Raw genomic sequence first — 72,089 nt, forward strand, 5'->3', positions numbered from 1 at the left:
GTTCGTTTACTTCTGAATCTTCATAGAATATTATTGAACTTTCAGTAAAGTTTACATTTATTACTCAAAAGTCATTTCAGTGATTTATTTCTATTGAAAAATCTGAAAAGAAAATACCTTGAAAAACTCTAAAACAAGAAAGTTCTGTTTCCTACTTAATTTTTCCAGTCCTTAATAAGAATTAACTTTCTTTTAAGTTGTTTCAAGGTTTGAGTAATTGAACCAGAAGATTTGGAAAGTATCCATTAAGAAAACAGGGCAGTGGAATTCAATGGAGGTGATGGATTGCTTAATGTAGCCCTCATTGGTCTATAGCTATAATCCAAATGTACTAGTAAATGGTGCTTCTATAAATACTGAAATGCATATATACTATAACTATAATGGGCTAATAAAAACATTTTAAAAAAAGTAGTAGTAATTACCTCATCATGAATTACAAAGTATCTTAAAAGATATCTAATATAAGTCAGGCACAGTGGTGCTTGGCTGTAACTCAGAAGGCTGGGGTAGGAGGTCAGCCTCAGTAGTTTAGATGGGACCTAAGCAACTTAGTGAGACCCTATCTCAAAATAAAACATGAAAAAACAACTGGAGATATGGCTCAGTTCCCCCTGTACTAAAAAATAAAACACGATGAAGCACATGTTTTAGAAACCAACCACAACATCAGATTTGAGGGTACAAAAATACAGCCTTCCGTTTAACAAAACAGTAGCTCCTGTTAGCACTATAGCTGAGGATTGCTCCAAAGTTATTTTACCAATGCAGTAATGGTACAAAAGAGGAATGATTGGGATAAATATTGAAAAAATAGACCAAAATGATCATTTGTTTATTTGTTAACATAATAATAATAGACTACTGCAAAAATTGGAAAATTCATAAGAAGTCAAGATACATGATAACTATTTAAAATTAATCTTTCTGTACATCTGTTAGTCACTCTGTAGTTAGCACACTATGACTTCTTAGCCATATCTGAGCTGCTGCCTTTTTTTAAAAGTATTTTTTAGAAATTTAAAATTATTTTTTTAGATATACATGATGGTAAAGTGTTGAATTCATTTTAGCCGATTTTTTTGTGGGGGTAATAAGGGAGGAAAAAATCAGCAAAATAAGATCCCATCTTCTGTTCATTTAGAAATCAGCATCCAAGGTAAAAGAATTCCCTGTTGGATTTGACATCTCTCCCATCCTCTGATACTCACCTACTTTCTTCTCAAAGAAGTTAATCTTGTCTTCTGTGAAATATTCTCCATAAAGTCAGATGGATTTTCTACTCTGAAAACCTTGCTAAAGCCCAGCTTCATCATAAGCCTGTCTGCCACGAATTCAATATACTGCTTCATCAAAGTGCAGTTCATCCCAGTGAACTTCACAGGCAAGGCCTCCATGAGGAACTCCTGTTCTAAGCTGACAGCATTGATAAATATTTCTTTTACTCTCTGCTCCAATGGTTTGTGTAGCAGGTGTTTGAACATCAGGCAGGCAGAGTCACAAAGTAAACCCTCATCTCTGCTAATAAGTTCACTGGAAACTTAGGCCAGGCATCAATCCCCATTTCTTGAACTAGAATATTGATTCAAAAGAAACATAGAAGAAGTTTCCTTCCACAGCGGCAAAGGCTACAACACATTCTCTGTAGGTAGCTTCTTTGTCCCCAATCCAATGCAAGACCTAATTTACTTTCTTCTTTACATAAGGTATTGTTTCAATGGCATTGAAGAGAAATTCCCTTTCTTTGAAATCTTTAAGTGTCAATAAGGAGACTATACATTTCACAATGTAGTTTTCCATGGCAATTTGGAAGTCATAGAAACAGTGAACTTCTGTAATTTGAACTTCCTGGCTTAATCACTCCACCAAATTTTCATTTATTATGCCATCACTTGCTGCAAAGAAATTCATAATTATGAGACATAAAATATCATACCTCAGATTTCAGGGCTTCCTAGTATAGAATGTCCTTGGAAATAGCTACCACCTCTTCTGTCAAAAAGGAACCTTCAGCCTTCTTAGAAATCTGCCAAATATCATGGTATCTGATAGGAAAGAAGACAAAGCAGTGAGGGTTCTCTCTCAGTATAGTGGTTCATCCTCCATGCTGGGTGCGGTACTTTAGTTTTCAGCTCCATGGGCTCCTAGAAGATACTCCTTGCAGTCTTACTGATTAGGATTCAGGTCCCACTGAGGGCTGGGGGGGTATTCTTCTTGTCTGTCAGGCTGAGCCCCTTCAGTGGTAAGAGCTGCAGCTACTGCTGGTCTGAGATGTTGGCGAGTGGTGGCAGTTGCAGACATGGAGGTGACAGTGGACAAAGTGGCTAAGTGGGACCTGCAGCACTCGATATCTGTAATGTTAATTGTCACAATAAACAGAAATGATGAGATCAGTTATTGCGCATCATAAAAACTGCACATTTGCAAAAGGGTTTACAATTTCGAATAGTGAACAGGGAAAGAACAGAAGTGATGTATGATTATGAGGCAGGAGGAGAGAAAATAGAAGTAAAAAGTTAAAGGAAGAGTGAAAGAAAGAACAATAAAGATTGGCTGTTAACAAAAGAAAAGAGAGAATCTAGGAATCAAGTGAAATAAAAAATATGTATAGTAAAAACGAAAAAAGAATACAAAACAAAACTGATATATACTAATAAACATTCTAGTCCTCAAAATACTGATTCATGAAAAATGCTAGAAATGAGAAAAAAAGAAACAAATATGAATATGTATAAGTGTCCAAAAACCATTTAGGTTACAATTAAACAGAGAAAAGAAAAAAAAATTAAAAGGGGAAAAAAAAAGAGATCTCAATGAAAGTTGAAGAATTGTTTCTGTTGGAGTTCAAAATATTCTTGACTCCCCTCCTCAGCAGTGTAGGTTGGGTGGACTGGAGTGTGATATCAGCCCCAACCTCAGGGTGGGGTCACTGGTATGTTCTGTGAGTGGAAATCCTGTAGATGGAGCTCCTGGAGGCAGGATTTAGGCTTCGGTATGCTCCAGGTTCCTCATTGAATGGCTGTTGGTCTGAAGATTTTAAATCAGCGCACCTCCAGGGCTTAGCAGTTGCTGGTCCACATTTAGGAGACTCCACCCTAAGGATCTCACCTTGGTTCCACTTGTGCAGTGGAAGAGCTAATTCTTAGTTCCCTCTGACACCTGCAGACCCTATGTTTTGTGGTCTTTGTGGTTCTTGGGTTCAGTCTCTGAACTTAATCACTCCTGCCCCTGCCCTTTCAAGTTCCCAACAGGGCCTGTCTCTTCCAGTTGGTCATGCAAGTGGCTGGATTGGAGGGGGAGGGAGAAAACCAAGTGGGTTTCCAAGATCTGTATTCCCCTGTGTAAACCGCTCTCTGTGTTTGATTTTCTCCTGGTCACTTAGGCACACTCTATGTTTGGTGTGGGTTTGCCAGGGCTGTATTTCTGGCTAAGTTTTGGTTTGCCAGGAATCAGCTCCGCCCAGCAGCTGGACCCCATGCAGAGGCTGCAGAATGGTTCCTTCCCTTGTACTCTCCAGGGGGAGAGTATCCCACACAAGGATACTGTGCAAAACACCTTTCAGTTTAGTGGAGCCATGTCTTTGATCTCTGATCTCTTAGTACCCAGACATGCCTCAGGCCTCCCAAAAATATGGGTTCCATTAATTCCCTTATCCCTCCATTTTGCATGGGGGACTACTCTGCCTGCCACCATGGTGGCACTAGGGATTTCTTCCTTATTTTATTACATCCAATCTCCTGTGTCCCGGATCTGCTTTGAATGTCTGGTACTAATTCCCAATAAAGTCCCTTTTTTGTTTTTTTTTCACCCATCTTGCTGAGAAGCTACTTATCTGCTTTCTTGGTTTCATGCCACAGAGCAGCCAGGAAAGCAACTTCCTCTATTCTGCCATCTTGAAAAACACCCTTTTTGGTAAAGTTTAATGCCCATTTGCTGACATTTGTTTCTGGCTGTTTTTGTGTTCTGTTACAGCAGTGGCTGAGTTCATTGCATTGTCAGGGATAATATATCCCAGAAAACCTAAAATACTTAACCACCTGACTCACTAAAGAGAAAATTTGCCAAACCCTGCTCTATATCTTCAATAGGAAACTATGTTTGAGCAACAGGGATACATAAAATACATATATTGTACAAAATATATAAAAGACGTAAAATTAAACATAACAATAATTGACCAATTGATGCTTACATTCTTCATGAACAATAAATGCATTAAAAGTCCAGGAGATTATACATATACATATATATGGTTAGGGATTGCACCCAGGTGTGCTTAACCACTGAGCAACACCCCCAGTTCTTTTTATTTTTTTATTTTAAGCCAGGATCTTGCTAAGTTGCTGAAACCGGCCTCAAGTTTACAAAAAATGAGCAATAGAAAAGTATACTCAAATCCCATACAAGTTACTACAAGAAAAAATTAAAATTTAGGGAACTTTATAGCATCTCTGTGCACATTGAAGTTACACCAAAAAGATGACACTCAAAAAATAGATAAACTATAACCTATTATTTCAAAGTACATTTAAATACATTAGGAAAGTCAATTGTAAGACATGAAAGAACAGCAATCAAAATTAGAAAAATTCAAAATGGGATGATGAGAAAGAATTAAAAACAAAAAATTTTGAAATGAAAATTACAGAGGGAAAACAAATTCAATAACTGATGAAACACCTTAGGAGGAGGAACTTATAGGAGTTTAGGGTATAAGCATCAAAAATAGGCAAAGTATATAATAGAATTTTTAAAGAAAATCAAAGCAAGTGTTCAGAACAAATAGTAATTCTAGAACAATTTTTAATAATTCAAAGAATATTCCTGAAGTAATTTAAAATTGCATATTGATATAGTATGTCCCTAAGAGTTAAATTAGTATGGCTAATACTTATTCTCTAGTAGAGTTATTGAAGTTTGAAGAAAAAAGTACTTCAGGCATTTCTTCAAAAAGAATACGAGGAAAATAAATTATTAACAGATTTTTTGATGTTAAATACTTTAAGACAAAAAAATAGAATAATATATATATTTACAAAGAAAAATTTTGTGAGCCAAGAATTTTTTATCTAGCAAAACTGACCTTGTTGTACAAAGGGTGCAAATTGAAGAGCTCAGAGAATATTGTTGCCAAAATTGCTCCCTCTGGAAAACTCAACAATGCAGAAAAAATTCTAATCAAATGTGTTAGCCATTCTTAATTTTTTGAAAGGAACTGGATATTGAAATGGGGCAAATTATATTCCATGCATCTTTGAACATGTCACAATGAACCCATTCTTATGTATAACTATAATGCACTAATAAAAAATGTGCTGTACTAGTGTTGAAGTATTTATTCACCAGGAATTCTGCCTATCTGAAGCACAACATTAAAGCAATTAGCAACAAAGGGCCACGGCATTCTGAGAGATACGGCATTCTCAGAGTCTAAAGCACTACTGGCCTTACAAAGCAAATTGGTGTGGGTTCCCTTAGTGACTGTCCAAACTAACTGCCACTGAGAATGGAGCCATGTTGGGACCTACCCAGGCTGTAGAGTGTGAATTGTAGGAGCAGCTTGTTTTGATGAGACTTCCAGGGGTCTCTCTGAGAAGACAATGCCTAAGCCTCCTGGTACTGCCATCTCCAGAACCAAGTAGCACCCTACTAGGCCTGACATTTGAGCACAGTGGCCACCAGCTAACATCTCAGGTCAAGTTCTGTTGGGGAGACTGCTCCAAGTGGTGAAGAGAATACCAACGCTCCTGACAGAGCTAAGGGCCATGAATAAAGACTTTAAAGGCAGGCCCAGTGTTAAGCAGCGTTGCTCATGTTTTTTTTTTTTTTCTGGATCTATACTTCCAAGAAAAATATGTTAAGGAAGAGTAGATAGGATACTAAGGTGTAAAACAAGTAAAATATGAACAGATAGTCTAAGGATATGAGACTGCTGGGGTTCTTTATGTTTTTTGTTTTGTTTTAGAGGTCCTGGGGATGGAACCCATTCCTTGCACATGCTAGGCAAGTACTCTACCATTGAACTATCCCCCAGCCTTCTTCATAGTTTTTAGCGAGAAGAAAAGAAACTCCCACTCATTACTGTAATGAAGAATAGCACAGGTTTTGTTGCGTTGAGGCCAGGACAGGAGCTGCACCTACAGCCAGGGGTGTCCTACCTAGGAACCAGAGTGTGAAAACTCCAGAGACTCATCTGTCAAGAGAGAAGCTGCCTTGAGAAGACAAGAGGGAACTTCAGAATGGCTGGGTAACATTGGGACATGGGTTTGGAGATCCTAACAATCGTGGGGGTTGGGAAGCTCCTGCATGAGAAGGTTGTGTCTCGAGCTTACGATGATTTAGTAAGGGATTTTTTTTCATGATAATGCAAAAGCAATACATATTCAGTATAAATCATGAATTTTGAATCTGGATCATTTCTAGAGATTAGAAAAATTCTGTATGATCTTTTCTTAAGATGCTTTGCAGGAGCATCAAGCCACAATTCTCAGTCAGCCCCAGGATCAAGAGGTAAAGAGCCATCTACGGTGTACTATACCGCTAAGCTAGGATGTTCAGTAGATTACGTATATCCAATGCATCTTCAACTCAATGATATTTTTAACTTACACTGGGTTGATCAGGTTATAACCCATTGTAAACAGCTATACTGTGACTTCCTACTCCTGGAAAGTCACAAAGGACAGTGCTTTTAATGTTCTCACTTTTTTTTTTTTATTGGGGATTGAACCCAGGGGCACTTTACCACTGAGCTACATCCCCAGTGCTGAGTAACTGGGATTACAGGAATGCATCACTGCACCCAGCTCCATGGGCGTTCATGCAGGGATATATCTCTTGGCACTACTTTACTTACCCAATGACACATGTGTCTTCTAAGCAGGGCAGGTGGTAACATGTCACATTCCAATCATAAGCCCCCTGCGTTCAAATGTGAATACAGTTATGAAATATGTACAAATTTGGGATGCATCACTAATTTTTTCACTTACCCCTAAAGTCTTACCACGATTCATTTGTACACCTACTGCAGCAAACATGACATTGCATAATTATTGATTTGACTCTCCCATGAGCTCTTCAATAGTTCACCTGTGCTTTATTCTGCTTTGATTCTCTGTTAACTAGCATGATGGCTAAAATAGGGGTCCTCTGTAAATATTAGATGAATGGAGAAATGATAGCTACTTCCTTGTCATATAATGTCACTGTTATGGAATCTCATTCCTAGCATAGTGGTTTATGACATGAGCACCTGATGCTCAACAGCTAATACTAAGGCTCATTTTAGAGACCCAGGTCCATGAGATAGTCAATAAGAGAAGTGTTCTATGATCATAGGAGTTTGAGAAATATACATTCCACATGGTTTTCTTGAAGTTGCAGAGTGCTATTAGTATATTAACACCAGAGGACCCTAGAGGAGAAGAACTTGTAGAGAGAAAGTGCCATTACTCTAGGCCACTGATTCAAAATTATAAGATTAGGAATAAGGATGAGTTAATTAAATAGCTTATGAGCACAATGTAGTGACAAACTTGATTTTGTCTCAGTAGCTGGTAAATAGAAATTGTGTTATACAAAACCTGATTGATTCGAGTTCATCCTTCAGTAGTTTTTCCAGGCTGTGCTTTCAAGTTGTTTACATGTATGATGTTTTGGCTCTGTATAAGATTCAGATGTCATTCTTTCCTCACTTGGAGGATTGTACAGACAATATTTTACTTACTTTCTCTTAAAATTGAGTGCTCTTTTGTAATGTTTCTAGTTAAAACAATTCTCAAACAGGGAGCACATTTCATTGACTAGTTTAACCATGAATGACTAAATCAGCTGGAAGACAAAAGAGCTCCATCAGAGGCATTAAGAAATAAAATTTTCTCCCCAAATCTGTCAACTCACTTTTTAAAAATTTAGAGCTTTATAGTTATACATAGTAGTTGGATTAATCCCATCAAATTCTTACATGCATGGAAATCTATTTAAATTCATGATAACCCATTTTCTCTCCTATTTCCTCTCCTATCCCATTCTTCTTCCTCTATTCTACTAGACTTCCTTTTGATCATCTATTAATTTGTATTTGATGGGCTTTTTATGTTATCTTATTCTTCCTCCCACTTTCCTTTATTTTACTCTAGCTTCAACATTTGAAAAAAATGCAACCTTTGAGTTTCTGAGTTCAACTAATTTCACTTAGCATCATATTCTCCATTTCTATCCATTTGCTGGCAAATGCCATAATTCTTTTTTATGGCTGACTAGAACTCCATTGTTTGTGTGTGTGTGTGTGTGTGTGTGTGACAGTTTCTTTTATTTATTTATTTATTATTTATTTATTTATGTATAATTATTTAAAACAGCAGAATGCATTACAATTCTTGTTACATAAATAGAGCTCAAATTTTCATATCTCTGGTTGTATACATAGTATACTCACACCAATTCGTGTCCTCATACATATACTTTGGATAATAATGATCATTGCATCCATCATTAATTACCTCGTGCCCCCCTCCTTTACCCTCCCACCCCTCTGCCCTATCTAGAGTTCATCTATTCCTCCCATGCTCCCCCTCCCTATCCCTCTATGAATCAGCTTCCTTATATCAAAGAAAACTTCGGCATATGGTTTTTTGGGATTGGCTAACTTCACTTAGCGTTATCTTCTCTAACTCCATCCATTAACCTGCAAATGCCATGATTTTATTCTCTTTTATTGCTGAGTAATATTCCATTGTGTATAAATGCCACATTTTTTTATCCATTCATCTATTGAAGGGCATCTAGTTTGGTTCCACAATTTAGCTATTGTGAACTGTGCTGCTATAAACATTGAAGTGGCTATAATCCTGTAGTATGCTGTTTTTAAGTCCTTTGGGAATAGACCGAGGAGAGGGATAGCTGGGTCAAATGGTGATTCCATTCCCAATTTTCTAAGAAATCTCCATACTTTCCATATTGGCTTTCCATATTGGCTGTACCAATTTATAGTCCCACCAGCAATGTATGAGTATACCTTTTCCCCCACATCCTCACCAACACTTATTGTTGTTTGTTTTTATAATAGCTGCCATTCTGAATGGAATGAGATGAAATCTTAGAGTGGTTTTGATTTGCATTTCTCTAATTGCTAGAGATGATGAACATTTTCATGTGTTTGTTGATTGTACATCATCTTCTGAGAGGTGTCTCTTCAGGTCCTTGGCCCATTTATTGATTGAGTTATTTGTGTTTTTGCCTCTAGCTTTTTGAGTTCTTTATATACGCTAGTGATTAGTGCTTTATCTGGGGTAAAGATTTGCTCCTAAGATGTAGGTTGTCTATTCGCCTCACAGATTGTTTCTTTTGCTGAGAAGAAACTTTTTGATTTGAGTCCATCCCATTTATTGATTCTTTATTTTAATTCTTGTGCCACAAGAGTCTTATTAAGGAAGTTGGGTCCTAATCCCACATGATGGAGATTAGGGCCTACTTTTTTTTTTATTAGATGTAGGGTCTACAGTTTCTTAATCTATTAATCTATTGATAGACATCTGGGTTGATCCCATAATTTCGCAATTGTGAATTTTTCTGCTCTCCACATTGAGGAAACTATTTTGCTATAGTATGCCAGTTTTAGATCTTTGGGGAAAATACCAAGGGTGGGATAGCTGGGTCATATGGTGGTTTCATTTCTAGTTTTCTGAGGAATTTCTACCCTGCGTTCCAGAGTATTTGTACTAGTTTGCAGTCCCACCAACAAGGTACAAGTGTTACTTTCCCCCCACAACCTCACCAGCATATATTGTTCATGTTCTTGATCATTGCCATTTTGATTGGAGTGAGATGAAATCAATGTAGTTTTGATTTTCATTTTCCTGTTGCTAGAGATGTTGAATATTTTTTATATATTTGTTGGCCATTTGTGTTTCTTCTTTTGAGAAGTTTATTTAGCTCTTTTGCCCATTTATTGATCATATTAGGTTACTTTTTGGTGTTAAGTTTTTGTATATTCTGGATATTAATCCCATATTGGAGAAGTAGTTGGCTAAGATTTTCTCCCATTCTGTGGCTCTCTCTTCATGCTCTTAATTGTTTCTTGGCTGTGCAGAAGCGTTTCAGTTTAATGGCATCTGACTTATTGATTCTTGGTTTTATTTCTTGTGCTTTAGGGGGCCTTGTAAAGGAATTTGGTGCCCTCAACTATATGATGAGTGTTAATCCTATGTTTTTTTCTAGCAATTACAAGGTTTCTGGTGTAATTTCTAAGTCTCTGATCCATTTCAATTTGAGGTTTGTGCAGGGCAAGAGGATCTAATTTCATTTTTATACATACAGCAATCCAGTTTATACAGCACCATTTGTTTAAAAGGGTCCCTTTTCTCCAACATACATTTTTGGTAACTTTGTCAAATATCAGATATGGTTATAGATATGTGGATTTGTCTCTGTGTATTCTATTCTGTCCCATTAGTTTTCATGTCTATTTTGATGCCAATACCATGCTCTTTTTGTTACTATAAATCTGTAGTATAATTTCAGATCAGGTATCGTGATGCCTCCTGCTTCACTTTTCTTGCTTAGTATTGCTTTGGCTATTTTGGGTCTCTTATCCTTCTAAATGAATTTAAAAAAAACTTTTTCTAATTCTGTGAAGAATCGTTGGTATTTTGATGGGGATTGCATTGAATCTGTATATTGCTTTTTGTAGTATGGCTATTTTGACACTATTAATTCTGCCTATCCAATAACATGGGATATTTTTCCATCTTCTAGGGTTGTCTTCTATTTCTTTCTTTAATGTTCTATAATTTTCATTGTATAGCTCTTTTATTTCCTTGGTTAGATTAATTACAAAATATTTATTTTTTTTTAGGTTACTGTGAATGGGATGGTTTTGCTGATTGCTTTCTTGGCTGAATCACTGTTGTAGTATAGGAAAGCTACTGATTTCTGGGTGTTGATATTATATCCTGGTACTTCGCTAAACTAATTTATAAGCTTTCTAAAAGTCTTTTGGTGGAGTACTTTGCGTCTCCTAGATAAAGGATCATAGTTGACAAACAGATAGTTTGACTTATTCTTTTCTTATTTGTATCCTTTTGATTTCCTTTTCTTGCCTGATGGCTTTGGCTAATGTTTTGAGGACTATTTTGGGTAGGAGTGGTGAGAGTGGACATTCTTGTCTTGTTCCTGAATTTAGAGGAAATGCTTTTAATTTTTCTCCACTTAGTATGATGTTAGCTTTGGGTTTGTCATAAATGGCCTTTATAATGTTGAGGTAAGTTCCTTCACTCTCCACTACTCCAGCATTTTTAACATGCATGTGTGTTGGATTTTATCAGAGGTCTTTTATGAAATGATCGTGTGATTTTTGTTCTTAATTTTGTTTAAGTGATGAATTACATTCATTGATTTGCGTATGTTGAACCAACCTTGCGTCCCTAAAATGAAACCCACTTGATCATGGTGTATTATCTTTTTCATGTGTTTTTGAATGCAGTGTGCTAATATTTTATTAAGGATTTAAATTTACTTTTAAATACCTTTTGTTATACCATAATCCTTTGCTGAGGGCATCTTTCTTCTTTAGGTCTTGTTTTGTGGAACCATAATTTCCATCTAGTAAATATTCTTTATCTATCTATATTTAATCTGTTTCTTCTAGTATCTTTGACTGGCTTCCTCGAATAGCTTTGTTCCTTTAAAAGGCAGCCTTTCACTCTGTCAGCTATGCTGAAGGGTGGTGTTGAGTTTGGGCTGAGGGCTAGTCAGCAGGCAGCTTTGATTTTCTTTTTCTAGTTCTGGAATGGAACCCAGTGCCTGGTGCATGCAAGGCAAGCACTCTATCACCAAGCTATACCCCAACCCAAGTCAGCTTGAATTTTGCTGTTGTCTATAAACGCATCCTCAGCAATATTGCTTTCCTTGGTTTCAATTAATTTGTAGTTTTAACTGAGTGAATGAATCCAAATAGTGTATTTTCACTATTTCTTTTCCTACAGGCTACCACGAATCCACCTTTGCTTTCAGAAAAACTGAGTACCACCCCAAGGGCCAAGAATAAATTGAGTAAACATTGTCATAGAGATGCCCCAAAGAGCTTTCTTTTTTTTTTTTGTGCATTAAATAGAGACACATTTGAATTTTCATTATGCAGTGACAACCAGAATGGTTAAATAGATAACATTTGACTGATGGAATGGCACCTTGAGTCCCATTCTCTCAGGCCATTTTTAAAGAGAGGCACACTATCCATAATGCATAATGGAAGGGGTGACTTTTTGTTTCATGTTGTTGTTTGAAGAAGGAGTTGGGGAAATCTATTAAGCCAATCATTCTGAATTTTGGAATTCTTATTTTAGATCCTTCTGCTGATAGGCAAAAAATTTACTGGTTAAAAATAATTCAAAGTGTACATTAACTCCAGGATGCTGCCCTCTGTGTGTAATGGCTCAAGTATCTTAAAGCCCTCTGTACTATCTCAGGAAGCTGGAGAAGGTGCCCAATGATAAAAGGTAAGCAGAAACTCAGCCATGTTCACCTTGAAATCTGTCCAGGGACAACCCAATGTTGTCAGGGAACAACCTGAAACAAGAAACTAAAGGAAAAATAAGGAGTGAAAGTGATGATCATTGAATCAAAATAGTATCTTCATACAATGATGTGTTGCTTAAACATGGAGATTTCATCATTGTGAGAACAACAAAAGTTATGTATACCAAAAATGATTTTTAAAAAGGGGAGGAATAAAAACAAAGGGGGATCTGAGTAAAATAGAAGGGAGACCAATAAAGTAGAGGGAAGGGGATTCAGAAGGAGGGAGGAGGGGAGATCATCGGAAGTATCTGATAACAAAATCTGCCAAATTATGCTGTACATGTACAAATAGGCCACAAATAATTCCACTTATATACAAAATAATAATAGTGCACTATTTAAAATAATAATAGGAAGGAAATCAGGACAGAAAAGTGAGTAGATTGGGGAGGGAAGAGAGGGAAAGGGAAAGTACTAGAGAAGGAGACTGAGCAAATTGTGTATATATACAAATATGGCATAACAAATCCCACTAATATGTATAATTATAATGCTACAATTAAGAAAGGTTACATATAGAAACCCAGATGGTGTAGCCTATATGGTATAGTCTATTGCCCCTAGGCTGCAAATCTATATAGCATGTTACTATACTGCATACTGTGATCTACTGTAATACCAATGTAAGTATTTGTGCATCTAAAATAGAAAATGTATAGTAAAAATACTAGGAGATAGGAATTTTTCAGCTCCATTATAATCTTTTAAAAATCTGTTCTTTTTAGATACAGATGACAGTAGAGTGTATTTTGACATATTATACATACATGGTGAATAACTTATTCTAATTAGGATCCTATTTTTGCAGCTGTACATGATGAGTTTCACTGGTTGTGTATTCATACATGCACATAGGAAAGTTAAGTCTGATTCATTCTACTGTCTTTCCTATCCCCACCCCCACCTCCTCTCCCTGCCCTGACTTCCCCTTTGTCTATTACAATGAACTTCTATTCCTCTGTCTTCCAACACTTCCACCCTTATTGTTTGTCAGCATCCGCATATCAGAGAGAACATTCAGCCTTTGGGTTTTGGGGATTGGCTTATGTCACTTAGCACGATAGTCTCCAGTTCCATCCATTTACTGGCAAATGACATAATTTCATTCTTTACCGCTGATCCATTGTAACCCTTATGGGACCATCCCATGTGTAGCTCATAGTTGATGAAAATGTTGCTACCTGCCCTTTCCTAGTACTGCTAAGAAATTGGCATTTGACCTGGCATGCTTTTATTGTGGCCTTGCCCCTTCACTGTAGCAGGGTCTTCTGTAGCAGGTATGATTTGTAAGTGAGCTCCTCCCATAACAGGAAATAGGATCAGGGGAATTTCCTGAAATACAAGTGGCTATTCATCCTTTCATAGACATTAATAAGAATAAGAGGTGATTCATTTAGAAAACATTCTTGTTAGGAGAAAGTCTTAGGTATAGAAGGAAAGGTATAGACACTGGGGGTGGGGGTGGGAGCCTTATTGCTGGGATCCACTATCATTTGCCTTTTTCTTGGTCATATACACACAGTTCCTGACTTACATGGTTGGACTTAAAATTTTTCAACTTTACATTGGTGGAAAAGTACTGGTAATTTTTTTCACTTTCAGTACAATGCTCAATAAATTACCTGAGATATTCAACACTTTATTATATAGTAGGCTTGTGTTAGATGATTTTGTATAATTGTAGGCTAATACAAGTGTTCTGAGCACATTTAATGTGAGCTACACTGAGCTAGATGTTTGGTAGTTCAGGTGTATTAAATGCATTTGTAACTTAGGACATTTCAACTTTTGTTGGGTTTATTGGGATGTGACACCATCATAATTCAGGCATACCTGTATAAGTTTCTTTCCAGTCCACAGTTTTTCAGATGAGGGGAAGCCAGCAAGGGACTAAGCAAAGAGCAGGTTATTTTCTCCCCTCAAAACTGTTATTCTCTAATTAACCATGGAGAATTTTCTCTTACAAAAAAAATCCAACCCCTCATGGAAGGTGTGAGGTACCACAATTTTACTGTTTGGTTGATAATTTTAAAGTTTACCTCTGATATTAACCTTGAATCAAATGTATTTCAAACTTTGCCATATTCATTTTGTATTTTAAGTACCCAGTGCATTTTCTGGCCCCCAGAAATGTTTGTTAAATAAGTGAATAAATAAATATTATGAATCTGAGCATGGTGACACATGCCTATAATTGCAGCAACTAGGGAGTTTAAGGCAGGAAGATTGCAAATTAGAGGTCACCCTTAGCAACTGAGATCCTGTCTCAAAATAAAAAATAAAAAAGGATTAGGGATGTAGCTCAGTAATAAAGTACCCCTGGGTTAAATACCCCAATATAAAAAAAAAAACAGAAAATAAGAAATGTGGGGGCTAGGGATGTGGCTCAAGCGGTAGCGCGCCCGCCTGGCATGCGTGCGACCCGGGTTCGATCCTCAGCACCACATACAAAGATGTTGTGTCCACCAAAAAAAAACTAAAAAAAAATAAAAAATAAAAACACTAAAATTCTCTCTCTCTCTCTCTTTAAAAAAAAAAAAAAAGAAAGAAATGTGATGAGAATGGGTAGTGAAGTAAGCTCATCCTCCTGGTGGCATGCTTGTCCTTGCATGACCTGTCAGGGAGAGCAGTACCAGCCTCATGAGGCAGGAGGGTTTGTGCTTCCCGCAAAAGAAGGGAAGGGGTTTCAGGATCATATCCCCACTCCAAAATTTTCCCAACCATCATCTCTTTGAACTTTCAAAAGAGGTTTGTTGGTCTTTGCTTGGAGATGGGGCTCAGGGCCTATGTAATACAGCCTAGAAGGCTTTTCTCTGAGGCCAGCCAGAACCAGGGTGGTTGACATTCTTCATTTTTTCTTCCTGATGCTCAGAGACTAGGCTGTCCCTTTGGGGCTTAGGTTTCCCCTGAGAATGGGTGAGGGGGAGGGCTGTGGGTATGTGGTGTGTGTGTGTAAATCAAAGTGTCCTTGATGGGGTCATTTTTTTTTACCTGGAGTTGGAATTAAAATGACAGGAACTTGTTATCACGGGCAGGAACATGGCTACCTGACCCTTACTGTGTGTACCTGTTGTTTATCTGCTGGCACCACTTGCTGACCATATGGCTTCTAGACTGTGACACAAACAGTGGGGACTGGAAATCTCAGACTGCCTCAGAGCTCTCCTTGTTCTCACCCTCCCCAGTCAAGAGGGGACCAGTTATGGGCATCCTCCAAGGTGAAGGGAGTATGCAGTTGAGTTTTCAGAGGGTGGAATATGCACTAACAAGAAGGAAGGAGGAGGCCCTTTGATCAGGCCTCAGCTGGGTCATTCTGATCAACTCTAAAGGGCCTTCCTGCCACAGCCCTGCCTACCTCGTTTATTCTCCACTACATTGCTTACTCACGCAGCAGGCATTGTACGTGATCTTCTTCAGAAGGCAATTCTGCTCAACAGGCTGGCATGGCTGACCATCACAGAACCAGGAAGTTGAAGCTGCCTGCCTCCTGTTGAAGGAAGCTGGGGAAGCTGCCCCACATGTAGGTCTGGCAGCTGATGAACAAGACACACAGGCCCTGCTCAGACTGGCCCTACTTACAAAGTTACTGCCCAGGAAACTCTGGGTACCCAGACTTTCTCTGAAACCTCCCAGTGGATCATATCTCTCATGGTGACTGAACACAGCAGGCCACCAGCTCAAAGGGGACATCTCAAACTGGAAGGCCTCCATGGCTGTGGCCCCCACAGTACCGATGCGGTGCCGTAGCAGGCCCCTCACAGGCCCTCTGGTGAGCTGAGCCACTGCTGGCACTCAGCAGGTCATAAATCACCAAACTGGAACGCCTTCAGCTGGAAGAACTCCACAGCTGGAGGAATTCTTTTCTTCCCCCAAACTTAACACATCATAAAACATAGCCATTTGGGAATGAGAACAACCAGGAGGTGTTTTCTCCTTGAAGCTCTGTTTGGGAAAGCTTGGAAAGTGAAGTTTGGAGTGCTACAGTCATACACCCCAGTCAACCTTACCAGCAAATGTGAGACACAGCTATGGCCACATGTCCCCACACTCCTCCTTAACTAGCTGGCTGGCTGCTGTAACCCAGTACTATTTAAAACCTATCACACAAAAAGGGCTTGGTTCTCTCTCTTTGGCCACCCTGGAATTGGGACCTTTGGGTTTACTGTAAGCAAGTGTAAGTTTGTCCTGGAATTCAGTGCTGAATCCTCTTGTTCTTATGAGTCTGTCAGCACATGTACCTGGCCCAGGTATGTGTAATGTGCTTCCTGTCTATGACCCACAGGTGTCTTCACTGCCTCATAGTGAGCAGAACATCTCCTAGGAGCCCTTTTCCCAATATAGAACCACCAGTGTAGGTAGAAGATGGTCTCCAGAGATGGCTATCATTAATTCCTCCCCTCCTGATGCATGAACACTGCTTGCTTTTGAGACATAGAGTTTTTCATGCCCTTGAATAAGTGCCAGATCTTTGATGTTCCCCAATCAATAAACTGACTAAAGTGATGATTCTGAGCCAGTGCTAGACCTGGCTCTTAGGAAGACTGGAAGCTTCTGCTTTCTGGAAGCCATTACCATGCTCTAAAAAAGTTTCTACTATAGTAATTCATACTGAGAGGTCACATGAAAAAGAAAGGACAGGCCACTTGGATGGGCATCCAGCCGTGAAACAGGGAACTTGTCAAGAGTGGATGCACCCATATGAATAGAAGACTCAGCATAGAACGAGGCACATAATAGCAACTGAACCAGTGTTCCCTTCCTTACTTTCCCAAATCCCTTTGCTCATCTGATTCTAGAGAAGCCATCTTTTATTCTGGCAGCCCTAGGTCCAACAAGACAAATTTGGATAAATATACATTTTGCTGTGGCATAGTGTGTGGAATGCTGAGCATTCCTCCTGGCAGAAGTGTTGATAACCACTTCAAATCTCGGCTCATGTGTAGGACATTCTTCACATTGTGAGAATCTCTATCTGGCCCTTTACAAAAACCCTTTCTTGGAAGGGCTTGAAGTCATCTCTAGATGACTTATCATACCTAATAAAAAGAAAATATCAAGCTTCATATATATGTACATGTGTATATATTAAATATACTGTGAAGTTAGGTGATTTGCGTATTTTATATGTGTATTTATATATAAAGCATATATATATATAAAGTATATATATATATATATATATATATATATATATATATATATAAGAAAGCAGTCAGCAATGTGAAAAATGTTAGGAGTGAGAAACAACTTGCTACATTCAGGAAACCACAGCTGATTAGCAGCTGGCTAGAACCAGGGAGAGGGAGAAGGGTTGGCTTAGCTTATATCCCAGGGGTTACCAAAGAGAAGGAGCAGATGGGACATATTAGTTTTGCAGAGCACCTTAATTGGAGATTTGGGATGACTGCATATCCCTGAAATAGGTCATGGTCTTGTAGGATGCTGTAGGCCTCACAGACTCCTGAAAGTATCTCTCTCAGACTATATTTATAATTTTCAAAACCATAAGTCCCTTAATTCAGAAAAAAGGGTAAGTAAATTACCAAAATAATAATAAAACTTCAAATTTCCCTTTGCTCCCCAAAGAGTCTTATCTTTACTAAAAGCTCCCTGGCATCTAAAACTGAGAAGTTTTGCATTTGGCAAACCTGTAACTTCATAAATACAAAGTCAGGCTTGTTCATTCTGCATGATGCCTGTCTGTATCCCAGGAAGCATGCATTCCCTGTAATATGCTGTGGACAACACCAGCATAAGACATCACATTTCCCAGAGGCTTCTGTTCCCACCAAAATTTGTTGCCCAGGAGTAATGAATTGCACAGTAGCAAGCACACAATTACTCAGGGGGCAAGCAACATCATTTGGTCTAGGAGCTCACTCACCAACAGAAGAAATGGATATGGCTGAAGGTGGGTTGAGGGTGCCAGGAGGGAGCAAAAACTGATGACAGGATACATCCAGGGGGAGAGTTCCTGAGAAAGGTTTCCAGAAACAGCATTTTAGTGGGGCCTTGAAAAGTAGTTGGATTTGAGGAAGAAGGTGTTACAGGTAAAGGAGAAATTGGAGTAAATGTATAATATGTAGGAGGATAGGGGAAGACTTTGGTCTAGAAATGGCTTGGAGCCTGAAATTAAGCACACAGACTGGGACTTGAGGTATTAGAGGCGATGTTGGCATCAGCAGAATCAGCAGTGGGGATGTGAGGTGCAACATGCCAAGCAGGGGTGTTCAGTACCCCCTTTCCTAACATGCACATCAGCAGCTCTGATTTACAGAGGCAGTTGTTCTTCCCTGGGGGAATGAGGGGAGTGGAGAATGCGTTTTCAAAAAGCTTCTTCAGGGACTCATTCCCTGTATTAATTGTATTTCATTTTCCATATTCTGATGCTTTAAAACTTGAGGCCTTGCTTTCACTCCCAGGGCTAGAAAATTCCCAGTGATAGTAAACAACTAGCAAAGGCATGATTTTCAAATGCAAACCTACCAGTCCAGAGGGCTCCCATTACTACCTCCTCTATTGGGCCTTTACAAGTTAGACCACTATTTACCTGCTGAATCCCGGCAGGGTCAGGTACCAGATGACTGAGGCTGTCCCTATGCTCCAGAGTCTTCTGAAGTTATTCACATTAGCCAATCCTTTGTCTGCTAACATTGCCTTGCCCATTTCTTCCAATGAAAACCACAATAAAGCCTCTTGCTTACATTTCTCCCTTTTCTGCCTCCTAAATAACTGCAGTGCTTCCCCATGTGGAACTGTATGTGTGTTGTGCCTTCTGTTTTTATGTATCTGAGTGTAACAGAATTCTTCATGACAGTCATTTCTGTGCCTGTATGTCTTCCCACCCATGATTAAAACAAATCCTAGGTAACCCTATGGATAGGGTGACCAGGACAATCACCCTTGATGCCTTTTGCCATACTTAAATATTGATACCTCTTTTACTCCATTGAGTGGTTGGTCAGTTATTTGGTTGATAAGTTATACAGGATATGTCTCCCTGTCAATCATCATAGGTAATGGCAAAAGATATGGGTCAGGATAGAATTATAGAAATTTCCAGGAAGGAAAATGAGGATCTTTTTCAATCTCATTTGGAAAAGAGTTTTCACTTGTCATCATAAAAACAGACTGGAAAAATCACAAGCTTATATATGATATTGGAGGCAAACAGAATGGAAGAAATCATTGCACATGGTCTTCAGTGGGTGTAAGGGTTGTGGTGACAGGGCCAAGGCAAATGGAAGTGGCAATTGCACAGTTTTAAAATTTAATATCCAAATATATATAAATATCTTACAACTCAATAGTAAAATTCAAATAAACCAATTAAAAATGAGCAAAAGCTTGAATAGACATTTTTCCAAAGAAGACTTACAAATGGCTCCAGGCATATGAAAAGATGTACACTGTCACTTATTATGAACATGAAAATCAAAACCGTGATGAGATATCACGGTATATCTCTTGGAATGACTAGTAAAAAGTGTTGAAGAGCATGTGGAGAAGTTGGAGCCCTGGTGCTATGTTGTTGGAAAACAGCGTGGAGATTACTCAAAAAAATTAAAAATTGAACTACCATGTGATTTAGTCTTCACACTTCTGGGTATTATCTGAAATGATTGAAGTCAGGACCTTGAAGAGATATGTGCACCCCTATGTGCATTGCAGCATTATTCACAATAGCCAAGATATGGAAACAGCCAGATATCCATTGACAGGTGAATAGATAAAGAATTGTGGTTCTTTATTTCCAATGTCATGAATACAATAGAATATTATGCATTATTTAAAAAGAAGAAATCCTGCCCTTTGCAACAGTGTAGATGAAACTAGAGAACATTTTACTAAGTGAAATAAGACAACCACAGAAGGATTAGTAGTGCATAATCTCATCTATAAGAGAGATCAAAAGTAGTCATCCTTGGGCTGGGGTTGTGGCTCAGTGGTAGAGTGCTCGCCTAGCATGCATGAGGCACTGGGTTCGATCCTCAGAACCACATAAAAATAAAATATATTGTGTCCAACTAAAACCGAAAAATATTTTTAAAAAGTAGTCAACATTTAGCTGGGCATGGCAGTGTACATTTGTAATCCCAGCAATCCTGGAGGCTGAGGCAGGAGGATCAAAAGTTCAAGCACCAGCCTGGGCAACTTGTGAGACCTTGTATCAAATTCAAAAAGAAAAACAACAACAACAACAAAACAGCGGGGGCCTGGGGATGTAGCTCAATCCCTGGTACTGAAAATAAAAAAGTAGTTAACTTCATAAAAGCAGAGAATAGATTAGAGGTTATCAGAAGCTTAGGGGAGGGAAAATGGGAAATTACTTTCAAATTGATAGTGTTTCTGTTGTGCATGATGAGATACTTTCTGGAGGTAAGCTTTACAACATAGTATCTGTAGTCAACGATATGGTGTTTTGTACTTTAAAATATGTTGTGTTCTTGCAAAAAAATTAAATAACACACAAAAGACTACAAAGACATTTTTGGAGGTAATGTGCATCTTTAGTGTTTTGGCTGTGGTGATGGCATCATTACCTAAGCTTATCAAGATGTATATATTTAATATGTTCACTTTTTGGTACATCAAATATACTGTAATATAGATATAATAATAAAAAAGTTTTAAAAACAATTTGCAAGACAGAAAAATGAAAAGAGGTCAAGAAGGAATCAGGAAGGTGAGGTATCCAGAGTCCAGGGGGGGAAATTTGTCTTATAAAGAGGAAGGATATTTCTCAGAAAAAGACACACTGGGGGGAGATATAGACATTCCAAGGAGAAAGAGAAAGAAGGTGAGAATGTCATTATTGGATGAAGTTCTCAATAAATTATAAAGTGCATTCATCTGTTAGGAGTTCAGGAAGTGGGGTTGGGCTGTGGATTTGGGAAGAGGAGGAAGATTGGGAACAGCTGCTGGGAAGTCAGCATGGGATGAAGAACTGGACTCTGCAGCAGTGCTGGGGGCAGGTGGAGGTTAGTGAGGACTGGTTTGTCAAGGAGCCAAGGCACACAATTGCACAGCAGCACAAGTCAGGAGGCAGAGAAGGCAGGTGGTGGCTGGTGCAGGCTTGAGGTCTGACAAAGTGGGAGTAGAAAAATGACAGGAGGGTCATGAATTTGGGGCAGTGCATGAGGACAGAGTGCAAAATGGTTTCAGGAGGAAGTTGCAGGATGAAAAAATGGGGAAGATTAAATGGGAATGAAAATCAGGTGAACAAGGCCTGAGGAGAGGTGGAAGGGCAGGTAGATTGTGGTCAAAAAAGGGCAGTATCAGAGGATCTTGGCTTGGGGCTAGCATGATTCTATAGGCATTAAAAACAACAACAACTAAGGTAAGCATGTTATCATTGTGTGGCTAGAGAGGGTGGAACCCGCAGCCACTAGAGGGGCTGGGAAGCAGAATCAAATAGGGTAATGGCAAGAGGCAAAGGAAAGAGGCTGAGGGGGTCTGGGCACTTATCCTTTGAGAAGGTGGGGAATTTCAGATATGTAGTGGATGGCAGGGAGGCAGGGAGGAGGTGGTGATGTTGGGGCTGGCATTATTTTCCAAATGATGTGGTGAAAACACTGAAATGACCAGAGAGTGTAAAAATGGAAAGGACTATAATTTTAAGACAGGAAGTAGAAGGGTGACATGCTTGATAATTATGTAGCTGTCATCCAGATGGACATATTGAGAGGTCAGGAGTCTGGAGCCTGGGGAAAGTTCAAAACTAGAAATAAAATTTGGCATTGCTAACATCAGGGAAATAGTAAAAGCCACCAGACTTAAGAAGATCACTTGGGATAGTGTACACAAGAGGAAAGTTAAAAACCAAGAATGTATAAGGTGACAGTTGGGTATATGATGAAGCACCAGAAAGGAAGACTAAGCAAAGGTGCCCTGTGTACCATAGGAAAACCAGAAGAGGTCTCATCAGAGGAATGGGTCCCAGGTAAGGAGTAGACAATAGTGCCAGAGGCTTCTGTGAAGAAGAGGAATATAAAGACTAGAAACTGGGAATGGAAAGTAGACTGGAAGGGTGGGGAGAGACAGTCTCAGGACAAAGAATTATGTGAAAGATCTAACATTTCACATCATTGAGTTTCAGAAAGAGAAAAAATATAGGGCTGAAAAAGTATTTCAAGACATAATGGTTTAAAAATTCCCAAATGTGGAAGAAGATAATAAACATACATATTCAAAAGCTAAGCAAACTCTAGATTGTAGTGATGGTCACACAAATCCTCACAAGTGATAAAATGGCAAAGAACCACACACACACCTTGTGTCAATATCAATTACTGGTTTTGATACTGTACAATAGGTACAGTATCAAACTACTAAACTACTGGGGCCTAATAGAATCTCTCAGTACTATTTGAAAATGTCTTTGAATCTATGGTTATTTCAAAAATAAAAATAAACAATAACTGAATAAAACAAATATGATATAACAGGGGAAAAATACCTTCAATGGAATGACAGAATGACAACAGAATTCCCATCTGTAGCAAAAAATTCCAGGAGCAAATGGAGTAACAACTTCAGAATACTGTTGAGAAGAAATTATTTCTTGACTTTCATATCAGGCTATATTGATAAGCAAGAGTAAGAATGTAAAGATGCAGAAACTAAAACTTCCAAAGTTATTTCCCTTCAATCTCAGTAAAAGAGATTACTAAACTATGTACTTAGGAAGTCCTTGCTTTTCACAGTAGCCTGATGATTATAAAGATAATTAATTGCAAGATGAAGTCATGAAAAGCAATTCTAATCAATGTGATAAGCTGCAAATTTTCAGTAATCTTCAATAATTATTGTCAAGACATTAAATACTCTCCAATGGTTAACTATAAGCATTGAGGAAAACAAAAAATACAATAAAGCTCATGTGCATTTCGTACATTGTAACGTAAAATACCAGTAACATGGAGAATTAAATAGTTTTATTTCTTTGTAAAGAAACTTGAAAGAGTAGTTTGAATAGTGCCTGCCTATTCAATGTCTTATTGCTTTTTAATTGCTGCATTTTTCATCTTTTCTGAGCTGACCTCCTATTTGTGTAAAATGTTAATGGGAGACAAGGAGACAACACAACTGCATTCTTGAGGTATGTGTGAACTGAATAACAGATCGCTGGTGCCCAATCACTGATGGACTTTGAAAAAAGTGATTGATCAATCCCTGATCATGATTTATGGATAAAAGTGTTAGTAGCAGTTTGTATTTTATGCAATACTCACAGTTGTTGTCATGGTAACAGAAATTTGAACCAGTTTTTTGAGGACTGGTGTCATCTAATAAAACTGATAACTAAAATTCATGCAATCAGAATTGTGCTAAGCAAGGGCTGCTTGCACTTCCAAAAAAAAAAAAATTAGATTGAGAGGAAATTTTTGACAAGCAGAAGCTAAGGTGTACATGTCATATACTATAACTTTTTAATGTAAAATTAAAAGTGATATTTTATATCCAAAGATCAGAAATAAAACTACAAACAAAGCATCATGTTGAGGAAAAAGGATGAAGAGGTAAAGTCTGGAAGAGTCTTTTTTTATACAGGGGAAATGTAAATAATGCATTATTGAGGTCTTCTTAGATAAAAAGGTAAAGTACAGTATGTAGATTTGAAAGGTAAGGCTATCAATTACTAGAAGAGAAAAAACATATAACCCCAAAACCATAGGGAAGCAAACATTTATTAAGCAGAAAAAATTAGGGTGAGGGATTGGGGCAAAGAGATAAGACAAAAATAATTGAAGTAGGTACAAATACATCAGTAATCACAAAAGTAAAGAAATTCACTTGCCTACTAATAGATTAAAAATTTGAAAATCCATCTATCTACAGCTTACAGATGACACAGCTAAACAAAAACATAGAAAAATCTAGAGTAGAAAAAATATACTAGGAAAACACAAACTGAAATAATGATTTTAATAACAGATAAAATAGAATTTAAGGAAAATGGTGTTTTAAGGGTAATATGGAACAATACAGTGACTTAAAAAGGACAGACTGCAATTATGGGTTGTATACATTTAACAATGTGGCCCTAGAATACCAAGAGTGATATTAGTTCAACTTACATAAAGAAAAAAACCCACAAATATTATTTAAAAACTTACAAAACTTGATCATAATGGAATCCTTTAATTTACTACATATAAACTGAAAATCCGCACAGTGGATTAGTAAGGACCATTGATGAGGAGATAGAGAATCAAAATCACATTTCCCTGCTTGGTCTGATAATAACCATGTAGCATTTCCATTATCAAAGCAGTTTTCTTAATGATCTGCTGTATATCAGGCTGCTGCCTCTTCTGAAGGGGATAGTTTCGGAGGTCATGGAAGACAAAAACTGTCCTTAAAAACCTATAAAGCATTTGTCAAGACATGAAGTGACCAAAAAATGTTTCACGTTATGTAGTAGTGGCTAAGGACACTGGGTTTCATGATTCTCATCCAAGAAAATGGGCATGGGATTTCCTGCACTGTCTGCATGCTAGGAGTATGGCCAGGAGTCAAGGAGGGGAAAGGAGGTGAAGAGGCTCTGGGCATGCTAAACACCATCTATATACCAGGGTCAGGGCTTGCCACAAGGGTGCAGTTGAGTTTTAGAGGAATTGAGTGAAGGTTGGGATAGATGGGGAACAGATTAAACTAAACAATTGGGGATTGATTTCTTCAGTAGGAAAGGCTGATATGAACAGAGACAGCTTTTATTGTCCTGGAAATGAGGGAATTGGGAATGCCCAGGTGATTAGAGTCCAGCTAATTAAACCTGGGCTTTGTCACCCTAATGGGAAGTCTGGAGCCTGATAGTTGGAGGCCAATATGGGCTTGATGGAGTCCCCTGAACTCCAAGCTTGGCTGGCACATGATGACTGCCAGGCCTTGGAGGTTCATCCAATGAACACTAAGGCCCATCCTGGGCCCACATTCTGATGCCACAGATGGGCATGACCACTCACTTCCCAGGGAGGCTGTGGATTCCCCACTTCATCCATCACTTTTTACAAAGGCTCTAGCAAAAAAAAAAAAGGAAAGATATTTCTGGGGAAGGAAATCTAGAAACAAGAGAATAGTGTTGTATTAATGTTTCTATTACCGTGCAACAAATTATAAATTTTGCCACAGACCACCCATTTCTCATTTCAAGGATCTGTAAGCCAGAAGTCTTGGGGGGCTCCACAAAGTTGTATTCCTGGGGTCCCCAAGACCTGGAATCAAGGTATGATGGACCAGGCCCTAGACACTCTGGGGAAGCCTACTTCTTAGCTCCATTAGGTTTCTGGCAGAGTTCAGGTCCTTGTGGTTGTGGGCCTGAGGTCCACTTTCTCACTGGCTGATTTCTCTACCTCCTTAAGGCATCCAAAGAGCCTGGCCTTGTGGTCTCCTCTATCTCAGAGGAGAATTCCCAGACCCCTACATTTCACATTTCTCTGACTATCTGGTCTCCCATCACCAGAGAAAATGTTCTGCCTTTTAAAGTCTCCTGAGATGAGGTTAGGTCCAACCAGAAAAATCTCCTTCTCTTAAGGTCAACTGAGTGTTAACCTTAATAGTATGTTCAAAATCTCTTTGCTACGTAAGTAACACAATCATGGAGTGATAACCTATCATAGTTACAGGCTTTACTTACATTGAAGGGAAGAATATTACACAAGGGCAAGGGGTGCAATGGTTTTGATGTGGTTTGTCCCCCAAGGGTTCATGCATTGGAGGCTTAGTTCTCAATGTGATGGTATTAATGGGTGATGGAACCTTTAAGAGGTGGAGCCTAGTGGGAGGTAATTAGGTCATTGCCCTTGGAGGGGATTAATGTGGTTGCCCAGGATGAGTTAGTTCTTGAGGGAATTGGTTGTTATGATAGAACAATCCTGACCCCTGAATCACTCTGACCTCTTATCTCACCTTGGGATCTCCCCTTCTTACACAAGCTCTCATCATGATGCCATGTAGCATGTTGTGATAGAGTCAAGGGTGCCCTTACCAGATGCCAAACAGATGGGACTACTCAATCTTGGGCTTTCAGAATCCAAAAATGTTAAATAAATCTCTCTTTTTTTTTTATAAAGTATCTATCTCAGGTATTTTGTTATAGCAATAGAAATCCAAGAGTTATTAGGCATCATCTTGGAATTCTACCCTTACTACAGTGGTAGAAGATGAAAGGCAGTAAGGATACACCTAAAGGGATTTTGCTGGTGGGGGCTGGCTCTGGTTGGATGAGGAGTTCAATTTAGGGATCTTTTAAAGGCTGGCACCTATGTGTAACCCTTAGTAGGCTTTCCAGGTGGAAGTAAAAAGGATCAGAAGGCAGCTATGACTGGAAATCTAAAATAGCATGGACTTTGATTGAATGGTGCTCACCACTTTTTGTTCTATTAGTTATTTACCATCACTAAGTGATTGACCATTTAAAAACATTTGAGTGTATTTAAAAAAAAAACATTTATTTAGCTCATGAAACTGCAATGTGAGAAGGGCTTGGGAGGGAAGGCTTGTCATTGCTTCATGACGTATCATTTAGGCAGCTGGACTCGGGGTAGACGGTTGGCTTCCAAGAGAGTGTACCACATGGCCCAGGGTATTAGTTATCTCTCTATGTAACAAATGACCCTACACTTAGCTGTTTAAAACAACATTTATCATCTTGTAGTTTTGGTGGGTCTGGAATCTGGGCCTGGCTCAGGTCTTTTAAGGATGGCATCTAGGTGTGGACTTTGACTGCCCTTATCTCCAGGTTTTTCTGAAAAGGGTCTATTTCCAAGCATGCTTGAGTGGTTACTGGTAAGATTAGAAATTCTCTTATGTGTTGCTGTTGGCTGAATCCTATCTCAGTTCTTTACCACCTGGGTCTCTCCATGCTAGAGTGTGACAGGTGGCTTCCATCAGAAAATTGAGACAGAAAGCAGGAGAGAACACAAGAGAGAAACCAGCATTTTGTCTGTGGCTTAATCTTTGAAGTGACATCCTATGACTTTTGCCATATTTTATTCATTAAAAATGAATTACTAGGAGTGGTCCAGGGTCAAGGTATGAGATTACACACTAACATGCATATCAGGGTGGGATGCCAAGGGCAGAGCTGGAACTTGACCCCATCTCTTTCTGAATGCAGCATCTATGCTGCAAACCACACCTACACATGCACACACACCTCACCACACATCACACCTCAACATAACACAAGTACCACACAATATACTACATACCATACCATAAACACACCAGACATATGTACCACACACACCACAGCTCACCACACACACTCTACAATGTACCATACCACACACACAATATACCACATACCATATCACACATAGATCTCACCACATACATACTACAAAGTATACTATACACATACCACACCATGCCACATACCTATATACACCACTCTACATGCACCATACCACATATTCATACAAACACATATACATACACATATACAACAACATATACACAAAAGCACCACACCCACATACACCTATATATAAGCATATTTACCACACAGTCTATACATATACATACACATTGAGAGGATAGGGGGACAGAGCAGGTTTGGCACGGCCATTGAGAATCAGAGTTCTGGTGTTACTTAGAAAATCCTCTTGGGTCATAAATAGAATTACAGTCCAAGTTGATTTCATTTCAAATAAAATCCAAGTTCAAGATGGAAGTTTAAGAATTCAGACAAGTAATTTTTACAAATGAAATAATTTGTGGGGCTCGTAGGAACTGAGCTGAGTGAGTGGCTGTGCAGCCTGGGGGTTGGGGTCTCTGGCTGGCTGGGCTTGGGAAAGTGCCTTGACCTGTGAGAGTGACCCTGCCTCATGGCCCAAAGCCTGGCCTGCATTAACTTGTCCTTAGTAAATGTGACCTCACCTCTTTCCCATTCCATCTGGCTGTCCTCACAGGCTCCAAATGAGCTTTTGGAAAGTGGAGTATGGTTTTATGGCTGCTGATGGTCAGTTCCCAGACGGGTCCCTAAGGGGAGTGGGCTGGAAAATGTTGTATATGGATGAGGTGTGGGTGGGGACATGTGGTGTGTGTCACAGTGCTATGCATTTATTTGTATGTGTACATCTTTGTGATAGGACACCCTTCCTTATCTACCAACATCCAGATTCATCGTGCTAAGTGCATCCACTAGGTGGTGCTGCCTGCCTGGCAGCAGCCACATCTGAGCTGGAGGTGGGTCCTGGAAAGCAGGCTTCCCTGACTCCCCACCCTCACATTTTTCAACCTAAAAGAAGCCACATCCCCTGTTCTGCTCTGTGTCAGAAGTTCATGGTCAGCAGATGAACCTCTGCTGGATACTGCTGCCATCAAACCTGAATCCATATTTGATCATGAACTCAATATTACACTGGACTTTGACGTCCTAGTGCAGTATTTGTTAATTTTAGGGAGGAAGGGAATCCTTCATTTGCTCCATGCAAAGCACTTTATATATATTATTCCTTTGGATTTTCCCAACCACTTGGTGAGTGAGGAAACTGAGGCTGAGAGAGGTTAAGGAATGGCTCAGGGTCAAGTCACATAGATGGGAGGAAGAAAGAATCTTGCCCGACTTTAGAGCTCACTCTTCTTCCATAGCACCCTGCTTGGGCCCTGCTCCAAGAAGCAGCCTCAGAAACTCAGTGGATAAAGTTATGCTGGACATAGGGTAGAAAACTTGTAGGTACCTCAGGAAGCAGGGACAGAGAGAAAACAGGCAAGGGAGGGAAAGCAAAGTGTACCTGGCTCCTTCCCCTAGCACTCCCACTGTGAGACTGACATGACTGTAGGGTTTTGCTAACCCAAAGTGTATGAGCTGGAACTGACCACCTGTCAGATGCTGTTCACACAAGTTGGCAGCTTGGTAGCCCATATTTGCTGTTTTAGTCAGCTTTTTCTTCGTTGTGATCAAAAGACCTGAGAAGAACAACTTAGAGTTAGAAAAGTTTATTTTAGCTTATGGTTTCAGAAGTTCAGTCTGTGGTTGGATGACTCCATAACTCTGGGCATAAAGATAAGGCAGAAGAACATCATGGCAGAAGGTCTTGGCAGAGGAAAGAAGCTCAGGGCACATAAACTATGAGAGAGAGAGAGAGAGAGAGAGAGAGAGAGAGAGAGAGAGAGAGAGAGAAAAGAAGAAGAAGAAGAAGAAGAAGAAGAAGAAGAAGAAGAAGAAAGGAGGAGGAGGAGGAGGAGGAGGAGGAGAGAAGAGAGGAGAGAGAGAAAGCTCTGCTCACTAGGGACAAAATAGAAAACCCAAAGGGATGTCCCCAGTGACCTACTTCCTCTAGTCAAACCCTACTGGCCTAGTTATTGCCTATTTAATCCATATCAGAGGATTAATCCACTGATTGGCCATATTTCATAATTTAATCTTTCACCTCTGAAAACTCTTGTATTGTCTTACACGTGAGCTTCTAGGGAATACCTTTTATCTAAATGATAACAGATGCTCATTAATGGCTGCCCACTACATACACAGCTCATGTTCCTTGGGTAGTGAGAGCCCCCACTGGGCCCTTCAGTTTACTTATCCTTGTCTGGTACTTGTAGGAATCTGAATCTGTGACCTATGGACAGATTGGAACTCTGGATCCACCTTCCCTGGGCTGAATCCCTGTAATAAGCCATGGGACAGAAGAGCTGGACTGGGTGGCGGGGCATACCAACTTCCTAAGGAGGATCTCAGCCCATTGCCACTCTGCCCACTGCCTGTGGATCAGAAGATCTGGAGCTGGGAAGGACCAGGTACTAGTGGGTTTCTTATGCTCAGACAGGAGCTTCCACAGCAGGGAGACAGAAGGCAGCAAGAGGTAGCCAAAGTTAGACACCTGACAGGTGTCAGCAATCTCCAATGCTACCTCTGGTTACCATGCCTATCTGTACACAGCTCTGTAGGGCAGCTTGGGGGGGCAGGTACATTCATGTGCTCTGGCCCCATCATACCTGGGTTTAAGCCCTGTTCTACCAGCCATGGGAACTAGGGAACTAACTCATCTCCAAGCTTCTCTTTCCCTTTCCATAAAATAGGGCTCATCAGAGTGCCTACCTCCAGTGATGAGTGTAAAGATTAAGTGGGGTTGGATCTGAAAAGCATGCCTGTCAGGGAACACTTATCACATACTGGCTCTTGCTTTTCTTATTCCTCACCTCTGGGCCTGTGCCCTTTAGAGCATTCTCCTCTTAGGCCCCAGCTGCTTTATGTCCTGTATCATCCAGACATGTGGAAAAAGCAAGGGATGGCCATTTACCACTCCCTTCTTAGGCCGTCACCTTCCATGCATTCAGGGTGGGACATTGTTCTTGCTGGACACTGGACTTCACAGCAGCTCTAAGGAGTAGTTTCCTGGAGCCAGTCAAACACTGGGCAGTTGCCACTCTTTAGACTCAGAGGGTAGGGGTGGGTGGGGAATGTTGTGGTTTGGATGTGAGATGTCTCCTCAAAATTCCTGTGTTACTGCAGTAATGTTCAGAGATGGAATGATTAGATTTTGAGAGCTGTAACCTCGTTACATGCCCATAGGGATTATATCTTGACTCTTCCTTTTCTCTTTCTGCTTTCTGATGATTGCCATGAGTTTAACAGTTTTCTTCCATCTTCCTCTTCCACCCTGGTGTCTGCCTCACCTTGGGCCCAGAGGAACAGAGTTGGCTGACCATGAATTGAACCTCTGAAACTATGAGCTAAAAATAAACTTTTCCTCCTCTAAGTTGTCCTTTTTGAGTATTTTGGTCACAGCAAGGAAAAGCTGACTAACATAGGGAGTTAAGCTCTGGAGGAGCCATGCTATTCGATGAGCATGTTCCTAGCCCTTAACTTTCTTCCTTGCCCCTGCTGCAGGGGTTTCTGTGAGCAAGTAGGGAGAGGGGAAAGGGAAAAGGAAGACATTCATATGTATTGAGTGCTGGATGGTGTCTAGTGTCAGGGCAGACAAAATCCCCCATCTCCTTACTCATCACCCTTCCCACAGAGGTGGACATTAACAGTGTCCTTCTTTGCAGAGAAGGGAACTGGGACCAAGCAGAGGTCATGGGGTTGGCCTGAGGCTGCCCAATCTAAATCTAAAACTGCCCCTGTGTGTACCCAACACATACTAACAATTCTCCAGATGCTTTCCTGGGGGCAGGCTCTGTAGGAAGGAGCCCCTGGAGGAGGCAGCAGCCTTCCTGAGTGACACACTTGGGCCATCCTTGGATGCTGAAGCATTGGAACTGGAAGGGAATTAGCTAGAGGAGTTTTATGGGAGATGAAGAAGTGGAGGGCCAGGCTTGTCACTTGCACTTCTGTAAAACTAGAGTAGATCCCTTTCAAGAGCCCATAGTCCAGGTCACCATACTCCAGGAAACCAGATGTCCCATGGCTCGCAAAGTTGACCCATTGTGGGAGGTACAACCAGGTCCAGGGCAAGGTGGAGGGGTGGAGAAAGGGAGGGAACAACCACAGCACACTTGCCTCAAAGCCACCTGTCTCTTGAAGTCCTGGAGGAAACCTGGTGGTAGCACCATCTTTGCCCAATAAGGGACAGCACAGTAAGAGCAATGAATGACCAGGCCTACACTGCCAACATTTTGTGGGACACCAAGTCCTAGCTTCCTTTCCTGGGAAGCAGTGATCCAGGGAGAGGGAAAGAGCCTGAGGAGGAGTGCACAGGGGCTCCACGGGAGGATTCTACAGCGAGGCCCCATCATGTCCTCCTCAGCAGCCATAGCATGACTGATCCAAAGTCTGCACCTCTAGGCTTGACTTCTGATATCTGCACAAAGGTGTTGTCCTGTCTGATGGCCCCAACTGCTCAGTCCCCAGTTTTCTCATCCTCAGCATATCTGCAAGGAAGCTGCCTCTTCTCCCCTGTCCCGTGACCTCCTGACCTTCTGCATCCCTAAGGCTGTTCACACAGTCAAGGCAGGAAGCTGGGAGCCTCTTCCCTGCCCTCTCATGCCAGTCAGTCAAATAGTTACACCTGATTTTAGGTCTAAAACATATGAGATCCCGCTTTTCTGCTCCTTACTTTTCTGCCTGAATGTAGGAAGACACCCACATGACTGTGCCTGCTTCCAGCCTCACCACCCTAGGCTTCATCCAGCTAATTCAAGAAATAGCTCATGAGAAGCTTTCCCAAGATGGTCACTGTGCTACCATGAGTCTCCATGTGATCACATGGTATTTGTCTCTTGGTGCTGCCACTGTTCCACAGCTCCCCATCACTTGCAAGATAGAGTAGAGGGGTCTTAGCACCAGCTAATGGGCCCTTCCTACCTGTGGAAGGGCCATTGTTGGGTCAGGACCATTGTTGGCAGTGGGAATAGAGGCAGAAACCTTCAGGTAAGGAGTACCCTCACTCAGGATCACTGGAAGGAAGATAAGGTGCTTTGGGCTGAATGTTTGTGTCCTCCTACAAATGCATAAGTTGAAATCCTAAGTCCCAAGGGTGACAGTATTACAAGGTGAGGTATTTGAGAGATAATTTAGGTCAAGAGAATGGAACTCTCATGAATGGGATTAGAGTTCTTATGAAAGAAACCCCAGAGACCTCTCCTATCCTCTTTCTACCATATGAGGACACACCTTCTATGAACCAGTAAGCAGTGCTCACCAAACATGGAAATTACCAGTGCCTTGATCTCGGAATTTCTGGCCTCCAAAACTGTGAATGATTAATTCCTGCTGTTTTATAAGACACCCAGTCTATGGTACTTTGTTATGGCAGCCCAGGTGGATTAAGACAATGGTGGTCATCAGAAAGACTAAGCACTTGATTAGAGGGTCTAACTTTCTGTTCCACTCACTTTTGGACCACTGGGAAGGAAATGGGTACCTCTACATATGTCTGTTCATTCTCATCCTTTCTAATAAATTATAGTCTTAAATATAGTCTCTTCCTGAACTCAGTGAGTTGTTCTAGAAAATCATCAAACCTGAGGGTGGTTGTTTATGGAAATACTCAAATTTGTAGCTGGCCAAGCAGAAGTGCAGGTAGCCTGGGGATACCTGAGATTTGAGGTTGGCATCTGAAGTAGGGACAGTCTTGTAGAACTGAGCCCTTAACTTGTGGTATCTATACTAACTCCCTGGAGTAAGTGTGTTTGGGCTGAATGTTTGTGTCCTCCTAAAAATGCATAAGTTGAAATCGTAAGTCCCAAGGGTGACAGTATTACAAGGTGAGGCATTTGGGAGATAATTTAGGTCAAGAGGATAGAACTCTCATGAATGGGATTAGTCTCTTCTAATTGAATTGAATTATAGGACACCCAACTAGTGTAGAAGAATTGTGTTTAGCTTCCTTCTCTATCCACACCTCCTACATGGTCTGTTTAATAACAAAGTCTCAGTCTCTCTGTTATGAGATACTGGAGCCTACTCTGAGGCCAGGTGACTGACTCCCTGAGCTCTGTGGGAAGAGAAGAAAGTGCAGAGCAACCGGAGATCCTCTGGGGAATCCATTGGAGGCCTGCCATCTTAGAATAATTACCTAAGGGGAAGCACATGGCATTGACCCCCTTGGAGAAGGCTAACACTCAGGCTGACAGAAGGGCTCTTACCGTAATTCTATGAGGCACCCAGGGGGATCAGTGCTGGGTTCACAGCACATCCTCATGGCAGCCTCGGGAAAGGAGCCTGCAGCACTGACATCTTGCTTTGATAATAAGAGTATCGTCGGAAAGACTCGCCTCTATCCCAGGGTTCTTAGTGAGCATATCTGCATTTCAAGAAGCTCATAGTGGGGCATGGAAAGTAAGTTCTGGAGAGAGATATATCCCAAAGTACCCTGGACTGGATCTGAGGGTCCTATTCAATGGAGGAGTTCAGGTTGTTGGCATAGGTCTCAGGGACACCCCTGACCTCTTGCTCAGAGCCAAGTCATGTTCAGCCTGTGCCCAGCACACAGGGCTGCTCTGGCTGATGCTCCTGAGTATCTGTTTAGTTTGCTCAGGCTGCCCTAACAAAGTACTGCAGGATGAAGGCTTAAACCACAAACATTTATTTTCTCCCAGTTTTGGGGACTGAATGTCTGAGATCAGCGTGTTGGCAGGGGTGGTCTCTTCTGGGCTTGTATATGGCATCATCTTCCTGTGTCTTCACATGATCTTCCTTCTCAGTGTGTCTGTGTCCTGATCTTCTCTTTTTGTAAGAACACCAGTTATTAGGAGCCACCCTAATGATCTCATTTTACTCTTAATTACCTCCTAAAGGTCCTATCTCCAAGTACAGTCACACTCCGAGGTACTGGGAATTAAGACTTCCACATCTGAATTTTAAGGAGAACACAATTCAGCCTATAATAGCATCCCAAGAGAGAAATGGGTTTCAAAGACTTGGGAGGAATTTCCTCTGTAAAGATGTGTTGGAATTCCCCCTTTCAGCCTGATGGGACTATAACAAGAGATTTAGAAGCTGCTTTTGCTAAATGTACTGCCTGTTCATCTGGGCCTGCAAGATAAAGTTTAGCATCTGTCTTTATTCTTCATTAAGGAGTGTTCATCTAAAAACTAGTAATTCAACATTTATTATCCCCAAATTGGCCTAATCTATCTCAACCATGTCAAGGCTGAAGCAAGCTTTTCAGCATCCTCTTTCAGTCCCCTGGAGTGGTACCTAGAAGTTTTTGGTTATTGTCTTACACCTTACAAGAGGCAGGCACATTACACCACAATGAGACTGCTTCTCCTAAGTAGGAGCCATTATCTCATGGGAACTGACCTGTTTCCTTCCAGGACAACAGGTCTGATAGATAAATTCTGAGCAGCAAGTAGAAATTGCCCCCTCAAGTGATATGGACTTCTCCAGAGCCACCTCACAGAATCAGGAGTAAAATAATAATCAACCAGAACACAGCTTGACCAAGACTACTTAATTATGAGTATATACTCCTCTTTCCTCCTGCCTCAAATCTTCTTCTATTTAAACCTAAAGCTGATGTCATTTCACTGAAGACAGAGATAACACATGATGTCTCTTTACTATCCTACTATAACCATGGTGATTAAAGTTTCTTTCCTGCATTTCACCATTATTTTTTCCATTTGGTTTTTGAGGTGAGTGGCTGGACCTGATTTTCTTGGACTTCCAGAGTCTTCTGGCCTGGGACTCTGTATGAGGATCCCAAGTGACCATCAGCTCTGTGTTGGATTTGCTCCTGATCCCCATGGGGGAGGGGCATCTAGTGCAGATAAACTAGAGAATGGAATAATAGATATGACACTATTAATTCCACTGTTCAAAGATCAGAGTGGACCTACCTGAGGCTCAGGCTTTAAGGTGGCTGAAGTAGAGTGATCATGGGGCTGGTATAGCTATGCTAGGCACTGGGGTCTTTATGCTGATAACAACTCTGGAAATGAATGGAGTTTCCACAATTGCTACGTGGCCATTGTACACTGGACCTTCTCTGCCCTCTTAACAATCTCACAGAATAACATTTTTGGATCTTTTACACCATATTTTTTTTCCCTGAAGTTTCCCTTTGAGAAGGAACATGCTGTATGTTTGAGTGTGGCTGCTGTGCTTGGTGTTGGCCTGGGAACAGGACAAGGTAGTAGGAATCAGGGTATTGGAAAAATCATAAAAACATGTGTTTTGAGGGTGTTATAAACTCTCCAGTTTATTAAAAAAATTCACATGATGTAACAGGAATGCAGTCAGAGGACTCAGGCCAGGCCCTTCAATTCCCACCTCTGTGCCTGGGAAAGATATTGACCCCTTAAGATGTAAAGCAGGGCCCCAACCATGGAGAGAAACTCAGATGGGTCCTTGGGACCATGATTATGCAGGATGTCATTTTATCTCTTTTAACTTATTCAGTTCCACCAAGACTGCTCATATGCATGAGGCTGACCAACACAGTCATAAGGACTAGTTGAAAATTTTTGGGTGGTAAGAGTGTATACCACCTGTTTACTCATTCACTCAACAGACATTTGTCAAATTCTTTCTGAATACTCACTGAAACCTTGTAGCAGTGGTTCTCAAAGTGTGGCCATAAGACCGGGAGTATCAGTGTCATTAAAATTTTTTTTCTATTTAGATATACATGGCAGTAGAGTGCATTTTGACATATTATACATACATGGAGCATAACTTATTCTAATTAGGATCCAATTCTTATGGTTGAACATGATGTGGAGTTACACTGGTCGGGTATTCATATATGAACATAAGAAAGTTATGTCCAATTCATTTTACTGTCTTCCCTATTTCTATCCTCCCTCCCTTCTCTTCATTTCATTTTGTCTACTTCAATGAACTTCTATTCTTCTCTCCCTTCCCCTTATTGTAGTTTGACATTGGAAATGCAAGACCTCAGGTTCCAACCCCTACTCACCTCTGAGGTGTCCCAGCACTCTGTGCTTCAACCAGTCCTTATAGCCGATTCTGATGCCCTTTCAAGATTGAGAACCACTGCCTATATACTATACCACTGCCTATACTGCTCAGGGATGTGGATAGAGGACTAAGTATATAAGTATGAAGGGGGTAATGGAGAAATAAAAGAAGTGTCAAGTGTGTAGGAGAGAAAGGTGACCAGATAGGGGAGCAACTTGTGAAGTTCTCAAATACTACAGCATGAAGTTTGATGTTCCTTGAGACTCAAAGGAATCCATTTATGGATTTAGGACTAGAATTGGACAATATCATCATACCTCTAGCAAGGTCATCATGAAACCGGTATTGGAAGTGAGTTGAAGAGATCTAGCTTAGAAATACAAAGACAAGTTAGGGGGCTGATGTAGTAACCGTCCAGACTAATGATGATGAATTGGAGAACTAATGGTGGTTGGGGAGGGGGTGAGCTGTATTTGAGCAACATTAGGCAAATACAACCCACTGTGCTAACTGGTGGGGTATAGATGAGGGCAAGGGGACACGCTAAATGATTCCCAGGTTTCTGGCATGGGTACTGGTTGGTGGTGATGTCATTCTTTGGAGCAGGGAATGTAGTTTGGAGGAATCAATAATGAGTTCAGTTTGGGACATTGTGAGTCTGAACTGCTGGTAGAACTTTCAGATGGAAATGCAGGTCCAGTGCAGGGGAGGCCAGGCTGGAGGCTTAGTGGGAGGTGGGAAGGGCTCCCAAGAGAGCAGCAGGAATAATCAGACTCCAGGTCCTGGCTTGGCCTTATATAAGCACAGCCCTTGGATCATTATACTTCACTGAATTAACTCTGGCTTGAGTACAACGGTGGAAGAGAATCAGGGACATTGTGTACAGTGTCCCTCTCATGGACAGAGAGTTGGGTGGAGAAGGGCTCAGAGTGGCTGTGGCTGCCAGAAGTGTGTTCTCCATGGGGCCCTCATGGTGGGAGCTGAAACAGTCCTGAGTGGGGCATGAGGACTCCTTCATGCTGCTCAGACCCTAAAATGTCCCTCGGAGAGGATATGTGACTGAGCAGAAGATAAAGGGGCCTTGACTTACACCCAGAAGGGATCACTCTTCCTAAGAGGAGGTAAAGGGAGCAGGTGCATTGTTCCCAGGATCATACTTCATTGAGTGGTTTCCTCACTTCACAAGAGAGAGCCAGGGAAGGGAGTGCTTCAAAGACTAAGAGGGCCTTTCTAACTTCCAGAGCTGCTGTTCATCCAAGAAGCCCCCACTGAGATGTCTTAGGGACTACAACTTTGGAGTTCATGCACAAGGGGCCTATTTTGGTCTGTTTTCTGTTCCTGTAACAGAACATCTAGGACTGGGTAATTTATAAAAAACAGAGGTTTATTTTGGCTTGTGGTTCTGGAGGCTGGAGAGTCCAGCAGCATGGTGCCAGCATCTGCTTGACTTCTAGTGAGGGCCTCACGGAAGGACAAGTGGGAGTGTGCAGAAGAGACAAAACATGAAGAGTGGCCTCACTCTATAACATCCCATTCTTTTTGTGTGCACATATGGTACTGAGGATTGAAGCCAGGGAGCTCTACCATTGAACTACATCTCAAGCGAACAGAGACTTCTCAGAGGAGGACATACAATCAATCAACAAGTACATGAAAAAATGCTCACCATCTCTAGCAGTCAGAGAAATGCAAATCAAAACCACCCTAAGATACCATCTCACTCCAGTAAGATTGGCAGCCATTATGAAGTCAAACAACAACAAGTGCTGGCGAGGATGTGGGGAAAAGGGTACACTTGTACATTGCTGGTGGGACTGCAAACTGGTGCGGCCAATCTGGAAAGCAGTATGGAGATTCCTGGGAAAGCTGGGAATGGAACCACCATTTGACCCAGCTATTGCCCTTCTTGGACTTTTCCCTGAAGACCTTAAAAGAGCGTACTACAGGGATACTGCTACATCGATGTTCATAGCAGCACAATTCACAATTGCTAGACTGTGGAACCAACCCAGATGCCCTTCAATAGATGAATGGATAAAAAAAATGTGGCATTTATACACCATGGAGTATTACGCAGCACTAAAAAATGACAAAATCATAGAATTTGCAGGGAAATGGATGGCACTAGAGCAGATTATGCTTAGTGAAGCTAGCCAATCCCTAAAAAACAAATACCAAATGTCTCCATTTATTTCTTATTTCGAGACGGGCCTTGCTAAAGCTGGTCTCAAACTTACCGATCCCCCCGCCTCAGCCTCTGGAGTACCTGAGATTACAGGCATGTGCCATTGTGCCTGGTGCATTCTTATGTTCTAATCCAGTACAGCAAGGATAAGAACTCAGGCACTCCCAGTCCCGCAGGAAAGCAATGGATCCTACTTAATGACCTAATCACCCCCAGCACTGACACAGTGGCAGTTCCTTTTCAGCATGGGTTTTGGAGAGACAAACCACATTCAAACCGTAGCAGACCCTTCCCATGGGAGCTGAGTCCTACAGGCATCAAGGGTCCCCTCAGAACTGAAGTGGGGTGGTTCTTTGACTCATTCTCCTGGTGATTGTGTCAGGTATTAGCCAGTGAGGGGGACAGGTCATAGCCTATCCTCACCAGACATCACTTTACTGTACAAAGAGCCTGAAAAGGCACTGTGTGAAACCCTCCCTGGATGGTGGGCATGAGGGTTTCAGACTGGATTCTTTTTCTTTCATATTTATGTCATTTTATTAAGTCTCTGGTTCTTTTTTTTTTTGGGGGGGGGGAATACCTGGGATTGAACTCAGGGACACTCGGCCTCTGAGCCACATTCCTAGCCCTATTTTGTATTTTATTTAGAGACAGGGTCTCCCTGAGTTGCTTAGTGTCTGCTTTTGCTGAGGCTGCCTTTGAACTTGTGATTTTCCTGCTTCAGCCTCCCAAGCCATTGGGATTACAGGCATGTGCCATCCCCCCGCCCCCCCAGCTAAGGCTCTGGTTCTTGGCAGTGGTAGTGGGGACTTTCATGAGATGAAATCACAAACTGGGACCATTTGGGTGAATAGGAGGGTGAGCACAGTTTGTGTCAGTCACTCATACAGTTTTGAGGGGAATATGTTGATCACTAACAGTACATGATACAGTGATGACCCAGGGTGAGGCAGACACCTTCCATGGGAGCCTCCTTGGGACAAGTTTGCTGCTGCATGCAGATGCATTTCCTGATGCAGGCACTTCAGAGTCTAGTGGTGATGAAAGGCAGAAGGACACTAATGACAACCTATGGACAGCATGGTTTTAGGAATGTGCTGTGAACATGTTCAGGAGAGCTGTCTGAGGGTCCCCAGATAAAAGATGGAGGAGAGACCCTCCGGTGTGGGGAGTGGAGGGTGTTAAGACATGGAGGTGACAGGACCTTCTGGAAAGACTCAAGGAAAGGAGTTTCCTGGGGTTCACCACAATTGGAGAAGTTAAATGGAAGCCAGGAGCCATGAGAGACAGGTTAGGGCTAAGCAAGCTGTGGAGACCGGACACAGTCCCCTCAGGCATGTAGCTCTACTTGGTAGGGGACAAAAGCCCTGACATCATATGTACTCTAGCAAGATCATTCTAGTATCAGCTGTCTGGATGATACAGGATGGGTTGGGAGAGGAAGGAATGGCCATGGAGGTAGTTCAGCAGGGCTCTGGAGATGACCGGGGAGATTGGAGTTAAGAAGGGAGGTGGTATCCATCAGGAGCATCTCAGACATTGTTGCAGCTTCTCTGACCATCTTATTTTGAAGTCAATGAAAATAAATAAACTTAAAATTTTATTGTATTGTTTTTGAAGAGAGACTTAAGAAATTAAGTCACCATTTTTCAGGCCTCCAGTTGTCTTCAAATTCCTATTGAAAACTTGGACAGGGGACTTATAACATCCTTGTCGACTGTCCTTATTAACTCAACGTTTTATTTAAATTGCACTTAGCACCTGCCTCCAATTATTCGGCTCTGTCAGAGAGCAGAGTTCTGAATAAATGCTTTAGCACAGTGTCACCCCAGGCACAGACCATCATCTGTCTTCATCAAACCAGCGTCCTCAGTGGCCTGACAGCGGCATCTGGGAAGGAGCAAGGATGGTTAGTGCTAAGAGACCATGCCGCCCAAGACAGCCTCCGTGGAGCTCAGAGAACCATTTGTATTCGTTACTGTTCTCCCCAATCATTGTCCCTGGTTTTCATGGGCCACTGGTGAGCAGACACTGACAGCCTGGCCAGGTTGTAAAATGGAGAAAGTGGGGAGGTTAACGAAGGCGATGATGCTGATGACAGTGACCGTGAGCTAAGGCGGCAGCTGCAGCTTCTTGATGCTGATGAGTCCTGCCATTTTGGGAGCACCTGCCATGGTCAGGTACCATACCAACCAAGGACCTAACCCTTCCTGGATATTCTGTGCCCTATAACCACAACCTCTGAGGTCAGTGTACTCAGGGTCTTCTTCCGCTTTATGGATGAGGAGATGGAGACTGGTTCATGACCACTTAACCTGAAAAAAACAGGTCTTTCTGCCTTAAAACCACCACATAGCTCTGTTGTCACTTGCAGCCTCTATTCAATGCTTGAGAAAGTGACTCCCCCACCCTGACCACTGGCTTCCAGGAGACAATCCCTGGCCTGCATGGAAGGGGATTCTGTGCTGGATGACTCTGACATCATGAGTTGTCACCAGTGTTGATTTCATTAGAGATGGGTCTCTAATGGAGGGTGTGTAGACTGCAGCTGGGGTTCCATGTTTGGGGGGAGGCTATAAAACCCAATGGTTAGAAATGGGACATGGAGAGAACCATGAAATAAATAGGAAACTTCACGATTCCACTGCACGATGAGGAGACTCCCTGGGGCATCAGGTTGAGACTTACCAAATCTGGCTCAGGCCCAAATGAATGATGCCTGGGTCAGAGAGAGGAGGGAGAGGTGTATTGGTTGATTAACTCTTAGGTTCAAACCCAGGGAGGACAGGAAGGAACTAGTTGTCAGGGTGAATAATTTTGGAAGGTCTTGGGAGGTAATAGAAAAATATGTGATAAGATTGGTGCGAAACATAAGGTTTTGAGTGCCAGGCCTATGTGGGTTTGAGGCTTTCCTCTTCTCCTAACCAGCTTCAGTGTCTATTTGACGTTGCAGGTCTTAGCAGCTTCTTTTCAAATAGAAATCAAGGTTTATTGTGGAGGGACATTATGAAAATAAACCAAAATAATTCTTCAAACCTGATAGGAGACAGGAAACTTTCTCTGTAGAGTCAGATAGTAAATATTTTAGGTTTTTCAGGCCATAAGGTCTATGTCACAACTATTCAACTCTGCTGTTACAGCCTGAGAGCAGCTACGGATAATACATGAATAGATGGACATAATTGTGTTCTCATAAATCTTTATTGACAAAAATAGACAGGAGGCTGGATGAGCAGGGTTACAGGCCTTAGTTCAAAAAGTAGTTGTATAATTACAAAATAGTAGGTGTACCACTAATGTAAGGTCCCCTCTGTCAGAAGCACTGAGGACTGAGTGGTAGAGAAATTGAGGAATATGTTCAATAATGTAAAGATCAGCAGAGGGACTGGGCAAAAGGAGGGAAGGGCTCCTCAGAGAAGTACTGGATTGCACCATAAAGCATCTGCTGTCACATATGCCACAAGGACATGGGCATGTCTGCTCCAAACACCTTGCCCCCTCATCTGAGGGAGGATGGAAGGTATACTGGACCACCGGGGGCTCTGGCCACATGAGTGCATTGTGTGGGGGTGCTGTACAGTCTTGGAATGTGACTAACCAACACCCCAAACTGCATGGCACCTGACACTAGAGGGGATCCTCACAGTGGCTAGGGAAGGGATCACTGAACCCCTGTAGAACTGCTGGCCCTGACAGTGGCCACACTTGCTGGGGAAGGGGCTGTGAATACCCGATTCCTCTTCCCTGGACTGTGGGAAGCTGTGGGGCCAGTCCCTGGGTGTAGGAGTACCCCAAGTTCAGTCCCTTATGCCAAACTCTCAGTTGGACCTAATTTGCTGTGTCCTGGTCGCACTTCTACAGGCCTTTACTTTGGATCCAGCAGCAGAATCTCTGAGCCCATCTGTCTACTGGGAGCTGCAAGAAAGGCTTCAGGGAGGCTAGAGGAGGAGGGAGGCTGCTCTGGGTCCCTGGGGATTGTCATGTCACCTCATGTGCAAAGTGTGAGTTCTGTCCCTCACACAGGGAGCTCTAGGCCCCTACCTGGCACTTGCTCTGTGGAAAGCATGAGCAGAGAGGATCTTTTTGGTGGAGCAGATGCCTTCAGGGAGGCCACAGCCTCCTGGGTTGAGAAGGCTGATAATTACAGAACAACAGTAGAAGCTGTTTGGCATTTACACTTTCTGTTTAGCTATTTTCTAATCAGAATTGTCTTGAATTTTAATCTGTTTTAATGATGGCAATATAGACACTCAGAACTGCTCTAAACTTCCTACTAGGCCATCAATATGTGGCCATCAACTTGAGACATCTGCCCATAAACCCATCTCTCCAGCTCCTGTGACTGACCAGCAACCACACCCCCAGAGACAGGGGTGGGTGCAGTTCTGCATCTGCACTTGATTAACAAGACCTGTCTGTCACTGTCCCTCTTTTCCACTCTCTCACAGGCTGCCTGCCGGCAACACTTGTCAGCCTGCAGCCCACACTATGCTTTTCATCGTCCCATTAGCAGAGGGATGTTGAGCAGGAAGAGTCTGTGTCCTCTCCCTTGTGCTTGACCCTGGAGTTTCTAATTAGCTCATGACACCAGCAGTCCATAATTTCCGCCCAAGCCCAGCTTTGATTTTTCCAGCACAAACATTGCTTGAGGACCACCGATAAGGCTTGAGGGGACAGCGCAGAGAGCCTGGCAGCTCAGGAGCGCATATCCAATGTCGCTGATCCCTTAATGAGGAATGGGGGCTTTGAGGGCAGGGGCCAGGGGAAGCAAGGGCTGGAGAAGCCCCAGGAATGCCTTACACTAACAAACCAGCCATCCGGCAGGGCAGCTTCTTCCACCCCATCTCGATATTCATGGAAACTTGTGCTAATTATGGACCAAGCAATGTGGCTCTGGAAAAGATGTCCCTTTGTAATCTCATGACCTCTGGTGATGATGCTTTAGAGCTGTGACATTAATATAAACGGTCCACGGTAGGTGGGCAGGATGAGAACATTTCGGTCTCCACAGCCTACCCAGAAGGCATGGTTGCTGGGAGGATGGACCATCCTGTCTTGCATTGTGAATAAGACTGTTCACACCTGTGGTCATTTTCTATCCACTTGTTTCACCATTTAATCAATTCTCACGACAGCCTTTTGAGGCACAAGTTATAGATCAGGAAGTTTTGCCGAAGGTTATTCAGCTAGTGGAGCAAAAAAAAAAAAAAAAAAAAAAAGTGGTAGGACCTAACACCATTTGGTTCCAAATCCCATGTAAAACTCTGTGATGGTGCAGCTTCTTTGAGTCCCAAGAGGTGGCCTCACCAGGGTCAATGGACCAATTTCATGGAGGAATGAGGAAGAAGGAAGGCAAAGGGAAAAGAAGGGAAGAAGAAAGGGCTGTCTCCAAAGGCAGAGGCTACATGCTGTCATTTAGAGGGTCATGTAAGAATCCACAGACATGGACTGACATCCTGGCTTGGGCAGCTGCTGTCCAGGGCTCACCTGGAACGTGGGAGCCCCTGATGAATGTTTGCTAAATGAATGAACAAACACCCTGGAGAGGTAGATGCTGTCATTCCCAATCTGCTGAGTGAGATACCAGGTTGCCAGAAGGTTCCCTGAGGATCCCAGGCCCACCTGGTAAACAGACATGGACTTCACAAGCAAGGAAAGTGCTGTTTTATGCAATCATTACTACATGGTATAATTTAGTTTTTATGAAGATGTTACTTTATTTCTTGTTAACAAGAAGATTAAATGAGACTTTAAAAAGTATATTAAAAATTCCCCATTGCTGAAGCCAGACGTTGAGTTCATTGGTGCCTGGATGACGTGTGACTTGGAGTTCTTTATGCGTGAATTTACCACTGAGCTTGAAGAAGATTTTTGGAAATGTGTTTATTTTATCTAAAAATGGCAACAGCAGGTTATTTGTTGAAACATATTTCTTCTTATCAAGATACTCTGGTTTTCTCAAGTGGAGTGGACATCGTGTCCAAACACCAGCTTCCTGATAAAAGAATGTTGTTTTTTCCCGCAAAGACAACATGTGGATCTCAAATCCTTTATCAAGACGAGAGTCTCCCTTTAGTAAATCCAGACGCCCTCTGGAGTCCAGCTAGTGAATTTTCAAAAGGGATTCCTAACAGCCTTTTCAGCTTTAAAATGGATTTTTATACTGAAAAGCATCTTATGATTTGGAGTGCTGTGTACAAAGCCTGGATTGAAGGTAACTACTGAGAAAGTGGTGAAATAATCAAAACTCTAAGAAGCATGGAAAGATTTTTAAAATGGAGGCTGGATATCTGGCACTGACCTTGTGGCACATGACATAACAGCACCTGGCCTGGGAATGAGCAGACAGGGTTCTGGAGAACAGGGACGAGGTAGACTTTGAACAGGTGAATTTGCTGCTGCCTCTAGGGCAAAACTGGTGCAGTGACCCAGAAAAAGGCCTAGATGATAAGATTATTGATGTGCACATAAATTCTCAGGAAGAAACCCTGATACAGAGAGGCTCCGAGCCCTATCCTGTAGATCTAGAGGTATTTGGGGCTCAGAGAGGTTGGAACACTTGTCCAAGTCACACAGTTTTCACGTGGGAAAGTGGGATTCAACCCCAGTTTTAGCTATATTTACTCCTTCCAACACATTAAGTTCCTAGTCATAAGATGTTGTCTCCTCAGTGGAATCCCTCTTGAGGTTTTCATACTCTTGACTATGCTGGGAAAAGGAGAGATCTATGGATGGAAGGACAGAGGATTACGAAAGCATCTCCAGACAGATGCTCCAATTCTCTGCTGCTTTACCCAAAGCACGTGCTAACTCACCCAGGGCAGGGGTTGCACTGCTTTCAAGGGACTCAGGGGCTGCCCATATAGCCAGTGGGGACCTTTTAAGGATAAACCCCAACATGCATTTAGTGCTTCCATGGTGACAAGGGTTTGTCACTGTACTGTGTAGGTCGGAGGGTTGTAAGCACAATGTAAACACATCAGGGGCCCAGAGAGATGGTCTAAATTCATTTGACAAATGATTATGAAGCCCTCACTCTGCATCACCTGGCTCTTAGGTTACTTAACATTTTGGAAACACTATGGCCCTGGGATAAACAGTGCAGACCTGCAGGCAGATGGGGCTGGATTGAGTCCTTGCTCTGCCACTGGCCAGCTGGTGGCTTTGGGCCTATGTTTCCCATCAATCAAATGGATATAATGCTAGTACCTGCCTCATGAGAGGTGCTGAATGAACCAAATGAATTATATATGGAAGGAATTTGTAGCAAAGCCAGACAAGGGAAACTCTGTGAATACACAATGTGTTGTCAGCTCAAGGACAGGGACAACATCCACACAAGTGTTTAAACACATGTTGGCTGTGCCATTGATGAGAGGTGCTGTTGGGGAAGTGGAAGAACGGGGAAGGGGACTGGGGCTTTGTCAGGAGAGGTTGTCAGGAGAGGCCTCCATGACCTGTGAGAAGGTCACTCCTGTTAAGACTTGAACAGGTTTTACACGAGAGCATTCCGAGAAACAGGCAAGACAAGGGTCCCTTGAGCCGCCACCTAATGCCATCTGCATCGTGAAGCTTAGCTGGATCATTTTCTTTCTTTTTAGATTCAAAACATTAGAATCTCCTACATGTCCCATGACCCTGAATTCATTCATGTCCCCTCACCTGTGGAGCATGGGTATCTGAGTGCCGCCCCCTCTTGGAGTCTCCCTGACTCAGCCTGGGTCCAGTTTTCTTCCTCTGGCCACTCCCACCCTGCTTCCCTCACTGTTAAGATGGCTAGTGCCTTGGTCACTCTCTTCGAGCAGACAGGCCCAGGTGACCCTCTTCCCCTGTGCCTCAGTGCATTAGGGGGTCTCCATGCAGGCTCCTTGTGATTTTCCCCCAAAGGTGCCCAGCATGTGGTCCTTCCCTATGGAACAACATTCAAATGTTGCTCTGTGAAAGGGGGTACAGAGGGCTCATGTGCACTGCATAGATGCCTCGGCCATGTGGCTGCCTCCTCTGGAGACAGCAGCTCAGCTTTCCCTTTGCCCTAGAACAACTGCAGCAGCTCCCAGGCTGGTAGGGGATGCTGTGGGTGTTCACAGTAGGACCTGGGCCTAGAGCCAAGCACCCACTCTTCCCTTGGCCCTGGTCGGGGCCAAAGAGCTTAGGATCTGGGAAAAGGGACCAGTCCAAATCTTCCTGTCCCACTTCATCATTGCGACTCCATGCCCATGGTGGCCCCCACCTTGTGTGACTTCCAGGATACCATCCATACTGTGGTATATCCTGTAGTCCACTGCTGCTGGACTTTAGGACCCCAAGCTGCAGTTTTGTTGTTAATTTCAGAGCCTTGCAGCCATTGGCATGTCTCTTTGTCTTGCTCTGCTCCACAAATTAGTGACAGGTGCATCTGAGTGATTCCCCCAGAGCCCATTACAGCATCCTGGGGAAAAGAAAAAAAAATTGTTCCCCTTTCCCAAAAATTGTGTGTTAAAAAACTAGTCTTGGTCTTCGATGTTAGCCAACTCTCTTCAATTTGATCTGTCTCAAAAGAAATGAGAAAGTGCAGGGGCTTCCCCCCTGGGTAGGAATGAAGCATGACAGGAGCCTGGAAACTTGGCAGAGATGCCCTGGATCGAGGTTCTGGCTTTGGGCCCACTTGGCAGAAGAACTGGGAGAAGTTTCCAGTTGTCCCAGTGCAATTCTCTGGGTTGAGGTGAGGCAGAGACACTTGTGGTTTGCTGTGCTGCAGCCTCTGAACAGAAGAGAATCAAATCTGCAAGGGACTCTGTGTGTCCCACTGACCTCAAGTCAGCGAACAGTTACCAGTCTTACGTATCACCTACTGTAAGCTGGGCACATTTCTGCCCTGGAGGAGGACACAAGACGCCTTCATGTTCCCAGGGCCAAGATGAAGGTGGGAGCCCCTGGGCCCCTTGATCCTGCCCCATGTGTTTCCTCATCATGGAAATGAGTCCAGATGTGCATAGCCACCCGGGAGGGACATTTCTCACTCTGATAACCTCTGGGACCCTTCCCAGTTTAGAATCTAGAATTTCCCACTTGGGACTTTGGGTTCTTTGGACATTAGGAGACATCCAAATGACTGGAGGCAGTGTTTGGCCCAGATGTTTGGCATTAGGGAAGTGTAACACACAGACCACTTCATACTGTTTGCAGAGAATTGAGATATTATGTTAAATACTTTTCATATTCTTGAGGAAATTGGAGCTTCCCTGTGCTTTGTGTGGGACAGGGGGAGCCTGGTACAGTGGTAGGGGCTGGAATCCCCAGCAGACTAGCTCCTGCATATCTATGCACCTTTTCTGCTGGGTCTGGTCAGGGTGCTCTGTGACAGTGTGGGCCTTAAGCTCACAGTCTTCTTGGCTGAAAGCAGACCCCAGAGTGAGGGGAAGATAGAGTCTGCCAACCTGAGTACCAGCATCCTGCACACCTCGCTTCCCCTTCTCCTCCAGAACATTTCTCTGTTCAGAGCACTGTCCGCCAAGAATTGGGCCCCGAGAGGCCCAAATAGACACCAGGCAGCCCACCTGAGCAGAAAAGGACAAAGGACCCAATTTAAAATACAATCTTGGGCAAGCCGACAGTCAAGGCCTCTTTTCCCAATCCCAGACTGGAGTCCAGTGGTTTGGAATAAGGAGGAACTTAAGGTTGAGGGAAGCCCCAGTGAGGAGGAGCCTGGTGACTGGCCTTACCATGATCTACCAGCAGGTGGGAACTGTGCGGGCAGGTAGGCTCGAGTCAGAGGTCCTAGGAAGCAGCCATGTGTGTGCAGATATGTGAAAATGTACTGAGTATCTGGGCCTGGTAGGAGGGACCCTTAGGAAGGAAGCTTCATCAGGCAATACTGAGCTCTTGGCACCTTGTCCTAAGGCTCTGAGGACTATGGCAGGCATGGCCTGTGAATGACAGGGCCTCTATGTGCCCATGGCTCAGGGAGCATGAAGATCAGGTGACAGGAAGCCAGGTTATGGCAGGAGTCGTTGACAGTGTGTAGGGGGGACAAGAGGGGCAGGCTCCTTCCAACCTATGGAGCAAGAAGCCAGGCTGATAGAGTATCTCCATACTCCCCACAGAGCACCACAGAGAGGACTTGCACATTCAGCAGAGAGGTGTGTCATTCCTGGGTCTCAGAGGATGGGAACCTCAGGCCTCCTTAGGGGAAGGTCAGCATAGTTCAGAATATCCATTTCTGCAGATGCCAAAACTTATGGATACTAATTCCCTTATATGAGACAGTGTAGCATTTGCATATAACTTATGTATATCTTCCTATATTCTTTAAATAAATTCTGGGTTACTTATAATACCTAATGCAATTCAAATAGTTGTTAGACTGTATTGTGTAGGGAATAATGACAAGAAAAATATCTGTGCATGTTCACCACAGAAGCAATTGTTTTCTGAGTATTTTCAATTCCTGATCTGTGGATGAAGAACCTGTGGTTACAGAGGCCCACAGGCTGCTCAGGAGACACAGGGTGGCATAGTAACTGCAGGCCAAGGGAAAGCAATGGGGCTGGGTCCAACAAGACCAGAACCCAGGAAGTTTGAATCTGGAGCAAAAGGCCTCTGGGTGGAAGGCAGCATAGAAGGTTATGTTAAAGGAAACTCACTGGTACCAGGAAATATTTTGAGGCCTATATGTAGGCCTTTCGCCTACACCAGCACTTCAATATGAATTTAGCATGGAGGGCATGAAGAATCCAAGGTTCTACCTCTTGCCTGGAGGCATGCAGCTGCCTGGAAAAGACCCAGTAATATGGACTTGGCTCAAGGGGCCCCAAACCTGATGTAGTCCATGGCAAGCTCTGGCCTTGGAAAGAGATGGTCCAAGGACTCAGAGGGCTCAGCAATTCCCACAGGAAGGGCTGCTGCCATCCAGGAGCCTGGGGTAGCCTGTGCATCGTCTCCGTGCCTTGGCCTCCCTCGCCCTTCCTCAGTTTTCCGCTATGGCCTGGACTGAGACACGGTGCCAAGCGAGGGAGGCTATGGTTGCTGTGGAGGCAGGAAAGCCCAGGGCCTGGCTGGAAGGTCATGTGGGAAACTTCTGCTTGAGGAGAGTTGCTCAAATGGGCCATTGGTCCCTGGGATACAAGGCCTTGTTTTCCAGTCACTTCTTCCAACGGAGAAGGGGGCCCTGGGGCAGGGTCTGCCTGGCTCCAGCAGCAGAGGCATGAACAATGGTCTTGCTGGCTGCCCTGTCTCACTCCCACAGGATGTGTAGCCCTGGCGGCCGGCTGCTGCCCTCTGGGAAGACCAAAGCTGCCATATGAATGTGATTCCTTTGAAGGACTCCTCCTGGGAGACAGGGCAGTGGGGCCTGTGGTCTTCCTGCTGCCCTGTTTTCTCTTTCTACACAGAGCTCTAGGCTCAGGCATGAGAGTGGGCATCAAAGAGGTTGTCATGGGAGTAGGTAGTTCTAGGTATGGGGGTCTTCTATGGACAGGTTCATGGCAGAAGTGGGTCCATGTGCAATAGGAGAGGGGAATCAGTGTGTCTGTCCACAGGTGTGAGGGGGCTCTGTAAGGTGGGGTGCACTTGTGCAAGTGAGGAGATACGAAGCCACAGGTGAGTGGGATGTCTAGAAATGGTGCAGGGCTGCAGTATTTGCTGAGAGGGAGTGCGAATAAGTTGATACTCCTTGGCTCTGATTGACACTGATGATAGGAAAACCCTCCCTTGCTTGATGCCCCCCCTAACTCAGCCAAATCCTACTCATCTTTCAGAACTTCAATCAGATGCAGGTAGGGCTGTGCCCTTAGGTTGGGTCTTATCACCCAAGGCTTTAATTGTCACTGTGAGGAGGCCTGCCTGGCTCTTTCTCTAGGAAAGGAAGGCCCTGAAGGTTTTGGCATGCTTGAACTATTTTGACAAGAGAATGGAGTCTGGGGTGGTGCAGAATGGATGAATGAAGGAAAGGAGAGTTGCTCATATGGGTGGTACCTGGTTGGACCCCAGGTCATGTGTCCTAGTGGGGGTATGAGGACTCAGAAGAAGAAAGAGGATCAAATGCTGATTCCATAAAGAAAGGGATGTAGAAATTGAGACAGAAGAACTCTGACATATTGAACTCAGGGAACAAAGGCCAGTGGGCCACCCAGATGAGAAGATTTGGGACAGTATGACACACAGATGTTTATGAATTTGTTAACTATGTGACTCGTATACAGTGTGTGTGTGTGTGTGTGTGTGTGTGTGTGTCAGAAAGAGATAGTTAAAAAGAAGAGAAGAGAAGAGAAGAGAAGAGAAGAGAAGAGAAGGGAAGAGAAGAGAAAATGGAGCATGCATGCATATTCCTATCTGGTACCTTATCCAGGTCCCTATTGCAGAGCCTGAATGAAGCTGCATCATCAATATGACCAGCAGGGGGCGCTGTGCCACCAAGCTAATAGAAATGCCCTTTCAACAGCTGGAATACACATTTGTGCATTTTTGGAGCACGTGCCCATCCCTGGCCTGGCTTAGCTGTTGATCTAGCCCTGGCCCTAGCTGACAAACCGTCCTCACCTCATCACCTCCTGTGCTAATAATACCACAGGGTGTCACACTGGGTCAGCCCAGGCTCCTGGAGCCCTCAGCTCTCCTTGGTCCCAAGAAAGATATGCACAGCCTGTGGCAAGAAGGCATCTGGATCCAGGTGTGAAAATAAAGCTGAAGAAAGGGAAGGGGGTCCCAGCTCACAGTCTGGGACCTGTGTCCACACAGGAAGGGCAAAGTGGAGCCTGGAATGCCCCAGCAGAGTGTGGTTTGCTTGGGGTTGGGGAATGGAGGCATGTGGTGGCCCTGGAAATGGCTGTGGTACCCTTAGGGTAAGGTGGAAGCCCCAGAGAGGTTGCCTCATCTCTGCTCAGGTATGTCACTCCCTATGCAGTGATCTCATGCCATGTGAGGACAGCTCCATCAAGGCAAAGATGGGTGCTGGAGTGGCCCGGAGGAAGGTCCAGATCAGATGAAGGGCTAGGGGTTGCTGGGCATAGCCTCCAGTGTGGGTATATCTGAAGTGGGTTCTGAAAGGTGAGTAGGAGTTGGCTGGGCCAAGGAAGCAGGGGACAAAGGAGGGATTTTCCATGATCAGAGTCCACTGATGGCAACGGCAGCTGCCTGCAACAGCGAGGGGAGGGGATCAGCACTCGGTCAGGTGGCCCTTGTTACATCATCAGAAAGTGGGAGCTGGAAGGAAGGGTCAGAAGAGGAGCACTTGTGGAAGGTCGCTGGACCACATTTATAGTAGCAGAGTCTGGGGGAGAGAAATCAGTTCAAGGGCAAGGGAGCTGGATATGGTCACTGTAGCCAGCCAGGGTGATCCCAAATTTTGTCCTCTTGTTTCTAGATTAGACATTAATTCCAACCCAGTTTGAATCTGGGCTCAATAGTTCAACATCTTTGGAGCTTGGGATTCTATCTGTGAAGTGGAAAGGGTGGTGGAGAGGTAGGCAAGGGGGTTATAATGAGCACCATGATCTAAGTGCCTCTCACACAGAAAGGTTCAAAAACATGTGCCCGGAGTTCTGCAGGTCGGGGAAGCTGGGAGGAATTCATGTAATTATCTAATTTTGCTCCTTTTTGTCTAACATGAGGCAGTGTTCCTATTTTACAGATGAAGAAACTAGGGCCTGGAGAGTCAAGTCTCTTGCCCAAGTCCCACAGCTAACCCGTGACAAAGCTGGCCAGTGCCCCAGACATGTCTTCCCCTTGCCATCTGAAGAGCAACCCCATGTGGGAGCTTCTTCAAGGGCTGTGGGACTCATATCCTGACTGGGGTGCCTGAGTGGAAGAAAAATGTAGTTCTGTTTAGACATGGTCCTCAGTAACAACAGAGAAGGGCTGAGAAACCCAAGCAAGCGTCTTCCCTGCAGCTCGGCTCTCCTGGAACTGCTGGGACTTGACCCTTTTGATGGCCTCTGACTCATTTGTGATCAGTTGTGCAGGCTGACAGGTAAGTGGGTGGTCTGGGATCGCCAGCCAAACAGGGCTGGCCAACCTGGAGGCTTCAGACTGCAGTGGGCCCTTCCAGGGAGGTCATCTGAGTTCTGGGGCAGCTCTGGGGAGGACAAAGGGGCATGACTGTGGTGGGGGGCAGGTGCAAGAGAGCAGTGTGGAACCTCTGAGGAGAGGCTGCCAGTCAGTCCTCAGGGTGGTCAGGGGTTAGGCGTGGGTGTTGGGATACCAAACAGAGGTCATAATCGTGGTGTGCGGGGCAGGTTGGTCCTGTGGACATGTTTTATTTGGCTCACAGAGTGCTTCTCATAAAATCTTGAATCATGTCTTGACATTTTCATATAAAAGTTCAGATCTGCAATGTCTCTTGAAAGTTGAAGGATTTGACTGCACTGTGTGAAAGGAGAGCAGTGGCCCAGCTGAGCTGGTGGAAGAGTTACTGCAGACCCCACCGTGCTCCACACGGATCCCATTGCTTATATTCCCTGCCTAGACCCCTCTGAGCCCCTCTGTTGTCAGTCCCCTAGCAATGATATGGATGCCCTCCATAGGCCCTTGACTCTTGCCCATGACCTCAGTCTGCCTGTGACCCTCCACTCTGGTCACTTGTCCTAGAGTGGGGAAAGGGGGGTCATGACAAGTATCCAAGGTCATTGGTCTCAAGATTTTGGAGCTGAGTGTGGGGACCAGAAAGAGGCCCCCCTCCCCTATCCTCGGGCCAGTGATCCAGAGGATTTGGGTAATTGGCTGCCAAGAGCAGCCATCATGGAGCCAGGTGGGGGCAGGGGATGCTTTCTTCTCCCATTACAACAGAGAGAAGGCCAGAAATAATTTCCTCAGCGACACTCTTGACATACAAGAGGGTTCTTTCCACTCAGAACGAGATGAAGGGAAAACAGACATGAGGGTCCTGAGACAGACCTTGCCGGACCGACTCCCCAGATAAGGGCGGACAGGAGGGCAATTCTTCTCTACCTCAAGCTGAGGGGGCAGGAACAAGGGGCAGGGACAGGAGAGGGTACTGGCTCTGGAAGGAGCAAGGGTGGCTAGCTGGTGTCAGAATACACATGGAGGTAGGGTAGGACAAGCGTGAGGACTGGGTCAGGCACTGTCGGGCAAAGGGCAGGACCAGTTCCAACAATCAGGTCCTGGGGCCTAGAGCATCTGCTGCCAAAGGACGGGAACCTGGAGTAGAAGAGGAGAGGGAAAGAAGAAGACTGAGAGAGGGAAGGAGAGAGGTACAGAGGGAGAAGAGAGGGAGGAAGGGAAAAGGAGAGAGAGAGAGAAAGACGGAGAAAAGCAGTAGAAACAGAGAGAGACAGCGAAAGGGAGAGAGAGGAAGAGAGTAAAAGAGAGAAAGAGAGGGAGATGGAGACAGAGATACAGATACAGGAGAGCCCAAGAGCAAGAGGGCAAGGAATGCTGAATGGCCAGGAGGAGGCAGCGGGTCCCTGGGGGCTGTGAGTTCTCATCTGGCCTGGAACCAACTGGAGAGTCACTACCTCTAGGGCCTGAATTTTGAGCCTGTGGGGCACTGGGGGACAGAGTCAGGGAGAACACCCTGTGCTGACCATACTGACAGGCCAGGTGCTCAGGGCCTCTGCTATGTTGCCCAGAAGGGATTCCCTTTTATTAGGGACAGCATGGCGAGGAAGGCCTTTGCGCCTAGGAAGTGCTGAGAGGACCACTGTGGTGGGTGGGCCTTTTGCAGATAACCAGTGAAAGAGGACAGGGAGGATTGTACTTTCCTCAGCAGCAGGTCATTTCAGGCCCTCTTATAGCCCAGGCCAGCTTGTGCCCTTGTGCCCTGTGCCTTCACTGAGACAGCCCGGCGTCCATGCCCCAGTGCAGCTTCAGCAAGACATGGAGGAGGGCTTTGGGATGCATTGACGATGAAATCAAAACCACATTTTTCCATGTTGGAAGGTGGAGCCGTGATAAATTTGGAAAGTAATAAATATCAGAGCTTTGCAAACCATTTCCCGGCATCTCACAGCAGACTGGCCTCATGCAGCCGAGTGGCGTGCCCCCAAGTGTGTGTGGCCTGGACATGGGGTCTGCTGTGATTGGTAAAGGTGGAGATTTGGTTGGGAATACTGAATGCATTTCATTAGAGGCTGGTGATGGGGCACTTCCAAGTGGATGGTTTGGAAGCCCAGAAACAGGCCATGAGCGGGGACAGAGCCAAGCCATGGTTATTCACAGTGCACTTTTCTAGCTGTTTCCAAATCTGCCTTTGCCAGCTGGAACTAAGCATGATTTAAACTACCCACCCTTGCCCCACAGGCCTCAAGGCATTGGTCATTCTTCTCTGTCCCCTAAATTCTTCAGAGCAAGCTCAAAGGCTACATCCAGAACTGATGGAGGGTCTGTATTAATCAGATGGTTCCTCCAAGTCATAAACTGGTCTGAAGAATGAAAAGGATCAATGACTGAATGGGTTCCCAGATGGGGTCTGCTCTGCCTTATTTCTGTAGTTGTTGGTGGCCTTGGCTGGCTGCATAGACACAGTAAACCTCCATTGGTACAAAAGCCCAAAGAAATAAGAGATCAGAAAGTGTCTGGGGACACTGGGGTCTGTGGGCCTTGCTGTGCTCAGGCACCCAGTTCAGGGGCTGCCTTCCCTACTGGTAGCCCCTGAGGCCTCCTGAGCTCACGCTGCCATTGTGATATTCTGGCCTGCCCCAGGGCAGCCTTCTGCATCACACACAGATCTAATGTCTAGTTTGATCTTTCCTGGTTTTCCTTCTCTAGTGCCCAATCTTTGTTGGCATTGGGCCCCAGCCCCATCACAATGTAGACTCCCTTGTGGTAACAAGTCCCAAGTCAAGGCCTCTACGTGGAGACAGATTATGATAAGGATTACCATAGCTTGAAGAAAGGTCATGCAGGTCAGTGTCATCAGCCTGCCTTTGCTCACCTCACCTCCTGGCTGGAACTTGGTGGTGATGGTCAAGTTCATGGGCATGGTCCACAAGTGTACAGGCTGCTGGATTCCACAAAACAGTATAAACCAGGTACCCAGAAGCCACGTAGTGTTTTTAGTTCCTTCTCCTTTCCTCATCTCTGTTTTAAAAAATTTAATCCCTGCAAAACACGTGTAGTTTATAAATTCACATAGCCCCAGCCTTGCTTCCAAAGGGATGCCAGGAGGCTAGAGCAAGTGGTTTGATTTCGGGATCTATCTACAGTGGAGCAGCAGTGATCATACTAGATAGGGTAAACTCCTTGTTTTCACTGCGTCATTCACATGAGGCACCAGGCCAGGCAACTTCTCTTTTCCTAGGAATACTTGTATGCCAGACCTGGGAAGGTCCCGTGGAGATCACTCAGGGCTAGCTCCTCACTTTGCAGAGAGAACACCAAGGAAGACCAGCAAGGTGAGGTGAATCCATGTGTGTGCACTGCTGTTCTTTTTCTGTTCTGCATCTCTTTCCAAAGTCCAAGGGGCCAGAAGACTAGCATTTCCAAGTTATGGCTTCTTGGATATCCTGGCCCATGCATCTCACTGGCTTTTGTAGAAGTGAGATCCCAGAGACTGCGTAAACACTCTCCCCCACCTTTAGAACACAAGGGATCTCTCAAAGGGCAGCTCCACATTTGCAGGTTAGCATGTTGAAGCAGAGGTTCTGGGGATCCTGGAGAAACGAGGTGGGGTCAGGGTTCAGATTTTAATCTGCTGGATTATGGGTGCTAAGACATTTATGTAAGAGTAGACACAGCAACCTACAGTGCAGATGTCTTGTTGATTTCCTTCTACTAGTTCATTTCAAAGTGCATTTCTTCTGATTGTCAGCTGTCTTTGTGCACACGTGCATGCATGCACGCAAACACACACACACACACACACACACACACACAAGAAATTGCACCCTCAGAAGCATTTTAATAAATATCCTGATAAATTTCTTCTGGTTGTAGATACCCAACTGTAAGGGAGATAAATAACAGGATGGTTATTTATTTTTTGGTTAACACTGTTGCTATCCTATCATTGTTGTGTCTTCAGATGCAGTGGGAACTTCATTTTGCTTACATGTGTGTCTGCTTTTCAGATCATTTCCATTCATAGATTCCTGGAAGGAGAACCACTGGGCCAAAAGGTATGAGCACTTCGAAAATTTGTTGCCAACTTGTCCTCTGGAAGGTTTGAGTCACTTATGTGCTCTCAGGGAGGGTGATGGTACCCAGGAACAGTCTTGAAAAAAGAATCAGAGCTGGAAATGACCCAGAAGCTAATCTGGTGATTAGATATTCAATGTCCAGATGCCAGCACACTCCACACTTGAAGTAGAGTCCGCCTGGCATAGATTCCTTCCACTCAGTTAAAGCTTCCAGGACACAGAGCTGCTTCCTGCAGACAAGGCTCATTTCTGCAGGTTGCCAGGTAAGCTCTGAATCCTGAGGCCACCAGAACATTTCCCACCCAAGGCTGCCTGCAGCAACAGAGGGCTTGCATCAGGCTCACCTTTGGCAGCATGTCAGTCACCCCCCACCTAGATTCTCCTCCTCCATGTTCAATTTGGATGACCTTTTGACCAAAAGAATACAAGGTTATGAATAAAAATCTAGGTATGAACATGAATATTTACTTAAAATGATACAGGCTCACAATAAATGACAAAATTTTTAAAAGCTGATAAATAACATAAGCTTCACAAATCTCTTCCAAGACATTATTTTTTCCTAACTTCCGGACATACTTTAGTAATACTTTCCTTGTCATATTTTTGGCTGTGTGCCTTGTGTTCTTTTCTTCATGAGACAATGATTTTCTAGAGTCATAATAGAAAAATAATCCAGTCTCTCCTCTGGCAGGGCTGATCGAACAATTTTAACAACAATTTGTAGTTTAGAAAGTTTTGTTCAACTTCATAATGAAACAGTAATGTCATATAAACTATAGCATATTATTGATGGATTCTATCATTTTTGAGGCATACAATTTTAGGAGATTTTGAGTTTTTTGCATGGCAATTTACATTATATGTCCTCTGAGAGATGATATTTACATTTATGTTTATGTTCAAATTTATGAATTTTGTTCTGTGTTATTGTTTGGTTAATTTGGCAAAAATTTTAATATCTTCCCAGTATCTTCATGGGACTCATTTCTCTAAATTAATTTGATTACCAACCACTCAAAGAACCCATTTATTTATTTTTTATTAGTGATTCATCTCTTCCTCTTCATGGTAAAATCTTAACATTTAAAATCATAATTTGATTGACAGTCCTTTCTGTTGATTTCATGGCTCATCATTATAACTTACATCCTGTTAATTTTTTTTATCCGAAATTATTCTCAGTTCCTTGATTATAAAATAGTTAAGCATGAAAAAATCATATTTCAAAGTGGAATACCATAACTTCTCATTTGTTTTATTGTAACATTTCAAAACATCTTCCCAATGTATAGACTAAATAAAATATTTCCCACTCAACTTCTTATCTGGATCTCCAAATGCCTGAAGCCCTGCCAGTGCCACCTGAAGAGGACAAGGAGTATTATACGAGACAGAAGGGAAGTCCCAGTGCAGTGAGAAGGTGTGCCTCCTACATTGCTAAGGTCTCTCCTGGGGCCTTGGAAGGAGTTCCTGTAATGGAGGGCTGGTCCTGAAGCTTTGCTGGCTTCAAGGTAAATCTATGCTTCAAGGTAAGTCTATCTGATACCAGTCATAGCTTGTACCCTCCCTCCATCTTCCCCATCTGCGAGGCTCCTCCATCCTCATCCCACTCTGCTGTTCCCTGTGTAGTTTCTGGGTGAGGAGGCCCCCTGATCCAGGATACATCATCAGGCAGCTGCTGGAGGTGAAGCCAACAACTTTTGCACAGTTAGACTTTGGCCCCTGAACCATGGCTGCCTGATTTTCCTTTCTTTCTGGATTCCTGGAGATGCCATGCTTGGGCAGGAGCCTTGGACTGGGCCTTAGTTCAGCTGCCACATCCTGCTCCCAGTGTCCTCAGAAGACTCTGTAGCTCTCAGATCATCAGGGGCCAAAGGTTGTTTTGGTGCCCCTCTTGTCTCTCTCTCAGCTTGTCCCTACTTCCCTCAGCAACTTGATTTCCATGGTTCACTTTATTCTTGTCCCGTGATTGCTGACAACTGCAGAGGAGGAAGACTTGACAAGAGAATTTCTTCCTCCGCCCATCATAGACCCCTTCCCTCTCTGCAGGCACACTTTATCTGGGCATGTGCTCGGAGCTGGAGGGTCAAGTCCCTGGAAACTGGACTGGCCTTTGGTGGCTTGCTCCAACATGGTGAGTCTCACAGGGCCCCACAATCCCTGGTCTGTATGATCCGGTTGCCCTCAGCAGGGCCATTAGAAGAAGAAAGAGAAGGAAGGGAAAAGAAAAGAAGCGAGGCACATGCTATCTCCTGCACTCTGCTCTGCAGTTGGCTGCGTGGAGAGCCTTCCAGATATGGACTCGCTTCTTTCTTCTCACCCCAGGCAGGGCGTGGATCCTGCAGGTGCAGTCCTGCACACCAGCCCTGAACCAGGGTCTCTAGTACTGAGGCAAGCTCTGGCCCTGGCCTCCCAGTAGGGGCATGGGAGGTTGGATGGGCCCTGTCTTTCTCATGTCCCCACCGTTGCAGTCTTGGGCACACAACAAATAGTGAAATGCACAAGTTTAAAAAAACAAAACAAAACAACAACAACCTGGAACAAAGGAGCATAAAACATAGTGGTCTGGGTCCAAAGCACAAGAACCCACTTTTACTCTGTATATTAAGGGGTGTCAAGGGCCCTGACATGGGCATTCCAACTTGCCACTGTCCCTAGTTAGAAGAGGTCTCAGGGGCACCTGCCTTCCTGGCTGCCTCCTGCTTGCACATTCCCACTACCAGAGAGCAGAGTTGTCTTTCCTCTGCCCCAGAATGCTCCAAGTGAGTAGGTGAGTAAGTGAGTCCCTGCACCTCGCCCAGTCTTGTCCTCATGGTCTTGTCCCTTGCTAGGATGACTGAGTGTGGGGATTTCTCTTCTTCCAGACCCTTGCCTTTCACATGGAAGGAGGAGGCCCACCCAGTTGAGTCTCTATTAGAGGGACTTTCAGCCTTTCTACCCCAAAGTGCTAGTCTAGGCACTGACTTCAAGAAGCAGAGCCAGCCAGGAGACTTGAGGGGAGTGGATGGAGCTTATCAAGACAGGCGTGACAGGCTCAACATGTCGTTGTTGAGCTTCTTCTCTGTGTTGTTCCCAGCAAACCTGCTGCTGTGTGTGGAGGAGGGCCTGTGAAGGAAGCTGTGTTTGTGAGTTCGTTCTAGATCTAGCAAGGCCATGGAATCTGTCTTAGAGAAAACTCTTTAAATTAGCTTCATGTTTATTTTTTTCTTTTAAAGTCAATATAATTTGCTGTCATTTAGATGTTGAATATTCCTTAAAGGCTCATGGGTTAAAAGGTAGGTCTCCAGGGTGCTACTGGAGTTGGAAGGTACAGGAGGTTGGACCTAGGGGTTGTCACTGGGGATGTGCCCTCAGAGGCAACAGTGGGGCCCTATACCCTTCCTCTTGCTCCTTTTGCTCAAGATGGGGCAGGGGCCAGCCCTTCAGGTCCTAGGGGCCAACCCCAGAGAACTGTGTTTCTTTCCAAATGTGTTAGAGAGATTTGAAGGGCACTAAACAAAATGAACAGTTTTGCTTTACATACCTTCCCACCATGATCCACTGCCACAGACTCAAAATAATGGAGTCAGTAGACCATGGACCAGAACTCCAAAACTGTAAACCAAAACTAACCTTTTCTCTTTAGAACTTTGTAAGTGAGTTATATTAGGTATTTTGTTGTAGTGATAAGAGGCTGACTAACACATAAATTAAGAAAATGAGCAGTCAAGCCATAGAATGTGAGATAATTTTGCACAAGACATACCTAATAAAGACTGCTGTCCAAAATATGAAAAGATCTCTTAACACTTAATAAGAGAACAAACAACCTGACTAAAAACAGGCAATCAATCTGAAAAGTCTACATACCGTGTAATTAAAACTCTTTGACATTCTGCTAGATGCAAAACTATGGAGATGGTAAAAAAAAAAAAACAATGGTTGCCAGGGATTGCTGGAGTGAATAAGCAGAGCACAGAGGATTTTTAGGGCAATGAAATTATTCTGTGATACTCTGATGCTGGACACATGTCATTAAACATTTGTCCAAACCCACAGAATATCCATCAAGAATGGACTCTAATGTAAACTATGAACTCTGGTTGGTGGTGATGTGTCCCAGTAGGCTCATCCAATATAACAAATGTATCATTGTGGTGGGGAGTGTTTATGGTGGGGAAGGCTGTGCATGTGTGGAGGTAGGGGAGGGGAAGAGGGAACTCAGCTTTCTGTTGAATTTTACTATGAAAATAAGAAAGCTACTCTAAAAAATAAACTTTATGAAAAACCTTATATTCAGTAATTTTTGTAGCTACTTCCTTGTGATCCACTTGATCGATATTTTTGCACCCCTGGTATACACTAGAAAAGCCCAAGGACCCGAGGATACAGTCAGGAAAGAGGCTGGTGTGGTTCTGGTATTGAAGGTATATGACCCCTTGGGGAAGACAGTCGTTACACAAGTGTAAGTGACAAATTAAAATTAAAATCTCAAAAATGCCTTTTCAGTCACTCTGTATTCTAAGGGAGCAAGGAGTGGGGCTCTCGGACTAGAGTGGAGGGTGAAGGGGCTTCTCAAGGAGGTGTGCTCTAAGACAGAGGGAAATGGAGTGGGGGAAGAGCCAGGCCGAGGACACATGTGGAAGCCCAGAGTGGGAAGGAGCCTAATAGTGTGAGGAGCTGCAAGGAGACTTCTGTGGCTGGAGTTGAAGCCCGAAGACCACCTCAAGATGGGGCAGGGGCCAGCCCTGCGGGTCCTGGGGGCCCACCCCAGAGAGCTGTGTTTTTTTTCCAAATGTGTTAGAGAGATTTGAAGGATACAAAGCAAAAGAGTGAAATGATCAGCTTTGTGTTTAAAAAATCTTATATTTTCTAGTAGACAGCATTGATCTTTTTTTCTTGCTTTATTATTTTTTATTGGTGTATATTAATGATACAGAAAAGTGAGTTTCATTGTGGCTTATTTGTGCATACATAAAAACATAAATTTGATCAAGTTCACTTCTCAATACCTACCCCATCTTTCCTTTTCCCTCCCCCCCATCCTCTTTCTCTACCCTACTGGTCTCCATTCAAATTTTATGGAGTCCCTTGTATATTTTGTTTTGTTTTCCTTCTAACTTCCACATATGAAAAGAAACATGATACTTTTCTCTCTGAGTCTAATTTTGCTCAAAATTATGGTCTCCAATTCTACCCATTTTCTTGCAAGGGACATAATTTCATTCATCTATATGGCTGAATAAAACTACATTGTGTATCTATACCATACTTTCTTTATCCATGCATCTGTTGATGGGCTCGTGGGATGACTCCATAACTTGGCTATTGTGAATCGTGTTGCAACAAACAGGGCTATGCATGTATCTCTAAAATATGCTGGCTAATTATTTTGGATAAGTAATTAGTGGTATAGCTGGACAGTAGATCTGTTTTTTTTTTTTTTTTGAGGAATTCTATACTAATTTCCATAGAGATTCCATCTCACTCTGTTAGAATGGCAAGCATCAAGAATACAAATAACAAATGCTTCTGAGGATGTGGGGGGAAATTCTCATTGTGGTAGGGATGTAAATTAGTACAACTACTATGGAAATCAGTATGGACAGAACGGATTTGATGGGAAAAGAAGTGGATATGAGTGACTAAGTTATGGGACCCAGGCGAGAAATCCCATTAGCCTGAGCAAAGGGAGAGATGTGGATGGAGCCAGGAGACTTTCTCAGGCAATTGGACTCAGTGACGGGTAGATGTGGGGACTGAGAGAGAAGGGGTGGTGGCTGTGGACTGTACATTGTTTTGTCCTGAAACAGTAGACACTGGAGGAGGAGCAGGCTTGGGACAGCAGATGACAACAGGTTAATGGGATCTGCTGAATTTTAGAGGAGAAGGGAGGTGTGCAGGGAGCGGACATATGCATCTGGAGCCCCGGTGCTGCCTGGGCGGGAGACATAAATCTGAGTGGAGAGATCGTAATTGGAGCCATGCGGGCGGATGAAATCATCTAAGGGGAACGTGTGGGCTGAGGAGAGCAGGGAACAGGGCCACGATCCCTGATGCATCTGTGGCCGTGGAGAGACTGAGCCAAGACACTTTGCTGGGATTATCAGCAACGTGATGGACAACATAATCTAGAGCCCAAGTTTTACTTATGCTCTCCAGCTGGCAAAAGCCCCACCACCAATTGAGGTCTCAAGGACTCCTCACCCCAAGCCTGAGAGGGGAGCACATATTTACCCACTGGGGGCTTTACAGTGCAAAGGACAGACACAAGCGTGGGAATCCCAGAGACTATGGCTCAGATTCACAGGGTGATAATCCTAGCCCCAGAGAATTGTGGCTATCAAATGTCATGGCACATTTACCAAGTAACAGGCATGGCGCCTGACACATGGCTGTTGAGGTTTTAAGGGACTCGTAAATAACACCCCATTATTCTCCTCCTCTGTTCACATCCAGCTGAGAAACGAGGAGCAGGAGATAACTGGAGAAAGGACCACAGCTTTACTGCCTTCACTGATGATAGAAGAGCAGGCTCAGCTCTGGGGCCATGTGTTGCTCCCTTCCTGCATCCTGCACATCCTTCCCTGTCAGACTTCGGACAGCCCACCTGAGAGAACATTTTGGTTGGTAGATCAAACTTACCTGAAGCAGAGGGGGAAGACCATAAGGAAATGAATCTTGGGGATGGGGGTGGAAGCTCCCTCACACTGGGACCCTTGGACAGTGCTGTCACCCACCATCAGCTGGGGGCAGGAGGCAGGGAGTTCACTCAGATGGAAGTGTCTCCACATGCTATCACAAAACCTAGGGAGAAAGGATTCACCCTTAACCCACCCCAAATGATAGGAGGCTGCAGATATTGACTCACTCCCTTGCTTAATATGTAAGGCTTCAGAGACCTAGACAGTAAGAGAGGCAGGTGACAAACAGCAGAGGGAGAATTTACACACAGGGCTTCTAAATCTAGGCCAGACTGTAGATGCATGTGGTATCTGGAGTGGTAGCTGGGTTTGGTGCTCACAGCTTGCTTTGAGGGCTCCACCTCCCTAAACCTGGTCAAGTTTTAGTGGGTCCCAAATGCATCTCTAGCTGGGATAGTGTGGAGGATGATGGTATCTGCAGGTTTCTGTGCCTACCATAGTTGATTTTCTTTTTGCCTTCTGCTACGGAAGGAGCAGCTCCTGACTACCCCCATGCTCTACTTTAGGCATAGATTTCAGGTTCATGTGGTAGCTCTTTCTGCCCCATTGATCATGTCTTTCAGGTGTGAGTACTGAAGTCTGAGTTACAGCTCTCAGACCCTGCAGACCAGCTTCATTCTACATAGTGTTTGGGCCACAGGAATTTGGCCACAGTGTGTGTGGGATGCACTGACTTGGGGATTCCCAATGTTCATGCTCCCCAGGGAGACAAATAAGGAAGAACCCATCCCCAGCAGGGAGCTCATCTGCCTACTTTGTTTTTTCTACAGCTCAGCAACAATTGGTGGGGTTATCTGCCTCGTGATGTCAGAGCACCCAAGGACATGTGATATGTCTATCTCCAAAGTCTCTTCCTCTTTTCCTTTGCCCTGACTCTGTCCAAGGATCTCCCCCACCCTTTTCAATCCTCCCAGGGCCACACATCTCAACTTTCATCTCAACTAGTTGTGACAAATGTCTTTGGAATTGGGCATCTAAAACAAGAAAGAAGCAAAACCCCCAAAGAGGTACATGTTCATGTCAGGATGTGGGAATCGCAGGGGCTTCCAGTTAGAGTTCCCCATCTCAGGCTGCGTCAAGCACAGCCTGGAGCAGGAGCATTCTCATCTGCCTTGATGTCAGGCCAAGCAGCTACCTCACCTGAAGCACAAGTATCAGTCATTCAAAACAGCAACAAGAATAACTTGGGAAGTTAGCATCAGACTTGATTCCCAAACACTAATTAACACTAATTAACTTTGGAGAAAGTTCTGTCTCAATAACATTAGAGAATCCCTTTGCATCCTAGGCTTATCAGAGTGTTTGGGTCTTATAAGATAAGAGCAGAGGTGAGGTCCTTCAGCCTACCTGTTAAGGCTGCAATGCAGAGGGCCCAGTTGGCAGGTTCTCCTCAAGGCCTGAGGTCATGGCCATCTGTGGAGAGTGAAAAACCCCATGCCTTCCATACAGAGGTCTTGTCACTCCTCTGTGCTGACAGCAAGCCAGGAAGGGTCTCCTCTCCTCTAGAGACCTGTGGACCATGACTCCTCCAGTCTGGACCATCTCTCTTCTTTCTTTCATGGCTTCTGTAGCCAGTTTCTAAAGTCTAGAACAAGGTGGGGACACAGAGCGAACCCAAAGAGACACATCTCAATCACTGTCACCTTGCACCAGTCTGTCCCACAGGAGATTTCATTGTTTTCCATTTGTCATCTCCAGGCTTCTTAAACTGGGTCACTGGTTCAGCAGAACTTGGGGGATTTCAGGCATCAGGATAAAATTTGTATATCAATCACTACAAAGATACCTACCACAATTGAAAACATTGCCTATCTTTTAAACCTCTTGAACTTTAGAGAAACTCCCTGAAAGATGTTTGCTTTAAATGCAACAGTTACACTGACTGTTGGATTCACAAGAGTAACTGGAGCTAGGGGATGGATTCTGCATTGGGTTCCTCAAAGTTCATTTCATTGCTAAAGTGTACTGAGGTACTAGCCTTTGGCGGTACCTCATGGTCTCCCTGATGCTAAGATCAACATGTTTCTTCCTCCTTGAACTCCCTTCTTTTTCTCCAGTTTTGTCTGCCTTTGGTACCCCACCAGGAGGGTCCCACTCTTGCCTCACACTAGGGGGTCAGTCCTTTGGATTCCCAGTTCTCAACTGAGAGGCACCAGGCCTAGACTCTGGGGTAAGCAGGTGGGACATGGAAACTTGCTAGTGCTTGCCTTGAGCAACTGAAAAATGATCCTGTGTTCCAACTTCCCCAATGAACAATCCTGCAGGTGTCCCCTGGACCTCGCTGTGCTAGGAGAATGTCTTCTGTCATCCCAGGGGAGTGTGTGACTGAAGAAAGAGAAAGAAAAGGAAAGAAACAACCCAACAACAACAACAACCAAAACCTTTCTGCCACATACTATAAAACAAACAGAGATGTATTATTAAGAAGAATGAAAACTTTTGCATGAATTTTAAAGATAAATAAGTAAGACTTCAAAGAAATTTCTCAATGGCAGTCCCTCTATGCTCCAAATGTCCCAAGTTACTTATTCACTTGTAGAAGATAAGTTGGTAAGACAGTCAGAGACAGTCTCACTTTACCAACTTAAACTTTTCTTTGTTGTTTCTTTGGTAGTTTTAAAAAAATTTATGTCTATGGAAGTCATACGTGTATATAGTTTAGAAACGTAAATGGTTCTGTGAGGCTTGTAATGAAAAACAGCGATCCCCTTCCCACTCCTAAATCCCACTCCCCAGAGGCAATCACTGTGAATTCTTGCTGTTTCTAAAGTTATTTTCCTCCTTACTTTAAAATAACATGCTTAGATTGCCATTTCTTGATTTTCCAGTTTAAATGTGATTTAATGAATTCCTACAATGGAAGAGGAAGATTTAGCTCTTTAAGCCTCCCTCCCCCTGAGCATATGTGCGTTCTGGTCTCTGCCTCAAACTCGTCATGGTAGTTAAAGTGTAATTTTTGGCCAAATCAATATTCGGTATTTACATAGCTATGACTATGTTTACATTATTCACTGCTAAACCATGTAGTGCACATTTCCTATTTTGTACAACTTTTTGTTTTACTTGGAATAAACAGTTGCCAACTTTCCCCTTTGTTTTGTGTTCTATTATTCTTCATTCCTAGACTTTAGGCTAGAAAGGGGCTCCCCTTGCAGTTTATGCAGATATATCTGCTAATGGTTAGGCTTTATCCCTCCTGGTGACATCCCTCCTGGGCTTGCCTGTTCCAGTGTGGGCTGGTTGCTCTCTAACTGGCTGGTGTCTGAGGGTCCTAAGGGACCCCTTGTCTTCCCTGCAGTGGCTGCCTATCTGCAGACTTACTGGTCGTCCCTTGGTTTTCTCCATAGTTTTGGCAAAGCTTCTCCTCCTACAGCTTTCTGCATGAAATTTTATGCTAGGAAAATGTTTTGAGAGTACATATGTGCAAAAGTTAGATATTCCACCTATACCTTTGATTGGCATTTTGGTTGAAGATTCTTGACCCTCAGACTTGGGGGCCATGCTCCCTAACTTCTGCCTTACAGAGCTCTTATCTAGAGGTTACCGGATGCCATTTTAATCCCTCTTCCTTCATAGGAAGAAACTTCCAATAGTTTTCAAAATTTTCTTCTTATCTTGGAGTGCTCTGGCCTGGGTCTCATTTCAGAAGACGGTTCTCAATCGGCCTTTTCAAACTGGAGACTCAGAATCTTTACTATATGGTAAATATTCTTTTATTATTTTCTTTTATTGCTGATCTCCTTTATATATTTTCCCTGATCTCTTTTCTAAAACTTTGTTTTTCCATTATGAACCTCCTGGAATGATCCTCTAATTTTCATAACTTTTCTCTCCTATGTCCCATCTCTTCGTTTGTGTTTTATCTTTTGGAAGATTTCCCTTGATCTTTCTGTTGAATTTTCTTTAATCCTATTGTTTTGGACATTTGCCATTTTAATTTCCAAGAGTACTTTTGAAATTCAGAAGAATCCTTTTAACATTTATTTTATTACTAATTTAAAAGCAACCAGTTCTTATTTCATGAATGTAATATCTTCTTATTTCCTGGAGATATTGCTTGTTATTTATTTATGTATTTAACATTTTTTCTCACTCTTGGAGTTTTCTCTGCTTTCTCCACATTCTTTTTCTACTCTTTGTTAGTTTCCATCTCTGACTCTATGTGAGGAGTGAAGGCTCTAACAAACTCACATACTGGATATTCTGTGTGCCTGGGAGAACCTTGATTAGGCTGATGATTATCCTGGGGGATTCCTACTGCCCGTGTCCATACAAATTCCATTTGGTTAACCAGTGTCCCAGGGAAAAATTATCCAAGATCTGTCTTAAGGATTATGAGCTTGGCTATTGCTTTTCAGGACAAGGGAGACACAGGGGTTTCATGTCATCTCCATTTTCAGCCTGGTGTCCTCACCTGCGTCTGTGATTCTTGTTCATGAGTCCAGAGTCACCTTGTTTTTTTTCTCCCTAGAAAGTAGGGCTCTGCCTTCCACCAGGATTGTAGAGAGGTAGTTTCTTCACTGTGTACATTGAGAGATGGGATCAGGGGTCAAAACATCCTCCTGCTAGCTTCCAGCCAACCCTTTATTTTCAGTGACATCCACATACCTCTTGCAGAAATACCTGTTGCTTCTAATTCCTCCCCTGTTTTGGGATGGTGGCATACTTTGGTACATTTCCAGGCTTCCTGACGCCTGGGGAGACATCGGCCTTCTCTGTTCTGCTACATCGTGACCACTCACCAGCTGCTCCCACCAAGGTTTTGGTACTGTTCTTTTTCTCCATTCTTTTTGTGTGTAAAAGATGTTGCCTATTTTTACCTCCTTTGTGGTCATATGGGAGGGCTTTAAGGAGAGAAGAGAGGTGAACATTCCAAGGGTGGGCAAGCTTCTGGGGAACCCATATACTGGTCTTCTCATCCCAGTTCTCTTGCCCCTTGGCCAGGCCCTGGGGACCCAGCTGCTATTGTGCCTCATAGGCTCTGTCCTCTTTCTCTGAATTTCTCTCTGACTCTCTCCCTCAACCTAGCTATGGGCAAAATTTGTTCCCTAGTTCTATCACAGAAAGCTATGTCTCTCCTTCAGAGCTTTCCTTTTGATTGTTGCAGGGACCAAGGGCAGTGACACAGTTTGAAGACTTTCCACATCCTGACAGTTATACCTATGACTGGGCTGTTCTAACCCCTCGAGTGAGGGTAACCAGAAGCATATCCTGAGGATAAGATCACCAATTCCCACCCTTCCCTTCTCCAAGAATACTTCCCTTCCCTGAAGAGGCAACCAAGATGGACCAAGAAGGCCTTTCTCTGAGATTACCCAGATGGAAGATCTGTTTTGTTGATGGTCCAGACTTCAAGAAGACTTCCCTGCCTTTTCTATGGGTGGGAGGTGGGGGATGGGTCAATCCTTTTAGTAAGTCCTGCATTCAGACTGGGGGCTAGTTGGTACCTACTATAGTTTTCTGGACCTTTGGAGTCTCAGGCAATATAAGGCTAAAAGAGTCCCATTTTGGCACTCAACATTATTGTCCAAATCTTCATGGTCCCTTGCAAGTCTTTGCCCATTTTTCTATTGGATTATTTCCTTTTTTATGATTTGTAATATATTTTGGCCTACAAGTTCTTTGTCTATTAGGACATTTCACATTATATCTTTTTTTTAACTTTATTATGTGTTTTGATCTATGGAAGTGTTTAATTTTGATGACGTTAATCTGTCAGTTGTTTCCTTTATGGCTTCTGGGTGTTGAATCTTTCTTCCTTGGGAAGGAAATACCCACCCTAAAATTGTAAAAATAATCTTTTTTCCCCTAACGCTTTTATGGTTTTGTTTTTCACTTAGCTCTTTTAAATCTTTATTTTTATTACAAAAATGCATCCTAAAGTGGCAAAAAAGTCAACACAGAATATGTATAAATAAGTTAACAATGTCTTCTCTTTCGCCTCCTGGCCAACTTCCTCTGGGAATCAGTTCAAGGTCTACCTATCACACTGCTCTTTATGCACATCCAAATACATTTTCCAGTATATGGGATTTAATTTTGTTTTGTTTTACCAAATAGGAAGGTGATGTTTAAATACTTCTGAAACTATTTTTTACTCTGGTATGGATTTTATTGGAATAAAATATTTTTTATTGGAACACAATGTTTTTCACTTACATGTTTATTGAGATAATAGTAGATTAGTTATAAAACAGATGTAGTTATAAAAAATAGATCTTTTATATCTTTTTACCTAATTTCTTCCAACAGTAACATCTTGCAAAACTATAGTTGTGATAATTCACAACTAGATTAATGATATTGATACAACCCAGTGACCTTATTTCCTATTTTAATTATACTCGCGTGTGTGCTTCTGAATAATTTTATCACCTATGTAGGTTCTTGTGTCCACTACCGTAGTCAAGATAGAGAGCATTTCCATCACTGTACTGATCCCCTGTTGTGCTATTGGAACCACACCCACCTACTTATCCATACTTAAGTCAATCCTTTTAGTAAGGTCAGATTTCATCTCACTCCTGTCAGAATGGCAATCATCAAGAAAACAGGCAACAATCAATGTTGGCAAGAATGTGATGAAAAAGGTACACTCATACATTGCTGGTGGGTCTGCAAATTGGTGCAATCACTATGGAAAGCAGTATGCCCCCTCCCTTATCCATACCTTCATCCATCTTCTCCCATCCCCAACCTCTGGCAGCCACTAATATGTCTTCTATTTCTATAATTCTGTCATTTGAAAATGTTATATAAATGAGACATATAATGTATAAACTCTCAGGACTGGATTTTTTCATTCAGCATAATTCTCTGGTGATTCATTCAGATTATTTTATATATATCAATACCAGCTTAGGGCTAAAGAGAGAGGAGGAAAAAACTTACCCCTTTTTGGGATTGGACTGGAACGGTAGTGACACTTTCATCAAACTCTATTGGTCAAAACAATTAAAAATCATTCTGCTCTTATTTCTATGCTACTTCTTTCTTTCTTTCTTTCTTTTTTTTAACAACAAGTTAACTTTATTCAGTAACATACAAGAACTCTGCTCCTTTAACAGCTCCATCCCCACCCAGTGATTGATGTCACAAAATGACATTTTTATACATTGTATGTATCCAAATATGTAAACTAATAATTTAAAAATTTTTTTTAGTTGTTTTAATTAGTTATACATGACAGTAGAATGCATTTATGCACTTTGATATATCATACATAGATGGGAAATAATTTCTCATTTTTCTGAGTGTACAGGTTGCAGAATCATATTGGTCAAACAGTCACATATATACATAAAGTAATAATGTCTGTTTCATTCTACTATCTTTCCTATCCCCACATCTCCTTTTCTTCCCTCCCATCACTTCCCTCTATCTAATCAAAGGTAATGCTATTCCTTCCTAGTGCTCCCCTGCCCCGCCTTATTGTGAATTATCATTTGCATATTAGAGAAAACATTTGGCCTTTGGTTTCATGGGATTGGCTTATTTTGCTTAGCATGATATTCTCCAACTGCAACCATTTACTGGCAAATGCTATAATTTTACTCTTCTTTAAAGCTGAGTAATATTCCATTGAGTATATATACCGCATTTTCTTTATCCATTCATCTAATGAGGGACACCTAGGTTGGTTCCATACTCTAGTTATTGAGAATTTAGTTGCTATAAACATCAATGTGGCTGCAGCACTATAGTATGCTGATTTTAAGTCCTTTGGGTATAAACCAAGGAGTGGGATAACTGGGTCAAATTGTGGTTCCATTCCCAATTTTCTGAGGAATCTCCATACTGCTTTCCATAGTGGTTGCACCAATTTGCAGACCCATCAGCAATGTGTGAATGTGTCTTTTTCACCACATTCTTGCCAACATTTATTGTTGCCTGTTTTCTTGATGATTGCCATTCTGATAGGAGTGAGATGAAATCTGGCCATACTACCAAAAGTGTTATACAAATTTAATGAAATTCCTATTAAAATCCCAATGAAATTCTTCATAGAAATAGAAAAAGCAATCATGAAATTTATTTGGAAAAAATAAGAGACCCAGAATAGCTAAAGCAATCCTTAGCAAGAAAAGTGAAGCCGAGCTATAGTAATAAAAACGGCACAGTATTGGCACCAAAATAGACTTGTAGACCAATGGTACAGAATAGAGGACACAGAGACAAACCCACATAAATATTGTTATGTCACACTTGACAAAGGTGCCAAAAACATTCACTAGAGAAAAGAT

General features: G+C 43.1%; 1 pseudogene; it reads right to left on the minus strand.

Moving 5' to 3' along the window:
• Positions 1-1,140: 1,140 nt before the first annotated feature.
• On the minus strand, positions 1,141-56,004 carry LOC107153431 (annotated as a pseudogene).
• Between the last annotated feature and the right edge of the window lie 16,085 nt (positions 56,005-72,089).

This window comes from Marmota marmota, unplaced genomic scaffold, assembly GCF_001458135.2.
Source record: "Marmota marmota marmota unplaced genomic scaffold, marMar, whole genome shotgun sequence".
Taxonomy (NCBI): domain Eukaryota; kingdom Metazoa; phylum Chordata; class Mammalia; order Rodentia; family Sciuridae; genus Marmota; species Marmota marmota.